The 72,089-nt window shown below is 45.2% G+C and overlaps 2 protein-coding genes and 1 non-coding gene across 3 annotated transcripts; all 3 read right to left on the bottom strand.

Moving 5' to 3' along the window:
• Positions 1–9,621: 9,621 nt before the first annotated feature.
• LOC122544284 (eukaryotic initiation factor 4A-I-like) lies at positions 9,622–18,056 on the bottom strand. The gene is made up of 11 exons (XM_043683361.2): positions 17,899–18,056; positions 16,123–16,174; positions 15,194–15,326; positions 14,499–14,638; positions 14,132–14,300; positions 13,424–13,533; positions 12,794–12,937; positions 12,374–12,511; positions 11,368–11,457; positions 10,777–10,856; positions 9,622–10,649 (listed from the first exon to the last, which is right to left on the bottom strand). Exons 1-11 carry the CDS (start codon positions 17,922–17,924, stop codon positions 10,505–10,507), a joined length of 1,227 nt encoding a protein of 408 aa, XP_043539296.1. The 5' UTR covers positions 17,925–18,056; the 3' UTR covers positions 9,622–10,504.
• LOC122544443 (small nucleolar RNA SNORA81) lies at positions 12,994–13,169 on the bottom strand. Its single transcript, XR_006310347.1, has one exon. It is a non-coding gene; the product is annotated as a small nucleolar RNA SNORA81 (small nucleolar RNA).
• A 10,583-nt stretch (positions 18,057–28,639) lies between the features above and the next one.
• LOC122544283 (uncharacterized) lies at positions 28,640–66,160 on the bottom strand. Its single transcript, XM_043683360.2, has 10 exons — positions 64,584–66,160; positions 55,789–56,139; positions 55,173–55,284; positions 51,272–51,419; positions 49,150–49,197; positions 47,815–47,892; positions 47,061–47,198; positions 39,998–40,081; positions 35,775–35,825; positions 28,640–31,199 (listed from the first exon to the last, which is right to left on the bottom strand). The coding sequence occupies exons 1-10, from the start codon at positions 65,872–65,874 to the stop codon at positions 31,089–31,091; spliced, it is 2,412 nt and encodes an 803-aa protein (XP_043539295.2). The 5' UTR covers positions 65,875–66,160; the 3' UTR covers positions 28,640–31,088.
• Between the last annotated feature and the right edge of the window lie 5,929 nt (positions 66,161–72,089).

The following is a 72,089-nucleotide window of genomic DNA, read 5'->3' as shown; positions in this document are numbered from 1 at the left end:
AGGTCAGGCAGCATCAAAGGAACAGGAGAATCGACGTTTCTTCAGGAAGGGCTTATGCCCGAAACGTCGATCCTCCTGTTCCTTTGATGCTGCCTGACCTGCTGCGCTTTTCCAGCAACATATTTTTAAGCTCTGATCTCCAGCATCTGCAGCCCTCACTTTCTCCTTATAGAGGTTTATAAAATCATGAGGGACATGGATAGGGTGAATAGACAAGGTCTTTTCTCTGGGTTGGGGGAGTCCAGAACTACAGGGCATAAGTTTAAGGTGAGAGGGGAAAAATTTAAAAGGGACCTAAGGGGCAATGTTTTCACACAGAGGGTGGTGTGTGTATGGAATGAGCTGCCAGAGGAAGTGGTGGAGGCTGGTACAATTACAACATTTAAAAGGCATCTGGATGGGTATATGAGTAGAAGGGATTAGGAGGAAGTTGGGCCAAATGCTGGCAAATGGTTTTAGATTAATTTAGGATATCTGGTTGACATGGACGAGTTGGACCTAAGGGTCTGTTTCCTTGCTGAACATTTCTATGACTATTATCATTTTATATATCTATGGAATCTTTTACAATCTGTTTTTATGTTTCTCACTGTTGTTGTTATGGGGGACTTTAACTTTCCTGATATTGATTGGGAAAGCTATAGCTCAAGTTCGTTAGATGGGTCAGTGTTTGTTCAATGTGTGCAGGAGGGTTTCCTGACACAATATGTAGATAGGCCAACAAGAGGTGAGGCCATACTGGATTTGGTTCTGGGTAATGAACCAGGCCAGGTGTTAGAATTAGAGGTAGATGAGCACTTTGGGGATAGTGACCATAATTCGGTGACTTTTACTCTAGTGATGGAGAGGGATAAGTGTGTACTACAGGGCAAGAGTTATAGCTGGGGGCAGGGAAATTATGATGCGGTGAGGCATGACTTAGGATATGTGGCTTGGAAAAGTAGACTCCAAGGCAAGAGTGTAAATGATATGTGGAGCTTGTTCAAGGAGCAACTATTGAGTGTCCTTGATAATTATGTACCTGTCAGGCAGGGAGGAAAGGGTCGTGCGAGGGAGCCGTGGTTTAATAAGGAATTGGAATCCCTTGTTAAATGGAAGAGGGCGGCCTATCTCAAGATGAGACGTGAAGGTTCAATTGTGGCGATTGAGAGGTATAGGGTAGCCAGGAAGGACCTGAAGAGAGAGCTAAGAGCAGCAAGGAGGGGACATGAAAGGTCCTTAGTCGGTAGGATTAGGGAAAACCCTAAGGCTTTCTATAGGTATGTTAGGAATAAAAGAATGACTAGGGTAGGAATTGGTCCAGTCAAGGATAGTAGTGGGAAGTTGCGTGTGGAGGCGGAAGAGATTGGGGAGACACTGAATGAATACTTTTCTTCAGTATTTACTCAGGAACAGGGCATTGTCATCGATGTGAATACTGAGTCACAAATAAGTAGAATGGATGGCTTTGAGGTATGTAGAGAAGAGGTGTTGGAAATCCTGGAAAAGGTGAAAATAGATAAGTCCCCTGGGCCTGATGGCATTTATCCTAGGATTCTCTGGGAAGCAAGGGAGGAGATTGCAGAGCCATTGGCCTTGATTTTTATGTCCTCTTTGTCTACAGGAGTAGTGCCAGAAGACTGGAGGATAGCAAATGTGGTTCCCTTGTTCAAAAAGGGGAGTAGGGATAACCCTAGTAACTATAGGCCGGTGAGTCTCACTTCTGTTGTGGGCAAAGTCTTAGAGAGAATTGTAAGGGATAGGATTTATGCACATCTGGATAGGAATAATGTGATCAAGGATAGTCAGCATGGTTTTGTGAAGGGCAGGTCGTGCCTCACAAACCTTATTGAATTCTTTGAAAAGGTGACGAAGGAGGTTGATGAGGGGAAAGCGGTAGATGTGGTATATATGGATTTTAGTAAGGCATTTGATAAGGTTCCCCATGGTAGGCTACTGCAGAAAATACGGAGATATGGCATTGAGGGTGAGTTGGAGGTTTGGATTAGGAATTGGCTGGATGGAAGAAGACAGAGGGTAGTAGTTGATGGCAAAGTTTCTTCATGGAGTGCCATCACTAGCGGTGTTCCGCAAGGATCTGTTTTGGGACCATTGCTGTTTGTCATTTTTATAAATGACCTGGAAGAGGGGTTAGAAGGTTGGGTGAGCAAGTTTGCGGATGATACGAAAGTCGGAGGAGTTGTTGACAGTGAGGAAGGATGTGGCAGGTTACAGCAGGATATAGAGAAGCTGCAGAGCTGGGCAGAAAGGTGGCAAATGGAATTCAATATAGCTAAGTGTGAGGTGATTCACTTTGGGAAGAATAACAAAAAGATGGGGTACTGGGCTAATGGTCGGATACTTGGTAGTGTGGATGAGCAGAGGGATCTTGGTGTCCATGTACACAGATCTCTGAAAGTTGCCACCCAGGTAAATAGTGCGGTGAGGAAGGCATATGGCGTACTGGCTTTTATTGGTAGAGGAATTGAGTTCCGGAGTCCTGAGGTCATGATGCAGTTGTATAAGACTCTGGTGCGGCCGCATCTGGAATATTGTGTGCAGTTTTGGTCGCCATACTATAGGAAGGATGTGGAGGCACTGGAACGGGTGCAGAGGAGGTTTACCAGGATGTTGCCTGGTATGGAAGGAAGATCGTATGAGGAAAGACTGAGACACTTGGGGCTGTTTTCATTAGAGAAAAGAAGGTTTAGGGGTGACTTGATTGAGGTGTACAAGATGATTAGGGGGTTAGATAGGGTTGACAGTGTGAACCTTTTCCCGCGTATGGAGTCGGGTATTACAAGGGGGCATAGCTTTAAATTAAGGGGGGGGTAGATATAGGACTGAAGTTAGGGGTAGGTTCTTCACTCAGCGAGTTGTAAGTTCATGGAATGCCCTGCCAGTAGCAGTGGTGGACTCTCCCTCTTTATGGGCATTTAAGCGGGCATTGGATAGGTATATGGAGGATAGTGGGTTAGTATAGGTTAGGTGGGCTTGGATCGGCGCAACATCGAGGGCCAAAGGGCCTGTACTGCGCTGTATTGTTCTATGTTCTATGTTCACTGGTTATCTGTTTCCCTGTCCACGATGAAGCCAAAGGTCTGAGTCCACTTGAATAGGAAAGATTTGGATTGATATGGGCCAAGCGCAGTCAAGTGGGATATAGTTATCACGGACTGGTTGGACTAAAGCTGTTTCCGTGCTGTGTGACTCTATGAATGCTGGACAATGCTCCAGAGACTGAATGGCGACCTGCCTTTAATGTAATTGGGGCAGTAGGCATATAATCGACCCCAATTTCCATTTCCTGTTCTACTCTTCAAATTTAGCATGGAAATGTTGAATCAATCTCACTCAGGAATGTACTTAATACCAGAGCATCAATAACAGCCCTCCAGTTAACAGCTCCTTATCTGTTCAAAACAGCCAGTTTCTAAGTAGTGAATTCATCTGTCACCTGACATTCACTTGTAAGTGTCCAAGAATGGACCTCACAGATATTAAGGTAGGTCTTTGTCTGCACCGTCTCTGTAGCTATAACACTATATTCTGCATTCTGTTCTATTATTCTTGTGTAAGGTATGGTTTGTCTGGTAAGCACACAAAACAATACTTTTCACTGTATCTTGGTACATGTGGCAATAATAAATCAAATTCAGTGCCCCAGTCTTTGGTTCCATGTCTACCCAATCTTCACATGGTAGATAGTCAGGCAGCAATCTATTCCATCCTGCTGCAGTGAGCTTCAGAGCTGCGAACAGTGCCTTGTCATTACCCAAGATTTCAGTGGCATAGTTACCTTGGTTATTTATTCAGGAAACAGGAGACATTTCCTGTTTATTTGCCGGCCCTCAGTTAACAAATGCTTTTTACAAAGCGATTTAATCAGCCCAGAGATGTTGAAGAGAATCATAAAGCTAAATTGCATTAACAGTAGTAGGTTTGTGAGGAGCACCCATATCACTTACAATCCAATTTCGTTCTCAACTGGCCACAGGGTAGGTTTGGAGCTGGGGTGGGAAATGAGACCAGATTATCATAGAATGGAAGTAGGCCATTAGGCCCATTCTGACCCTATGAAGAGCATCCCAACACCACCCCACTCCCTATGACCCTGCATTTCCCATGACTAATCCACTTAGCCTGCACATCCTCAGACACTACGAGCAGTTTAGCACAGCCAATCCATCTTTGGTCTGTGGGAGGAAACCGGAGCATCTGCAGGACACCTACACAGATATGGGGAGAACATCCAAACACTACACTGGCAGTCACCCAAGGCTGGAATTGAACCTGGGTCTGTCGTGCTGTGAGGCAGCAGTGCTAACCACAGAGCCACAAGGACTTATGAAAAACATGAGAATAATCCAATTAATTGGTACAGCCTGTCTGACAATCTGGCACATCCTCAGTACTGACAGTGAAGGGGGTAGCATCATTCCGAGTTATAACCTCTTGCAGCCCTTCAACTTTCCTCACAGCCTATCCTCGTCTACATTTTGATGTTAAATTGCTCAAATGATGAAAGTAGTCAGGTTCTGCTGCCTGGACAACTACTGGCAAATGTCCTTCTTCAAAATGTCCCGCTACGTGTTGCTCTGCTCCAACATTGGCACCCTGTCCCATAAACGTTAGTGTGGAAAGTCTCTCCTGGTCAAAGCAAGCATCAGCATGCCAACTGTGCCGTTTACAGTGCAAGGGAGTGAACAGGCTGAGAACTGGTCACCCATCAGGTCATAGAAATCTTTCCATCGTTGTTATGACATGGGTAAACCCTCCTGCTTAATTTAAACCAGCAACACAGATAAGATTCATCTGTGACAATTCGAGAGGCCAAGAACTATTTAAAGTAAAAATTGACAACTTTATGTCTTAAAGTATTACAAAGAACAACAACTATTTACAACTCCTTCCTCTAACCTACCTTTTACTTTCCCTTCTGTAATACTAGTCCGATAAACCTCCAGGTAAGATTTACCAAAATTCAAATTTCAAAGCCAGGCAGCTATCAAATCTTCCCTTCGTATCTTCCTCTGTAGAGTTTCTTCTCCTTCAGGATTTCTGTTCCATAGGTCATCGATAGTTAAGGTACCTTTAAGAGAGCTGTGTTTTGGGCAGTCTGTACATGCTGGTTGCTTGGCAGTTCTCCTCTCGACTGTTCAGTTTTTCCCAGTCTTATACCACAAAGCATTGGATTGTTTCATTGGCTTTTAATATTGTCAATATACTCAATTGTTTGGAGTCTGTATTTTTTGGGATATAATTTAAACTGATTGCCAAATTTGATTTGTTTTTGTATCCAGGCAACCAGCTACTCTAGCTGCTGGACCAAATGTTACAATGTAACTTTGCCAGCACTCTTGTGTGTCTCTCTAAGTCCTTCACTCTCTTAAAGGTACAGTACACTTCTATACCTTCATAACAATCGTCAGATGATCATTACTTCCTTCACACTGGCAACTTTTTTTACATTCACTCATGGGATGAGGGCCAATATTTACTGTCTGTACCTAGTTGCCCCTGCTGGATGGTGGTGAGCTGCCTTCTTGAACTGCTGCAGTCAGTATGCTGTAGATTGACCCACACTGCCCTTAGGGAGGGAATTCCAGGATTTTGACCCGGCGACACTGAAGGAACGGCGATATATTTCAAAGTAAGGATGATGCGTGGCAAGGTGGGGAACTTGCAGTGGTGGTGTTCCCATGTATTTGCTGCCTTTGTTCTTGCAAATGTGGTCATGGGTTTGGAAGGTGCTGAGGAGCCTTGGTGAATTCTCAAGTGCATCTTATAGATGGTATACACTGCTGAGCACCGGTGCTGGAGGGAGTGAATGTTTGTGGATGTGGTTCCAATCAAATGGACTTGTCCTGGATGGTGTCAAGCTTGTTGAGTATTGTTGGAGCTGCTCATCCAGACTATAGGGCAGTATTCCCTCACAGTCCTGACTTGTGCCTTACAGATGGTGGAAAAGTTTTGGGGAGTCAGGAGGTGAGTTACTTGCCACAGTATTCCTAGTCTCTGACCTGCTCTTGTAGTCACTGTTTTTGTGTGACATGTCCAGTCAAGTTTCTGGATAATTTTCCACACCCAAGGATGTTGCTAACTCCAGATTCGGTTATGGTAACACGATTGAAACTTGAAGAATGATAGTTAGGTTGTGTCTTATTGGGAGAGGGCCATTGACTGCCATTTGTGTGGTGTAAACGTTATTTGTCACCTCAGTTCAAGCCTGGATATTGTCCAAATCTTGCTGCATTTGAACATGGACTCCTTCAGTATCGGAGGCATTACGAAATGTGCAATCTTTGGCAAACATCCTCACTTCTGACTTTAGGGTGTAGAGGAAATCATTGATGAAATAGCTGAAGCTGATGGGCCCAGTTCATTATATTGAGGAACTTAAAGATGTCTTATGGCACAGTGGTAATACCCCTAGCCTTGGACTGGGAGGCCCAAGTTCAAGTCCCACCTGCTCCAGAGATGTGTAATAATGTCTCTGAACTGAGCATGTGCTGCTTGACAGCACTGTTGATGACAACTTCTGTCATGACAGATGATTGAGAGTAAACTGATGCGGCAGTAAGTATTGTTTCCCCTTTGCATTTGTCCCGTTTTTGTGTACAGGACATACCTGGGCAATTTTCCACATTGTCAGGTGGAGGCCAATGTCCTAACAGGAACAGCTTGGCTACAGCAGCAGCAGGTTCTGGAGCACACATCTTCAGTATTATTGCTGGAATTTTGTCAGACCCTGTAGCCTTTGCAAAATCTAGCACCTCCAACTCCTCCTTGATACCGCATGGAGTGAAACAAATTGGCTGAAGGCTGGTATTTGCAATGCTGGGGATCACTGGAGTCTATCCATTTGACACTTCTGGCTGAAGATTGCTGCATGTTTATCTTTTGCACTGGTGTGTCAGGCTGATCCAGTATTGAGGATGGGGATATTTGTACAGCCTCCTCCTCCAATAAGTTGTTTAATTGTCCACACTACCATTCATGACTAAATGTGGCAGGTACACAGTTCCTTGAAAGTGGAGACACAGGTAAATAGGACAGTGAAGAAAATGTTTGGTATGCTTGCCTTTATTTGTCAGTGCAATGAGTATAGGAATTGGGAGGTCATGTTGCGGCTGTACAGGATATCGATAAGGCAATTTTGGAATATTGCATGAGATTCTGGTTTCCCTACTACAGAAGTATGCTGTGGAACTTGGAAAAAGATGTACAAGGATTTTGCCAGGGTTGGAGCTATAGGGAAAGGCAGAATGGCTGAGGCTATTTTCCCTGAAGCATTGGAGGCTGAGGGGTGACCATGTATAATTTACCATAAAGATCATGAGGATCATGAACAAGGTCTCTTCCTCAGATTGGGGGAGTCCAAAACTAGAGGACATAGGTTTACGGTGAGAGGGGCAAGATTTAATAAAGGTCCTAAGGGGCAGTAGGTGATGCATGTATGGAATGAGCTACCAGAGGAAGTGGTGGAGGCTGGTACATTTGAATGGATATATGAATAGGAAGGATTTGGAGGGATATGGGTCAAATTAATTCAGAATACGTGGTCAGCGCATACAAGTTGGACTTCAGGGTTTGTTTCCATGCTGTGCATCGCTATGACTATGACTGCAGAGATTAGATTTGATCCGTTGGTTTTGGGATTGCTTAGCTCTTGCTGTGTATGCTGTTCAGCATACAAGTAGTCCTGTTGTTTGGTGGCTTCACCAGATTGACTCCTCATTTTCAGCTGCGACTCCTGCATTCTCCATTGAACTACCAAATACCCATGGCTTGGTAGTAATGGATGAGTGGGGTGGCCAAGGCAGGCCATGAGGTCACAGATTGTTGTTGTGGTTCTGTTTGCCGAGCTGGGAATTTGTGTTGTACAGATTGTGCTGGAATACTGCTGATAATCCACAGCACCTCGTGGATTCTTAAGTCAAGTTGCTAGATCTGTTTGAAATCCGTCCCATTTAGCATGGTGATAATGCCACACAACACACTGGAGATTATTCTCAATGCAAAGGTGCAATTTCATCTCCAAAAGATGGTCATACTTCTACTGATGTGGACAAATGTATCTGCCAGACCCAACCAGTTGATCGGTAGTGTTGCTGCTGAGCTACTTGTGAAATTACCCACATGACATCATTCTACACCCTCACAACTTCCTCCAATTGTTGCATATGGCAAAGTAATGATTCATCAGCCAAGGGAGGATGGGATATGGCATTCAGGTTTCCTTGGCTGTGTTTAATCTGAAGCCATTAAACTTCATGCAGTCTGGTCAATATTGCAGACTCCCAAAGGGCAATTACCTCAACTGTATAACATGGTGGGTTTGCCCTGTTATTGGGGCAGGGTATTCAGGCAAGGCAAGGATTGTGGGTGGGATAGTCACTCAGACATTATCACTTCATGCATTTAACATCAGGCTATTACTTGACAACTCTCCCAATTTTGGTACACCCCCACGATGTTACTCAGAGTACTTTGCCAGATCAACAGGGTTCAGACCATAAGACAGGAGCAGAAGGCAGGCCATTTGGCTCATTCAATGTTGTTTCTGCTATTCTTTCCCCAGTGGTCTACCTAGTTCCATTCCTTTGATATTTCAGTGATTAATGCAATGGAGTGACTAGCCAGGCTATGTCAGACAGCAGCAGAAAGTCAACCATACTGCAGCAAGTCGAATCACATTTAAGCCAGACCAGACAAACTCCTGTTTTGCTTCCCTGAAGGACTTAGTGTACAGAACAACCTCCATTGTCCAAACGAAATGGGTGTGGAGTACTTTGTTCAGATAGCAGAACAGGGTTTCTCATGACAGCAGCAATAGCAGTTCTGTTCCTGCTCCCTCCAGGCTAAGAGGCTTGCTTAGTGTTTGTTTCAAACAAAAAAAACACAGGAACTTGAGATATTGTTCTGATGATCCAAGATTTGGATAATTGATGATCAGATAACTGAGGCTATTCTGTATTGACAGATGTGAAACCATTCTCAATTCTACCAACTTTCATGGAGGGATTCAAACCCAGGTTACCAGAACATTAGACTACTTATACAGAAGCTCATGGTATGATAATACAACAAAGCCATCTTACCCCATCTGACTGACCTCAAACCTCTTCAACAGCTGAAACATCCTACCTCAAAACTGCCTGCCTTTTTGGCCCACACCTGTGCCCCCCCCCCAAAAGTCACTTTCACATCTGAAATGCATATGGAGTCTAATGTTACAAAAATCACAGCATGTCCACTTTTTAAAACAGTTGCTTCAAAAAAAAAGTGCCTTGAATGTGTTGATCTGTAGCATGCAGCCAAACAAGCAAATGGCACCACCTAAAGGTCAGGGAGGCATCTGAAAATTAGCTACAGAAAAGGGAAAGGTTTTTGAGTTTACATGTTTCCATCCCAAGGTTGTAATGAAGCCCAAACTGATTGGGTCAAGGGAAACCAAAAGCTCTCTTGGAAACTGTTACTGAGGGACAATGTATATCTTTGGTATAAGCTGGTGGATTGACCTCTGGACTATTTTAAACAAATCCAAAAACTTTAACTGACATCTTTAGTCTTGCTCTGCACTTAGTACAACAGCAGCAGAGCTGGAGCAATTAGTGAAAGAATATGAAGACATCAGTGCTGATTCTTATACCAAGTTTAATGTTCAATAATACATGACTTTATAAAGTGCAATAACCAAATCCAGGTGCACAAGAGAATAGACATAGGAGAGCCACTCACTGTACTGTGGCCATGAGGAATGAAGTGGGAAGCCCTATACAGGCACTATGCACACTCATCTGACAAACACTGAGGAGCAACAAGATTACACAGCCCACACCATCAACATGCAGAGTAACAGCTCTCTGCACAGACATCATGAAGTGAAGGGTCATCACTATCCCCATAGGTTTTCCTACTCTGGAAAAACAAGGGTACAAGTTCCATATACATGTCAAGTCAAGTCAAGTTAAGACCATTGAAGATTCCCAGGACAATGCATGTAAACAAATACAAATTTATTGAACAGCATTTAATAAATACTATACAGACAATGCAAGATTTGTACATGATCTCTGTCCGTGATTAGCACACATTTCAAGAATGATATCCCACACTCCACTCCGAATCCCAAAACATTATCCTGAAGTAAGCTGGCTTTACGTAGTTGGCAGACTTCAAACATCTGTGATACTTCCGGGTCCGCAAATACATGGTTACATGATGAAAAATATCTAATGCTACTACATCTAAGAGAAGACTGGGCCTGAAAAAGTACTTACCCAGAATCTTTAATGACCCCATAAGTATTTCCTCTCCCCCCTCCATTTCCAGTCTGAACCTTACAAGGAGGAAGGACAAGGAATTCTTCCAAAAGCAAGCTGATCACCAACAGTGTTGTACGCAATATGATCAGTTCTGAGCATCCAGACGACACTCAACACCGAGTTTAAAAAGAAAACCTTGACTGCAAGTAAGCCAGTCAGCATTCACAGCCTCAATCTCAGCCTCCGAAAACCTATCAGATCAGATCAGCAACATTCATTGGCATCTCATCCACAGTAGTGTTGTAGAATGACTCAATGTCACGAAGTGTTCGCCTGTCCTCTTCAGTGATCAGGTTGATGGCAACCCCTTTCCGTCCAAAGCGGCCCCCACGGCCAATTCTGCGAGGGTAGAGAGTGAGCACAAGGATGCAAAGTGAGAGCGAGCGAGGGGCAGGGTGATATGATTACCTGCATAGAGGCAGAGGCACCAGCCAGTGGTGAAAAAAAAACACTGCTCACCACTTACCTGTGAATATAATTCTCACGGTTGGAAGGCAGATCATAGTTGATAACCAAGGACACCTGCTGCACATCAATTCCACGAGCCTAAAATAAACCAGTAGCTCTATTAGTGATGACAACACAGACATGGGACAGTGGTTTCCAAACATTTCTTTTGATTTAACCAACCAATGCCAAATATTTCATTCTCCAGATACTGCCAGACCAGCTCGGTTCCTCCAGGCTGGGTTTCCATTTCAGCAGTTAAACAGATTGCATTCACCCAAAGCGAGTGGCCTAACTCATGTCAACCATAGCCACCCAACGACAGGCAAGGTCACTCACTGCACAGGAAGGGGACCCACTTCACTGAATGCTCTAGACAAGGCTTTATAAAATGCACCATTGACTGCATATTTAGTGAACTTGGGCCAAGTCCAGAATCTGCTGTGCAGGCGAGGCCAATGTTTCACCAAATCTACAAAATCCAAAGAATGTGGCACACAAGACTCCCCTGCGCTCTACTTCAAACAGTTTCAGCAGATCACCACAATACCAAGCCATATACTCCTTCTCTGGTACAAGGCTGTTACCACTCTGATCTACTTGAACTCACCAGCAAGTCAGTAGTAATCAGCACACGGCTAGACCCAGACCGGAACTCTCTCATGATGAGATCCCTCTCCTTCTGTTCCATGTCACCATGCTGCAAGAGACACAGACCATCAGTTGAACACAACAGAAACAGCCACAACCTGATAATTCATGGAACAGGGGAGGTGAGGAGAGAAGTACGGTGAAAGGGAGGACTGCAAATGCTGGAGATTAGAGTGTGGGGTGCTGAAAAAGCAAAGGGCAAGCAGCATCCAAGGAGCAGGAGAATTGATGTTTCGGGCAAAAGTCCTTGAGGCTGGGAGCCTAAGGGGTGGAGATAAATGAGGGGGTGGGGCTGGGAGTAGCTGAGTGCAATAGATGGATGGACGGTGGGGGTAATGGTGATAGGTCAGAGGGGAGGGTGGACCGAGTAGGTGGGAAGGAAGATGGACAGGTAAGAGTGGAAAGGAGGAAACTTGCAAAATCCAGTGATGCCATGTGGTTGGAGGGTCCAGAGGTGTAAGATGAGACATTCCTCCCCCAGGACTCAAATGGTTAGGGAGTTGCGAAGGAGGCCCAGGAATTACATATCCTTTGAGTGGGAGGGGGAAGTTAAAACGTTCAGCCATGGGTGGTGGGGGTTGGTTGGTGCAAGTGTCCTGGAGATGTCCTCTGCGAGTAGGCATCCTGTCTCCCCAATGTAGAGGAGACTGCATCGGGAGCAATGGGTACACTAAATGCCTGTGGGGAAGTGCAGGTGAAACATTTAGATTGGAGGGGCTCCTTTCTGCCTTGAACAGAGGTTGGGGGGAGGGCAGGGGAATGTAGGTAGAGATTTTGCAATTCCTGCAGTGGCAGGGGAAGATGGGATTTTGGCAGGAGGAGGGGGGGGCTGCGTAGGAGAGAAAATACCTAATTGAAAACAACCACCCCCAGATTTGGTCACCAGATTGCTACAAACAGGGGCAGCCTATTTTAACAATGGAATACAACTTTCATGAAGTGAAGTGCAATTAATTGATTCTTACCAGAGCAGAAACAGTGAAATCTCGTGCAAGCATTTTCTCAGTCAGCCAATCCACTTTTCTCCTGGTGTTGATGAATATAACAGCCTGTGTGATGGTGAGAGTCTCATACAGATCACACAAAGTGTCAAGCTTCCATTCCTGGAGACAAAAATAGGAAGTTAAGATCATGACAAAACTCAAATGCTCCACATTCACACCCCCAGCACCAAGAAGCACTCATACACAATTCTGCTAACCCTGTCAACTGCATTTTAGTTGCATAAAAACACTGACATTGTAATCCACAGTGGAGTGCAGCTGGTCTCTCTACCAGAGAGCTGAAATCCAGTAGGGCACAAAGCCATGCTGAAACAAACAGCTTTCTGGAGGCTGAATTGGACTGGAACTCTCGACTGAAGCAGAGGTCCCAATGTGTCTCACCTCTCGCTCCACATTAATGTAGAACTGCCTGATTCCCTCCAGCGTCAACTCCTCTTTCTTCACAAGAATGCGAATTGGGTCACGCATGAATTTCTTGGTCACTTCCAGCACATCAGAAGGCATTGTGGCAGAAAGCAAAACCACCTAGAAGAGATAGAAGACTGTATTCAAACACTGATCACTCAGTTAGCTCTTTTGGCGAGTGTGCCACCACATCAACAGGTAAAAGCACTGGACATTAAGAAAGAGGTCCACTCCTCCCAAGTCAATGTGGGTGGGGCATTAATCTATGTCCCAACAAATCCAACTGTCATTGTTAAGAACATCAGAATTAACCAATGTTCCCAGCTACAGCAGGATGCTTGCAAAGGACAATTTATATATTAGTAACATAGAAGCAGCTGGAACTAGGAATTAATCTTTCAAGCTTAGTGGCAAACTGATGCAGAAAACCCAAGTTATTCAGATCCAATGTGCCTGATATTTCACCAATTATCCTGAACAGCATCTGCAGGATGGGTCCTCCAAGTTGCCAGGAATACCCATTTCAATCACCAACTCGTTTTAGAGAGGACTGCAAACATGACTTAAACTATACCAGTGTCCTGCTCCAGCAAACAGCTGCTGTACCTGAATGGATGTGTTGAGTTTCTGGAATATTTCATAGATTTGGTCCTTGAACCCTCTACTCAACATTTCGTCTGCTTCATCCAAAACAAACATCTTGATGTATCTTGTAGCTGGAAGTTAAAATAAAACTTAAACCAAGTCAATTCATCACTGATCAGATCTCTCCCCCACCACACCCTGCCCCCAACCCCCAACACAAGCCAAACAATATCCCTGAACCCACCCCTCCAATTAAAAGGTGCCATCATTTCATTTATAAAAACTAGTAACTTCATGAGATAAAAGGAGCAATGCTCTGAAAGTGTGATTTCAAATAAGCCAGTTGGACTATAGCCTGATGCCATGAGTTCAAAGACACAGAACGATCCTGCTCAAGACCAACATTTAAGGTGGAGTCAAAAACAGTGACTGCTTTTGATGAGCTGCTTCTTACACTGATGTACATGCAGGTAGCAAGCACTTTTGAGATATGCAAAGTAAACTCTATAAAGCTTGATTTCCCAACCAACCAGGTCGTACCCACCACCTGCATTCACCTGTCACTACCTGAACATTCTGCTACTCTCTAGTCCTAAGGGTTATAACAAAAATGTCAACTCCTGATACTGCCTGGCTTGCTGTGCTCTTCCAGCCTCTTGTGTGCCTTCTATAAAGCTTGAGGCACTTCTACAATCTCCCAAATTAAACTCTTTCCACCCATGTACTTACAAAGATGCTGCCGGTTCATCATATCAAATACACGGCCTGGAGTCCCAACCACAATGTGTGGAGCCTCCAGCTGAAACTTCTGCATGTCCGATCGGATACTGGTGCCACCGATACAGGAGAAGCAGGTCCCACCCATGTAATCACCCAAAGCCACTATGACCTTCTGAATCTAAGAAAATAAAGAGAGAAAAAAGAAAATAAAGCTTACCTAGGAGTTTTCTGTACATTGCAAGAACTCTACAAAGGAGAGTCTTACAAATCCAAAGATCCGCTCTGAGAGCAATGTGATTGTGTGTGCATTTTTCAATGTCTGTACTAGCCAGGGGCCACCATCAATTTAAAGTTACACACAGAAACAAACAATTACCTGTAGGGCAAGCTCCCTCGTTGGGGCTAACACCAAGGCTTGTGTCTCCTTCAGGCCCACATCTAACTGCTGCAAGATAGAGATGGCAAACGTGGCAGTTTTTCCTGTACCCGACTGTGCCTGGGCAATGACATCATACTCTAGAAGAGGGGAAGGTAGGTCACAAGTTACTTTCTCCCGTTCAATGCAACTGCTCAGGAATTTGGGGCAGAAAGCTCCCATTACTAAGCCTAACTCCCACAATCTGCTCATCTCCCTCCTTGGTTCCACTGCAGTGGACTTTTTCCCCTTTACAATAATGATCAGATGCTTGCATGCAATTATCTTGTGACCATAGTATGAACCAGTGTAGATTCACTGTTTGAACACACTGGGATGAATAATGGATTCATTAGTATACCCCAAATCAGATTAAGTCACAGTACCACAGCAAATGGTACCTCCTTGCCCAGTGACTGGGGATAAACTGGAAACCAACACAAAGCAGTGTAATACAAATGGAAATGTATCATGCTGCATGCTAAAACAATTCCTCACGTTATGAAACCCATCCCTGAGAGATCTCTGCATATCCAGGAATGAACTTCCAAACCCATGGTAGTGCCAACCATTCTTGAGAAGCACTCAATGCTGTGATCACCTTGTTACTAAACATGCCCCTGTGATTGGCCAGGAAACAGCAGTGCAATCCCTACCCCTGATGCAGGGAAGAATGGCCCGCTGCTGGATGGCAGATGGCTTCTCAAAACCATAGGCGTAGATTCCACGGAGCAGGTTTTCCCGAAGGTTCATGTCATCAAAGTTATCGACAATCTCAGTCCAGTTGCTCTGCAAATGCAAGCATTCAAAATGTCAATGGGAGCAAAGCAATGCTTTGGCTCAACTGCATCAGCCTTCAAGCTCAAGATTCACTGATCATAAGAGAAACTCGAGAAAACACCTTCAGAAGGTTCCTCTCCAGTGTGTTAAGACATACCAACAGCCACAGAAAGAAAACAATAAAAACCAACATCTGTAGATATTTCCATATGGAAATCAGCTTTTGATTTCACAATGGTCCTCCATGAAGCAATCACTCAGTCACACCAAAGACACGGGGCGCAAGAACAGGACAAAGAGCCACTGCAGAGATTTCACCAAGAGTGATCGTCTGCTACATTACATCTCAATGAACAGAGCCAAACAGGCAAATGCTGATTTCAAAATGGAGAAATTACTACTAGGGCCCCTTGCACTAGATAGGTGTTCACCATTTGGGACCACAGCAAAAACTTTCTCCAGAGGTTAAATAGCTTTTGAATTCCCTTCCCCAGGAAATGTAGATTGACAGTGTAATAGATTTCAGTACACGGTCTCATGCAACATCTTGTGACCATAGTATGAACCAGTGTAGATTCATTATTAGAACACACTGGGATGAATATGGATTCATTAGTATACCCCAACTGAGACCAAATTACAGTACCACAGCAAAAAGGTACCTCCTTGCCAAATGAATGGGGACACACCAAGTGTTAAGCAACCCAGGGCACATGGAAATACAGTCTAGCATATGCATTACTGCAACTGTACAAGTTCAAAACTACTCACCAACACATTCAGCCCATAGCCTCATTTCACTCACCTCAATAACACCCTCAGGTTCCATTCTATCAGGTCCACCATGATCATTAGATCTGAAAAGTAAAATCAGTAAGTGTCACATTTCAAATTAAGACAATATTTTAAGAAATTCAACACTGGTACACAATTGCTCAGTATTAAAAAGGTGGGAATGCAAATAAGAGTGAGGATTCCAAGACCCAAGATGCAACACAGACATGATTGGGAGCAGGAAAAGAAAAGGAAATTACCACAAAGGTGAGATTGATAGGGTCACTGCAGTGTTCAAATGGTGTAATAACACATTAGCAATCAGAAGCTGAACTTCCACTTATAAAACAAACTGACGAGTATTACACAAGATTTATGAGAAAGGGGAAGACTTTCACCCCTATGGAGCAAACATTGGTCAGACAATGGCTCAAATGGCTGATTCCTGATGTCCCCAAATAGGATGGGGAAGTTAGTCTCAAGAGACTGACCAGGCAATCAAACTCCACTGACACCTCTTCAGGGTTTGGTCACAGCCATGTCTACTTCATGAAACCCCATTAAGGACCATTGTAACCCTAATTCCTTAAATCCCCCCACAGGATATAACTGTATCCTTGTACAACTCCTTAAACCTCCCAACGGCATTATCACACCCTTGTCGAACTCAAAGCCACACCCAGCGGGGATCATGCTCTTGTACAATTCCCCAAGACCGCTAACATATTGAACCACCGTATAATTTCTTGAACCCGCTCCCCGACTGGTTATCATCTTCCCACCCCCTCCCCCCGTGTACCGTTTCTTAAGCCCCCTCTCCACCCGCGAACTTATAACTTGCTCAACCCTCTACACCCAGTATCATCACACCCCAGTGTCTCAAACCCTTTGCGCCGGTTATCATCAGGCCTCTCTATATAATTTGTTATAGATCTTCTTTCTCTCCCGCCGCCCCCCCAACCTCACTCCTAAGAGATGCGGAAGTGAGCACGCATGCGTAGCGCGGGGATCCATGCGGACACCATGGCGCGGGCCGGAGGTGGGAGGGTGCAGCGCAGCGCCTGCGCACTGGCGAGACGCATGGCCCAGCCCACTTCTCTCCACCCCCCCCCCCCAGAAAGTGCCCGGTGGAGAGGATGCACGAGGGGGGAACAACTGCGCAGGCGCAGTGCGACACGAGCCGGCATTTCCTTTTAAAGAACACCCCCCCCCCCCAACCACTTTGAATTGTCCCCACTTCCCAACCACAATCTCCCGCCATGTGCGGGTGCTGGTAAATACCACCATAGGGGGAAAGAATGGGGGGGGGGGGGGGGGGGGGGCGGCTTGGATTTTTTTAAAAAAAATGACCCCCCCCCCTCCATTTTGTACGGGACACCACCCCACCCCCCCCCACCACCAGCGGCCAATTCGGACGGTCCGATTACAAAATTAAAACGACCGTTGGTTCCAACCGACCAACCGGTCGCGGGCGAGTACACGGAGACACAAGGTAAGGCCAAGTCAAAAAGCCATTGTCCCCTCGCTCAATTTTCTCTTTCAAGAATAAAATATATATATAAAAAAAATAAAAAGTTTTGACGGGAGCGGGGTTTAAAGGGAAAACCGAGACGACAGCAATATGAAAATCTCCCTTTTTTCCCCTCCCCACCCCCCTCTCTTCCATTCCCAGCGTCCGGCCATTTTGTGGCACGGTTTTTTTTTCCCCTAACTCATGTCATTCAACACGAATTCGATTTATGAATGGAGACCGATTTCGTTCGCCAGCCCTTTCTTTTAAGGCATACTCCCGCCCCGTTTGTGATACCTGTATTCCGCGCCGTCTTCTGACATTATAAATTTTCCGTTTTTTTTTCGTTGGGAAAGGTCAGATAGCGACAAGACTTTTAATTTTTTATCCCCCCACACACACACACACCCGCTCTTTAAACACGCCTTCAGTCGCCGCGCCCGCCACAGCAGAGAGAGCGGGGGCGACGCTGCTTCTCCCTCTTATAGGCGGCCGGCGGGCGCAGCCGAACCTGCTGGCCGTCCCGGCCCCGCCCACCCGGACCCGCCGATTGGTGGCGGCTCCCGTCGCTCAGCATGCGGCCGAGCCCCTGATTGGTCCCGCGAACGTCCGGTCCCGCCCATTCCTGGCGGCGTCGCCCCGCCCTGATCAACACGTTCGGTTGACACGTCGCGAATTGATCACTTCCGGAAAGAGAGAGAGAGAGACAGAGACAAAAAAAAAATGCCATTTTAAAAGAATTGTTTCAGGCCCGCTGGTAGGGTGGGCGCGAAGTTCACCGCTTTACAACCATCTTTTGTTTCGGCATCTGAGAAATGCCTCTCTCCCAGATTTAGCATGTGATGGATTAAATGGGTATCCCCACTCTTTGAGGTGACCACGTGTCTGGGACATCTCGTCACAAAGTCCCATTCATTAGCAAACAAAGGAATGTGAGCTGACATTCTGGCCCCAGTGAGGTGCAGAATGCCTGCATGTTTGGCAGCCTTTGTAGAAAGAAAATTTTGGTACCCTCCTGGCAAGGTTAGACTTGCCTACCCGGGACTTGGGTGGAGGAATCAAGAGTAGTACTTGTAAATTAACCTACCAAAACTCCATTTTGAAGTCTGCAAGATGACTCAGGCTTGCATGTCTCTCTTGGGTTAAGAAGGGACTCAATTAAGTTTCACCATACTGATTCTCGACTTAGGGATGAGGTGATTGGCCTAGGGACAGTTTATATCTCGGACAGTGAAAAGGCTTTCAAAGAAAGTGGGACATTCTTTAGGTGCTCGACTTGCAGTTTTAACAAAAGCTTAGTTCTGTCCACAGGTGCTGTCAGTATCAGTGCAATTGACTGCCCCAGATTTTTGTTAAAAATCACACAATACCATGTTATAGTCCAACAGGTTTATTTGGAAGTACAAGCTTTCGGAGCGCTGCTCCTTAGGTAGCTAGTGGGACAGGGTCATAGGACACAAAATTTATAGTAAAAGATCAAAGTGTTATACAATTGATGCAATGTATTGAACAAGGAGAAAGTAAGGGCTGCAGATCAGAGTTGAGAGTACGGTACTGGAAAAGCACAGCAGGTCAGGCAGCATCCAAGGAGCAGGAGAATCGACATTTTGGGCATAAGCTCTTCAGGTGTATTGAACAAACCTAGATTCCTGTTACATCTTTAATCACTTAGAATGAGGATGCAGGTTTAGATTGATTAATATGTAAATCCCAGAACTTCTTTCAAGTCACAGTACTGAGATAACTTAAGGTTTTATTAAAAATAAGTGAGATTTTGTGAATATCCTATGATTTGACCTTTAGGCCAATTGGAGACATGTTTTGTCCTGGTCAGCACCCCTACACCCTGTTCAAGACCGTAGCTAGCACTGACACGCGGTTCAAGTTTACACCAGCATTTCTGATAGCACACAGTGTCCCTTATTCTCAGCCAGAGTTTGTCACTCAGGTCATCTGTGGTGTGTCTACAACTGTGAAAATTAGACATGATTTGGAGATGCCGGTGTTGGACTGGGGTGTACAAAGTTAAAAATCACACAACACCAGGTTATAGTCCAACAGGTTTAATTGGAAGCACACTAGCTTTTGGAGCGTCGCTCTGACAATCACCTGATGAAGGAGCGTCGCTCCGAAAGCTAGTGTGCTTCCAATTAAACCTGTTGGACTATAACCTGGTGCTGGGTTATTTTTAACGGTGAAAATTAGAATTAGCTAAAATTTGGCAAATGGAGTTTAACATGAAAAGCTAGAGGTTATCGGTTTTGGTCAGAAGAACAGAAAGGCAACTTATTATCTAAATGGAGAGAAGTGTCAGAGTGCTTCATGCTCTGGGTTTCCTTGAGCATGAAATCACAGAAAACTAATCAGCAGGTACAGCATTAAAAAGGTAGGTGAATGGAATTTTGGCATCTACTGCTAAAGGATAAATAAGTAAGTAATTGTTGCTGCAACTGTAAAAGGCATTACTGAGACTGGACCTGGAGTACTTTGTTTAAATTTGGGCCAGCCCTTAAGGAGGGGTGTAATGTATTGGAGACAATTCAGAGGAGGTTCACTGGATTGATTCCCAGATATGAGGGGTTTGTGTTATGAAGAGATTTTGAGTAGTTGAGGTCTAATTTGCTGAGGGTTCAGAAGAATGAGAGGTGATCAACTAGAAGTGTATAAGATTCTAAAAGGGATTGACAGAGTATACATGGAAAGGATGTTTCCTCATAGGGCAGTCTAAGATGAGAGGTCATTGTTTTAAATCTGCTACCACTTACCTTAAAACTGAGATGAAGAGAACTTACTTTTCTCAGAGTTGTTAATGTTAAAGTGCAATGGATGCCACAACACTGAGTAAATTTGAGGAGAGAGGCAGAGTTTTTAATTAGTAACAGGTTGAAGGGTTATAGAAAATGGAGTTGAGGCAGAGATGAGATCAGCCATGATCGTATTGAATGGTGGAGCTGGCTCGAGGGGCTGAATGGTCCTAGTTCTTATGTTCTTAGAAGCAAGAGTCATTCAGCTTCTCAAGTCAGCTCTGTGATTTGATAAGAACATGGTTAATGTGAATGTGGCCTCAACCCACTTTACTACTGGTCTCTTGTTAACCATTGACTCCCTTGACAATCAAGTATCTTGCTAAAATAGAAACAAAGTGTCGAGCAGCATTTGTTGATAGAGAAACAGTTGAGGTTTCAAGTCTGATACTGAAGGAAAGCAGAAATGTGGATTTTATGTTGTAGAGAAAGATGGGGAGCATCAAGTGAAACAAAATGGTAGTTCATGGAGAAAAAAATGGTTGTAGAGAAGCAAATTAGATCTAGATTAGGAGTTGATTTTTTTTTTATTAAACAAATTACAAAACAGTTTACAAAAAACATTGACAGCTGTACACAAAAGACAGCAGTTTTACAAGGGAGAGGAGCAGCAAAGCTAGGCCCCGAACCCTACCGTTCAACCATTTTACAGGGAGAGGAAGATTAGGAGTTAATAGCAGAATATTCATCAGCTGTTCTGAGTGCAAAATCATGCAAAAAAAAACATGGCTGAATTAATCAAAATGGTGGGCAGAGCTCATGGTCTGACATTCTTGAACTCAACATTGAATCCAAAATGTAAGTGCCTAAATGATAAATGAGGTACTGTTCCTCCAGCTTGAACCAGACTTCACTGGCACACTGCTGTAGACCTAGGAGAGATAAGAGTAAGACGGGATATTGAAATAGCAAGCAGCCAGAAAGTTGCAGTTATGCTTGCAGGTTGAGTGGAGACTTTCTGCAAAGTGGTCACCCAGTCTGCCTTTGGGTCTTGCTAATGTTGAGGAGACCACATTATGAACAGTGAATGGAGTAGAGTAGATTGAAGGAAGTACGCTAGAGGTAGGAAAACGCCAGGTGGATAAAAATATCCTTTTTTTTGGCTATAGATTCTATTCAATTATCTGTCCACTCCTTGTTATCCGATGTCATTCAACCTGGCTAAGATTGCCTTGTATGATAGTTGTTTAATTATTGAACATTGAAATAACTGCAAAGGGAAGGAATGTGATTTGATCTTTAATCAAGAGGTGCTATAAAGGTACTTTGAGCTGAGGAGAGTTGATCTTTTAGCTGAAGCAGTGCACGAATCAGTGGATAGCCAGTGATCACACGTGTGGTTTTCAATCTTTTAAGATCCAAATGGATGGTGGAATATGGAAAACAATGACAAGATAGCTTTCAGCAAGCCCTTGTCCCAGGAGTCTGAGAGAACATTTAGCCTCACAAAATAATGGTTGAAATGAGCCAAGTATTAAACATCTGAAATGTCAAGACCATGCTGGCACATTACAAAGTGTGCTGCATAAACCCTCTCACCATCTAAAAGGTACTTGCTTCTTCTCGCACTGATGAGGGAAATGGAGATGATAATGGCTTGAAGCATGGTTTGTGAACCATTCTTTGTCACCAGAGTTTGATGTACATTAGTCAGGGAGGAGAAAAACATGTTGTTAAACACTTTAATCTGTATCTTGAAACCATACAGTTAGGGAGATGCTAGTAATGTACTCATATCTTCATAGCGTGATGCTGCTGCCTGTTCCATTCCTGTCTACATAGCAAGTGCTTGCATTTGCACTGTTTAGGAGCAGGAAGAGGCCATTCAGCCCCTTAACACTGCTTCTTCATTCTAGCTCGTAGCTGATTTACCTCAACATCATTTTCCTGCACTCTTTTCTATTCCTTGACAGCTTTAATAACTGAAAATCAATTGATCACTGTCTTGGATATACTTGAGGACTGAACCTCCACAGTTCTCTCGGGTAGAGAATTCCAAATACTCATCACCCTCTGGTCAATTTCTCACCTTATTCCCAAACAGCCTGTCCTTTATTTTGAGACTGTTACTGGGTTCTACTTGTTCTGCATCTACTGCTAAGCCTAACTAACTAATGATTACTGGATGATCCGACATCAAGGCAAGGGGAACAAACATTCCAAGTGATAAAAAAATTGCAACTGAACCAAGCCTCTGGGGCAGATTGGCTCTGTTGATTCCCAAGGTATAATAAGAACAATCAACTGATGCGCTTGAATGATTGATCAATCCGGATGGTCACTGATTACTGGTTTCTTGTATGGTACGCCGTTCACCCTCAACCTTTGCCAAATTGTTTTTCCTAAAGCTATTTGAACTCAGTGAAGTGTCTCTGTCCTTCTGTAAACAAAAAGCAGTGACCCCTCACTGTAGCATCCATCAGTAGGTTCAGAGAAACCAAGCCTTTGAATCAAAGTCCATTCCATATTAACATTTTTTTAAAAATAGTTTACAGCATGTGAACATCATTGAGTAGGTCAGCATTTTAATCCCCAATGAAAATGGCAGCAAGCTGCTGCCTTGTATCACCACAGTCCCTGTGGTATAATGACACTCACACTGTTTTTAGGAAGGAAGTTTCAGGATTTTGACCTAATGACAGTGAAGGAACAGCCAAAATCTTTAAAAGTCACGAAGAGGGACTTGCAAGTTGTGGTGTTCCCATGTACCTGCTGTCAGAAAAGCCTTAGTGACTTACTGAGGCATATCTTGTACAAGGTACACACTGCAGTCACTGGACATTGGTGATGGAAGGAGTGGATTTTGAAGGTGGTGAATGGGATGCCAACCAACCTGATTTGGAGTTTCCTGAGCATTGTTGGTGCTTCACCCAACCAGACAAATGTAGAGTATTTAGGGCGGCACGGTAGCTCAGTGGTTAGCACTGCTGCCTCTCAGCATCAGGGATCCAGATTCGATTCCACCCTCTGGCTAGTGTATTAGGAATTTGCACATTTCCCCCACATGTGGGTGGGTTTCCTCTCACAGGTCTGAGGGGGAAGATGTGCAGGTCATGCTAAATTGTCCCAAAACGTACAAAGATGAGCAGACTAGGTGGGTTAGCCATGGGAAATGCAGGATTACAGGGATGGGGTAGGTGGATGCTTTTTGGAAGGTTGGTGCAATGCGTCGTATGACTTGCTACCACATTGTAGGGATTCTATGACTCTAGTATTCCATTATACACTTGACTTGTGTTTGTATATGGTGCACAGGCAACGGGGGAAAACAAGAGGTGAGTTACTTGCTACAGGATTCCTAGCCTGTGACTTGACCTCTTGGCCACAGTATTTACTGTATATTACTGGCTCAGTTCAATTTCTATTCAATAGTAAACTCCACCATGTTGATAATGGAGAATTCAATGATGATTTGCAACATAACATTTATAATGTTAGTTATCGATTGTCAGACCAAACCTGAATTTGTCCAAGTCTTGCGGCATTTCCACATGGACTTGTTTAGTATTTGAGGAATTGCAAATGGTACAGAATCAGCAGCAGAAAAGACCCACTTCTGACTATAATGATGGAGGGAAGGTCATTGATGGAGCAGCAAAAAAATAGTTGGCCTAGAGTCTAACTGTTAAAAGCAGTATCAGGAGAACTATAGGAACGACCACCTTTAAAGGTAGGGAGGAACAAAGTTAAGCCTTTTAGACTCTTTAAATTGAAAATGCTTGCAGCAGAATGTTCAGGCTTTGACACAGTAATCTGTGAGTCATTAAACATAGGTTAATTCTGATGATTCATGATGGTATGCCTTGCCAGAACAGAATTTAATTTTAAAAGGAGCTAAGCTAATGGAACCAGGTAACTCAGCAGGAAGAGACAAAAATACATTTATGGGTGATTTCAGAACAATTTTCTTCCCCTCACTGCAAAACGAAAGTGTAAAATGCCCATCTAATCCAGTTTAGAGACCATACTTCCAGTAGGCCAGAAAATTGTAAGAAAAACAACACATTGCACTACCCAAGGTGCACATTTTAACACAATTTTAAATGCAGCCAAGTTATAACATCGGAAGCATGGCAGCCAATTTTCAGACAGCAAGGTCTGTTAAACAATATAATTCAAACGGGTCTTGACAGGGTAAAGACAGGAAGGATGTTCCCAGTGACTGGGGAATCTAGAACCAGGGGTCACAGTTGAAGGATACAGGGAAGGGCATTTAGGACTGAGATTAGGAGACATTTCTTCACTCAGATTGGTCAATCTGTGGAATTCTCTACCACAGAAAGCGTTAGAGGCCAAAACATTGAATAAGAGTAAAGACCAATGCAGCACAGGAACAGGCTGTTTGGCCCTCCAAGCCTGCGCTGACAGTTTTTGAATGGAAGGGCAAAATGTGTCTTCACTTACAGGATCCGGTTCCCTCTATTCCCTTCCTATTCATGTCCTTGTCCAGGTGCTTCTTGAATGCTGCTATTCTGTCTGCTTCCAGCACCTCTGGCAGTGCATACCAGACACTCCCCATCCTGTGTGGGAAAAACCTGCCTCGCACTAAGCATACCCCCACCCCACACCTTGAACCTGTGCCCCCTAGTAACTGACCCCTCCACCCTGGGAAAAAGCCTCGTACTTCCCACTCTATCCATACAATTCACAATCTTTTAAACTTCTAATCAGGTCACCCTCGACCTCCTGCATTTCAGTGAAAACAAACCCATTCTATCCAACCTTTCTTCATCGCTAAAATCCCTGATACCAGGCAATGTCCTGGTAAACATTTTCTGGATCCTCTCCAAAACATCCATTTCCTTTTGGTAGTGTGGTGACCAGAACTGTATGCAATCTGAACATTTAAGATGGAATTAGATCTCATTCTTAGGCTAAAGACTTCCTTTTAGTACAGGGGAAAAAGTGGGAATAGGATACTGATTTACCCTATCAGCCATGATCATATTGAAGGGCCTACTCCTGCTCCTAGCCTGTACGTTTCTACCACCACTCTTTCAGGCAGGGAGTTCTCAGTATCCACCACCTTTGGGTTGAAACATTTTTCCTTAAGTCTTCTCTAAACCTCCTGCTCCATACTTTAAATCCATGCTGCTTGGAAATTGAACCCTCTACTAAGGGGAAAATTTTATCTATGCCCCTAATATTTGTGCATCTCAGACTCTTCTTTCCTCGTTCCCCCCCCCCCCAAACAAGGAAAATAACTGTAGCCAATGCAACCTCTCTTTTAGTAGTTATGAGGAATATCACTGCCAAAGAGCCTACCCAAATACAAGAATAGAAATGGTCTTTGAAGATTGCCAATGACATGCATTCCTATGAGAGTCTGTCTCAGAGAGGGGGACTAGAGGACAAAATGGTTCAGCATATACAGCTTGGGAGCACCACTAGACTTTTTGGGATGTAGGAGAAACTGTGTTTGTCCATCAGCAAAGATACCCCTCTCATCATACTCTGACACTGGTACTAGATCTCAACAGAAACCACATTTCACATTTGCTATATGCTCAAGACTCAAATCTTTATTGTGTCAATACAAGGGATAGGAAATCCAATTCAATCCAACAGTGATATACATGAAGAACATTGGCAGCAGGAGATTTAAACAACAATAAACCTTCATGTCTGCATTATATCAGATATACTCAAATGTAAGAGAACCCGTGTAGAAGATGAACCCATCCCATCCCACCATCTCCCACAATTAGTACATATCCCTATCAGTACTCAAACACCATGAAATGTAACTGAGAATCTCTCACACTGACACTGATGTGCAGATGGGGAGCTGCAGCCTAAGAAAGGGCTGCAGATTTCTTGGGAATAGAGGATGGTTTTGATTGGGTGTGAAGTGATGCTGTTGAGTCCAAGACAGATAGAGGATGTCAGGAGCAGAACCCCCAAATTCCCCACAATTATTAGAATATCAAATGACTCCTCTCCATCTCATTTTCGATACCCTATGAGCTAGCTTCTAGTTTTGTATCTGAATATGTCAAGTAACTAATACCAAGCTGGGATATAACTGAACACTGGCTGTTAGGCCCACGTGGACATTTTTGGCTTTAGAAACATTCCCAAGGCAAAATTTCCACTACCACTGGATCCATCCATCTTGGTCTAATTAAAGCCAGCTGCAATCAGATTATCAGGATGAGCAAAGACGAGACTTCTTTTTGTGGGGAGAGAAGGGTTGATTGGATAAGCAACGTAGGACAAGAAAATTCTCCTCCTTGCCTCTAGCTCCTGTTTTACTGAGTCCCTAAAGCAATGGCTCCAAAGTGCCAGTTGGCTGCATCAGTTTCTTCACTCTAGCAAACCTCTCTTCCCCAACCCCATATGAGAAAATGAGCAAGGTCATAGGGTTATAGTGTTGAGAGATTAAGCTTGGAATGTCATCCTGAAAATACTTGTGAAAAAGAATCTCAAACACATGGAACACAAAATCACTATTTGAAATCCAAAGTCTTTTTTGTTCGGAGATTCAATTCCTTCAGTTAAAGGGCATTTTTTAGTGAACAGGATTTAAAGCACCGAAGGCACCTTGAACACCATGTCAGAAACAGTTTCCATGGTCGCCTTTCTCCAGATGAACACCTTTCAACTTGTAGCCTTCCTCTTTCTCCTCAGTGGAGTCATTCAATTCCAGGATCAGCATACAATTAATAATGGCACAATAATCCAGGCCATGATTACATCCTGACTGTAAAGCCAAAGAGACCAAGACACCTTTGAGAGCTTGACAAAGTGTGACCCCAATCCAAAAGTAAAGTTCTGCAGATGTGGAAGGCTGAAATCAAACAGAGGTGGCTGGAAATACTCAGGTGGTCAGACATCTGTGGAGACAGAGACCAAGTTAATCCAAAGGTTACTGACTTGAAATGTTCACTCTGTTTTCCTCTCTCCATTAATGCTGCTGAACATTTACAAACATTTTCTGTTTTATTAAAGCATAATGAGTTGAGTGTGTGTGTGTGGCTGGCTCCAATGGATCTTCTAGGCACTTTGGAAACTCACTCCAGAGTTTCTCTGAAGTTGAGAAAGCAGCTGCTCCTACTTGCACTTTCAAACATTTAACATTCACTGACCAAGTACAGCATATATGCACAGTATTCTCAAACCACCAGGCAAGTGTCTAATCAACAGGAGCACAATATCACCGGTCGTTACAAATCTAACAGAACAGTATGTAACTGTGATTGCACAACAGTCACAAAACCTCAGATGTGAAAATATGTTTTTGTAACCTCCATCTTCAAAGGCCACATCAGCTGCAAAGTCATGTAAGTGGCTTCATGCAAATAACTGAAGGCTTAGCTCTCTGCTCAGACCTATCGACACCCCTTACAATGTTTTTGATGTTTATTTGGACAGAGATTTGACAAATTAACACAATAGTATATATGGTTCTCACCCTTCCAGATTCAAAGGGCAAAGACAAAACAGTAGCTTCCTTGACTGTATATTTCAAAAACATCACTCCCAACACCATTTTGTATGGATGTGAACATTACAGAGCTGAATTCACTAAAGCACGCAATGCTACAGATGTAAATCAGGTACAAGTTACACTACTTGTGAAAAAACTATCTGACAAATCAGGTTTAATGTGAGCCAAATCTCTGCTTACAAGAGTAAGTGCTGGAAATCTCTGTCACCTTAAATAGTTTCCATGTTTGCTTGTTCCACAACAAAGTTATCACATAACAACTAGTAGCAGATTCAACTGACACACAAACTGAAAAAAAACAACTCACTTGTGAGTAGCAATTCCACTGATTCTGACAAAGTAAGTTCCACAATAAGGTATTTAGGTTTCAGACCGAATCTCCAGGACACAGCTTCAAATGTTATGTTTGCAAATGTGACCAGATTTTGAGAGGGCTGGAGAAAGAGCAGGTGGAAGCATGCAAACCATCAATAATCACTCCCCCTCCCCCCCACCCCCCAATAATCGAGCAAGAGATTTGACTCTTTCATTTTATGGATTTTCCTATGAAGGTTCTATATTTTAACAATATGAGAATCACCACACTTTTTAGTGAAATGACAGAGTATTATACAACTGCAGAGGGATGGGGAGGAAGACTGACAGAAATCAGTTTCATACATTACATTTCACCAGGTCTAAAACCAATTGCTCACTACTTCAGATGGAGGCAATTAACCTGAAATAATTCAACTGTGACGGACTAGATTTCAGCACCACCACCAGCTCCCCCCCCCCCCCCCCCCCCCCACAATGTCAACACTAGTGTTTACTCCCAGAATATAAAACCTTAACTCCAAGAAAATTCCTGCTCCCTTAACAAAACATATGAAAGACCAGACTAAAAGTTTGCAACCATCCAACTGTTGCTTTCTTCTACTCAGCTACAAGATTGCCACATTTACATCTGAACTATGTTCCATGTCGTTGGAGGAGTTCAGGAAATACTTGTGTTATGAAGATTCAGGTCACAGAATGATTGAGTTTCAAAATGCAGGAGGCGTATCTCCCAAAGTCCCTAAAATTAGGCAATAGAATCTGACTAATATCTCTAATCAAAAACTGAGCTTATTAATAAATAGTCACTGGAAGAGTACACGGGGTGTAAAATCAGTATCAGTTTTGGCACAGAATTAGCCCAAAATAAAATCTTAGGCCTTTGAATTATCTCACTGAGCCTTCATCTTTCCATCTCTAGATATAATAGGGTTTCAAGATTAACTCCGTGCCTTTTAAAACCCCTCATTCCCTTCATGAAGCAGCCAGATTGAACAGCAAATGCACAAAACACCACAGCATGTTAAATACACGTACTGAACACTTTCCAAGAATAGCTGACACTGCCTTTCTACCAGTTTAAATTTCAATGATTGAGCTTTCCAGTACTGAGAGATGGAATACTTTCCCACTGGCAGCTATTATCAAGAACTCACAAGTTAGATACAGCATGGACTTATACCAAACAAAGCTCCCTCAACCCTGTCCCAAGAGAAGTCCCTTCAATTTTATCATGGTACAGCAATCCCTACTGACATTTCCATTTCTGGATTGAGTGAGGTTGTTCATTCAAAAGTAAGCACCCATGCTCACGTCTCTCTGCTTTGCTTTACAGAAGTGCTATGCAGGCAGCAGACAGAAGAATCCTTCATTTTCTTGGTCTGTGTGTTTGAACTTGAACCCGGGGGATGAAAAGGTAAAGTGAGCAGTGTTGCTCTGTACCTCTGCCTTTGGGGGTGACAATAGGAGGTGCTAGCAATGCCCAAACTGTTCAAGGAACTGGCGTTCAGATTGGCAAAGAAGACACCACAAAACATATTTCATTAATTAAATCTGGGATGGAGCTATCGGTCAGACATTACCATAGACTGCAAACATGGACAAGTGCAATCACAGCCAAAATGCTACCATCATTTTGAATTCACACCAGGAACTTTAAATAAAAGATGAAAAGCTATCCAATATTTTATTTTTTAAACCCATACTAAGTAGCGTGAGATGGGGAACAGGCAAAAGGTAATCATTTAATGCTTATCATGCTGAATTCATTTGATAACGAAGATTTCAAGTAAAACTGATATTCCATCAACTCCCTAACCCCAACACAACTAAACACCCTATATTCTTCATACAGAAACACAATACTAACATGTTAAAACTGAACTGTATGGACACTTAGAAGGATGCTTGGCGAGAGTTATGATGTAACCAATCAGATTTTTATTATGGGTGTTGGGGCATCACACTGTTGCACATTGCTACCACACGCAGTTAGTGAGGTACATGAGGTTTATCGTGTCAGGCTACTGCATTTTCCTTCTTCATTCAAAAGCAAACCCAAAAGCCTTACAAATCCACATTTTGGTCACAATATTAAGTCCCAGCTTTTTTTTAAAACATACAAACTGAAAAAAGACACCAAACAGAACAAAACACCAAACAACGTCTTTAAGAGGATTTGGTGGATTTGGACAGTGACTAACCATCACTTTCAAGTTAATTTGACTGAATTTCAATAGATGCAACCTTTTGTTTTACTCAAAAGCTTCACAGGTATCGAAGACGGCTTACTCCCCTCCTAACCCTACCCCACAGCAGTAGGCCACAACCTCTCCATGACTATGTGGGGGCAATAATGTCAGTGTAGCCATAGAAAACAGACAGCACCATGCTCGGTCTCCTAACAATCCCAAAAATGGGAGACATCTCTGCACCAAGCCACTTTGTGTAAGCTGCTGACTGAGAGCTCATAGAAAATAATCCCAAGTGACAAGCCTTGGAACTAAAACCTGACAGTCCACATGGAGAGTCACCGATCCTGCATAATCACTTCCTCCCCTAGTTCACAGGCCAGCTAATAGACTGCTTTAAAGATGCTAAATACCCAAATGCCTTCACATAAATCCATTGCAGCCGTTTAGTGCTGTGATCCTGGTTTAATAATACAACATAGGTAACCAGAATTTCAAATTTGAACAACACTTAAATAATTGAAAAAATATGGCATAGAAAAAAAAAGTTTGCTTGTTTAAAAAAGGGGAAAAAAAATTTCATGTTTCAACACATTTGAAGACCAGAATTGTTGAATCAAGCCTTCTTAACTTGTGCCGTCTTCGTATTGTTCACAAAAGGGTGCGTTTGTCTGGTCAGTCACCCAATGTTAGGCTTGTGTCGACCAACTTCTGGGAGCAAGCTCTTCACACAATCAGCTTGCAGTTGCAAAGTTCCTTATAGATCTGGCGCCGGAGCTTGGGCATGTCCTGCTGGGTGAAGCTGAACGGTTGTCCCAGAGCCAGACACTTACAGAACTGAAACAACACATACATAACTTTAGCAAAGCTGCACATTTAGGTTTTTAAATACTTTGATTATGTTCTCTTTGGCACCAACTAGTCCCAACCTCATTGAAAGCTCCTCCCATTTACCCTCATTTAAATTGACCATTGTAATCCTTTGTTCCCTTCTATTCACCTCAACCAGTTCCAATAGTAATGAGGTGACTACCTTAGTGACAACCTATAGTGAATGCTCTTCCACATAAGAATAAGCATTCTGCTCATTTCCGCTCCAAAAAAACCTTGGCTCTCCTGATGGTCTGAGTTTAACATCAGTTCATTGTATAAAGAGTTTCATGAGCTAGCCTGGTGGATCCAGCCTCAAACCAAAATGGAATGAAAGAGGCAAGAAATGAACTTAGTCAGTTTTCTACATGGCCAATGTAGAAAACTGACTAAGTTCACTTCTTGCTTCTTTCATTTGCCAGCACTTGCCCCATATCCCTCTAAACTCTTCCTATTCATGTACCTATCCATATGCCTTTTAAATGCTGTAACTGTGCTGAAAATGTGTTGCTGGAAAAGCGCAGCAGGTCAGGCAGCATCCAAGGAGCAGGAGAATCGACGTTTCGGGCATAAGCCCTTCTTCAGGAATGAGGAAAGTGTGTCCAGCAGGCTAAGATAAAAGTTAGGGAGGAGGGACTTGGGGGAGGGGCGTTGGAAATGCGATAGGTGGAAGAAGATCAAGGTGAGGGTGATAGGCCGGAGTGGGGGTGGGGGCGGAGAGGTCAGGAAGAAGATTGCAGGTTAGGAATGCGGTGCTGAGTTCGAGGGATTTGACTGAGACAAGATGGGGGGAGGGGAAATGAGGAAACTGGATAAATCTGAGTTCATCCCTTGTGGTTGGAGGGTTCCTAGGCCGAAGAGGAGGCGCTCTTCCTCCAACCGTCATATTGCTATGTCCTTGGTGGAGTGGGAGGGGGAGTTGAAGTGTTGAGCCACAGGGTGGTTGGGTTGGTTGGTCCGGGTGTCCCAGAGGTGTTCTCTGAAACGTTCTGCAAGTAGGCAGCCTGTCTCCCCAATATAGAGGAGGCCACATCGGGTGCAGCGGATGCAGTAAATGATATGTGTGGAGGTGCAGGTGAATTTGTGGCGGATATGGAAGGATCCCTTGGGGCCTTGGAGGGAAATAAGGGGGGAGGTGTGGGCGCAAGTTTTGAACTTCCTGTGGTTGCAGGGGAAGGTGCCGGGAGTGGAGGTTGGGTTGGTGGGGGGTATGGACCTGACGAGGGAGTCACTGAGGGAATGGTCTTTTCGGGGAGGGGAGGGGAGGGAAATATATCCGTGGTGGTGGAGTCCGTTTGGAGGTGGCGGAAATGACGGCAGATGATACGCTGTATATGGAGGTTGGTGGGGTGGTAGGTGAGGACTAGTGGGGTTCTGTCCTGGTGGCGGTTGGAGGGGCAGGGCTCAAGGGCGGAGGAGCGGGAAGTGGAGGAGATGCGGTGGAGGGCATCGTTGACCACGTCGGGGGGGAAATTGTGGTCTTTGAAGAAGGAGGCCATCTGGGTTGTACGGTATTGGAACTGGTCTTCCTGGGAGCAGATGCGGCGGAGACAAAGGAATTGGGAATATGGGATGGCGCTTTTATAGGGGGCAGGGTGGGAGAAGGTGTAGTCTAGGTAACTGTGGGAGTCGGTCGGTTTATAGTAAAAGTCCGTGTTGATTCGGTTGCCTGAGATAGAAATGGAAAGGTCTAGGAAAGGGAGGGAGGAGTCTGAGACAGTCCAGGTAAATTTGAGGTCGGGGTGGAAGGTGTTGGTAAAGTGGATGAACTGTTCAACCTCCTCGTGGGAGCACGAGGCAGCGCCGATACAGTCATCGATGCAGCGGAGGAAAAGGTGGGGGGTGGTGCCAGTGTAGCTGCGGAAGATGGACTGTTTCACATATCCTACGAAGAGGCAGGCATAGCTGGGGCCCATGCGGGTGCCCATGGCTACTCCTTTGGTTTGGAGGAAGTGAGACGATTGGAAAGAGAAGTTGTTCAGGGTGAGGACCAGTTCAGTCAGTCGAAGGAGGGTGTCAGTGGAAGGGTATTGGTTGGTACGGCAGGAAAGGAAGAAGCAGAGGGCTTTGAGTCCTTCGTGATGGGGTATGGAGGTGTACAGGGACTGGATGCTGTAACTGTACCAGCCTCCACCCCTTCCTCTAGCACACACCACCCTTTGTGTGAAAACGTTGCTCCTTAGGTCCCTTTTAAATCTTCCCCTCTCACCTTAAACCTATGCTCTCTAGTTCTAGACTCCCCAAACCCAGGGAAAAGACCTTTATCTATTTACCCTATTCTTGCCCCTCATGATTTTAAAAACCGCTATAAGGTCACTTCTCAGCCTCCAACACTCCAGGGAAAACAGCCCCAGCCTATTCAGCCTCGCCCAAAAGGTCAAACCCTCCAACCAGGCAACATCTTTGTAAATCTTTACTGAACCCTTTCAAGTTTAATAGCATCCTTCCTATAGCAGAGAGACCAGAATTGCACAAAATATTTCAAAAGTGGCCCAACCAATGTCCTGGATAGGTGCAACATGACCTCCCAACTCCTGTACTCAATGTTCTCACCAATAAAGGAAAGCATACCAAACGCCTTCTTCACTAACCTATCTACCTGCCACTCCACTTTCAAGGAGCTATGAACCTGCACTCCAAGGTCTCTTTGTTCAGCAACACTCCCCAGGACCTTACCATTAAGTCCTGCCCTGATTTCCCTTTCCAAAATCTAGCACCTCACATTTATCTAAATTAAACTCCTCAGCCAATTGGCCCATCTGATCAAGATCCCATTGTACTCTCAGGTAACCTTCTTTGCTGTCCACTACACCTCCAATTTTGGTGTCATCTGCAAACTTACCAAATATGCCTCCTCTGTTCACATCCAATCACTTATATAAATGACGAGATGCAGTGGACCCAGCACCAATCCTTGTGGCACTCCACTGGTCACAGGCCTCCAGTTTGAAAAGCAACCCTCCACCACCACCCTCTGTCTTCTACCTTTGATCCAGTTCTGTATCCTAATGGCTAGTTCTCCCTGTATTCCATGTGATCTAACCTTGCTAATCAGTCTACCATGAGAAACCTTGTCAAATGCCTTCCTGAAGATCACGTCCACCGCTCTGTTCTCATCAGTCCTCTTCATTACTTTTTCAAAAAACTCAATCAAGTTAGTGAGGCATAATTTCCCATGCACAAAGCCATGTTGATTATCCCAAATCAGTCCTTGCCTATCCAAATACATATAAATCTTTCCCTCCAACAACTTGCCCACCATATGCTCTGAACATTTTGCATCAGGCATCTTCTACTTACAGTGAAAGACTATTAACTAGTTGGATGCTGCAGTCATTTGTCCAAGAGGTTCCTTGCCCATCTTTATAATGGCACACATGACCATTTCTATAAGCCAGGCTCATAACTGCCCAGGCCCAAATGGGAAACAGAGCTGTTGTATGTGGAGTTTGCTTTTGTGAAAAGAATAGTGACGAGTCAGTCAATAAAGGTAGCTATCGTTTACAACAGTGACCATAATATTAGAATGAACTTGGATTAGACAAAGACATGAGGAGAACTTGTGGGGTATTTGGAATTTACTGCCCAGTTTGGTGGTGAAGGCCTAAACCCTCAGCTTGTTTAAAGGGTACCTGGATTGGCATCTGAAGGACTGTTATGGTACAATAGGCGGAGAGGCCATTTTTCTGCCCCAAACCATTTCAATGGTTCTTTGTTTGAAAGCAGGGTGCCAAAAATGTTGTGCTACCATATTTTAATATGACGTGTAAATTTGCAAAAAACTGTAGATTACTTGAAGATTGGTGTGGTTGTCCTCCAAGGCAGGGCTAATACATTAATGAAAAGTGGATTGACCTCAAAATACCAATATGCAAAAAGAAGCTAAGCATGCCCTTTGAGTAAAATCAATATATGGTCAAACCTAACCAACTCACTGCTCAGACAACAAATCATACTTAAATAAAAGCATTTTTATTGGCTTAGAGCAAGCTGCCCTGAAAAGAATGAGGGCTAGATATCAATGGCTTTGGAGATAAAGCTTCTACTGGAGCAGCTAAAGGGAGATTGAGAAGAACAGCAATTAGGCAATCTGATAACAAAGTCATTTTCAACCAGTCCTAGCAAAACTGATGGGCTGCTGCCCCTGACAGATTTCACCTAGGACATTGACAACCCATGTTTTAATGCATTTGAACAGCATTATTGTAGCGGATTAACAAGGGACCTGTGTGACACCTTTATTACTAAAAGCAGTCAGGCCAGACAACAGCAACAGAAGACAAGATCTATGGACCAATGAGTCTTTTCTTAAGTGTTATTATATTGTATTACAAGGACAGGTTACATACACTAGACATGTATTCCCTTGAAAATTGAAAGCTCGGGATGAATTAATTGAAGCATTTAAAGTTTTGTTGTATGGGCGTGTAGAACCAAGATAGCCAGATGGAGTCAAAATATAGAAAAGCCAGTATCTAACGTTGTGGCCAAACAGATTTGAAGGGATTTGTTTTTTAATCAACAAACTGTTGTTTCACACACCTGAAGTACAAAAGCTCCACAATCACTGTCATTGTTTTGCCTTGCGACATTCTGAAAAGGAAAGTGAAGCAAATTACTTTATAGCTGCAATCCCAAAGTCAAAAGTAACTTTATAACACATGCAGAGAACATTACTCGTGAGTGCACATCACAAATATTAAAATCCCTCCTAATGATAAATAGGTTCCTGATTAGTAAGGGAATCAAAGGTTAGAGCGAAAAGGCAAGTGTTGAGAAACATATAGCCATGATTGAATGGCAGAGCAGACTCAGTGTGTAGAAACAGGAAGCTAATGGATCAATTAATAACAGACCAACAACAGAATTGTTACTTTTAAAAATAACTTGGATTAAATGAACATAGATGGTACAACACTGGATTTCACAATGGGCCTAACCTCATCCTGATAAAGCACTCTCATTAATGCTCCATTGTGTTTGAGGATTTAAGTCTGATGCTGCAGCCATATAGTCACCTCCAGATTTCACTGTCACCATGTGCAGATACCCAAATGGAACTTGCCACAAGATGAGATATATAGTACACATTCATTTCCCACAATTGCTGAATTACCCTGCTAACCACTCCCTTCCCTTTACAAAAGAAAACAAAATCCACAAGAGACAGCAGGAATAGCTGGAGCTACAAATGTACCACAAACCCCAGAATGGGAAGGTTGGATGTACGCTCATTAAATATGGAAGTGGATGGTGGAACAAACTGGCATGGGAAGCCCCAGATGCATTTGAGTAATCACTGATTAGGGATATCATCTGAACGGAATACTTGAATGTAGCTTATAAGATACTGAATGTCATCATCTTGGCAACCAAATCAAAATCTCAGTATCCCGGACATCAGAATCTTCTGTTAAAGGCTGACCACTTGTGACAATGACTCTTTATGTTTGAGAGGATGTGGAGGAAGGGAATGAAGGGAGCAGTCACTGTTCTTTCAGTAGCAGTCGTTACAATATATTGTAAAGGACGGAGTAAGTAAAACCCGATTTGAAAAGGCAATCATTATTGGGTGGTTAGAGTTCCAGCCAAGTAATAAACAGTGCCCGACCAACCATCCACACCAAAGTGGAAGAAATTATTTGCTTTAAGAAGTTGATATTTTCATTTTGGGCAAAGAACGTTTCATGCAAATTTCTTTTTGTAATCCTTGCCCACATCATTGTGCAGCAGTGTTTTATTAATGATCATACAGCACATCGTGTCGGTGCTGATTCTGTGAAAGAACTATTTAATTTATCCCATTCCCCATTGCCCTGTCAATTCTCTCCCTTCAATTATTTATCCAATGTCCGTTTGAAAATTACAACTGCTTCCACTGCCTTCTCAGGAGTGCATTCCAGATCACAACAAATTTGTCGTTTGAGAAAGTGTTTCTTTATAACTGTCTCTAGTTCTTTTGCCAATCATCTTAAATCATTATTTTTTAAAATCGGATAGAGTGCAACATTAATGAAACTTCCCGATTTTTTACAGCCTGGATTCAACAATGTTAAAGATGGTTGGAAATATATCACCTGTTTCTTCCAAGTCACTGGCTGAAAACGCTGCAACTCTTTATACAAGGGCAAGGCAGCTGTACCAACACCACAGAGGTTTAAGAACATCACTCACCACTTCATCCTCAAGGTCAATTACACACGGACAATACATGCTGGCCTTCTCGTTGACAAGTCACATCTCACAAATAATTAATAATCCACAAAACTGATGTTTTATCTACAATTCAAAAGCTGAATAATTTTTTTGAAGTCTTTAATGTTTGAAATGTAATTATACCCTCTCAGTCACACAGACCGAAAGCAGATCACCTTGCTACAGCACTCAGTCAAAAAGTACCTAAGGACAAGACATCTGATAAATACCAGTCGGTCTCGTGAGCAACTCCTCAGAGAATTGGTGCGTGTGGGTGTGGATGTGGGGGGGTCGCCTCTTTCAGCACTGGATCAGCTTTTAATTTGACACAAACTGGGCTTATCCAATACCCCATCTCCAAGCCCAGAGACATGAATGATACAAATGTCCTTGTCCTGCTGAGTTTTACAGTATCTGCAGAATGGTCAGTTAAAGGAACAAACAAAGATGCAGGGAAAAGACAGAAAAGATTTGGAGAGGTAATGGCGGGATATTTGAGGGAGCCCTTACAGCATTCAGGTTCCTGTGTCTTCACCTGGGTTTCTCAGGTTAAAAGCTAAGACTCTATTCTATATTGAACACTGCTGTAATCATCCTGGAAGTGTGCTGTCCCTGTCCTGGGAGGGTTTGATAAGTACAGTGTAGAAATAGCTTTACTCTGTATCTAACCCCGTGCTGCCCCTGTCCCTGGGAGTGTTTGATGGAGGACAGTGTAAAGGGAGCTTTACTCTATATCTAACCCTGTCCTGTCCCTGTACTGGGAGTGTTTGATGAGGTGACAGTGTAGAGGGAGCTTTACTCTGTAACTAACCCCATGCTGTCCCTATCCTGGGAGGGTTTGATGGAGGGGGGGAACATGTAGAAATGATTTTACTCTGTATCTGACCCTGTGCTGATCCTGTCCCCGGAGTCATAAAGATGCTAGATATGAGTTTGTTTGCTGAGCTGGAAGGTTTGGTTTCAGACGTTTCGTCAACATACTAGGTAGCATCATCAGTGAAGAGTATGTGGTGCTGGAAAAGCACAGCAGTCAGGCAGCATCCAAGAAGCAGGAGAATCAATACTTTGGGCAAAAGCCCTTCGTAAGGAATGAGGTGCGTCTTTCCTGATGAAGGGCTTTTGCCAGAAGTGTTGATTCTCCTGCTCCTCGCATGTTGCCTGACCTGCTGTACTTTTCCAGCACCACACACTCGACTCTGATCTCCAGCACCTGCAGTCCTCACTTTCTCCTAATGTCATCAGTGTGCGCTGACCAAGATCCCACAGAGATGTACGGCATGGAACCAGACTAAATTACTCTAGTCCCATTTGCCTACACTTTGCCCATATCCCTCTAAACCCTTCCTGTTCATATACCCATCCAGATGCCTTTTAAATGGTGTAATTGTACCAGCCTCCACCACTTCCTCTGGCAGCTCATTCCATCCATGCACCATCCTGTATGCCTCTTAGGTTCCGTTTTCATCTTTTACTTCTCACCCTAAACCTATGCCCTCTAGTTCTGGACTCCCCAACCCCAGGGAAAAAACCTTGTCTGTTTATCCTATCCATGCCCCTCATGATTTTATAAACCTCTATAAGGTCACCCCTCAGCCTCCGACGCTCCAGGGAAAACAGCCCCAGCCTGTTCAGCCTTTCCCAATAGCTCAAATCCTCAAACCCAGCCACATCTTTGTAAATTTTTTCTGAACCCTGTCAATAGGAAGGAGATCAGAATGGCAATGGTAATATTCCAAAAGTGGCCTAACGAATGACCTCCCAACTCTCATACTCAATGCTCTAACCAAGAAATGAAAGCATACTAAACACCTTCTGCACTATCCTATCTATCTCCAACTCTACTTTCAAGGAACTGTGAACCTGCACTCCAAGGTCTCCTTGTTCAGCAACACTCCCCAGGACCTTACCATTAAATGTCTAAGTCCTGTCCTGATTTGCCTTTCCAAAATACAGCACCTTGCATTTATCTAAATTAAACTCCATTTGCTAATCCTCAGCCTATTGGCCCATCTGAACAAGATTCTGTTGTATTCTGAGATAACCTTCTTCTCCGTCCACTACACCTCCAATTTTGGTGCCATCTGCAAACTAACTAACTATATCTTTTAAGTTCACATCCAAATCATTTATATCAATGCTGAAAAGTAGTGGACCCAGCACCGATCCTTGCGACACCTCACTGGTCACAGGCCTCCAGTCTGAAAAGCAACCTTCCTTTTGATGAGGACAGTGTGGAGAGACCTTTACTCTAACTAACCCCATTGCTGTCCCTGTCCTGGGAGTGTTTGATTGGGGACAGTGTAGATGAATCTTTACCATGTATGCAACCCCGTGCTGTCCATCTCCTGGGAGTTTTTGCACTGGACAGTATAGAGTGAGCTTTACTGTGTAGCTAACCCAATACTTGTTTTTGAAATGAAAAATATCAGCATGTCTCATCTCTTGACTTTTTTTGTAAGTTCCTTGTTCTTTCTCCTGGGCACTCCACAAACAGTCTTTCATGACTCTTCCCTCACATATCATGAAGGTTAACTACTCAATTCCCGAAACGGAATTTGCAGGCGACCCACCATTTTGAAATATCCTTTCCAGTCATCATAGAAGTCCTGGCGGTTCTTTTTGATGGCCTCTGCCTGGAGGTACTTCCCAATATGCTAAAAGGGAAACGGAAATTCAGATTGCTTTAAAACATCAACCTCAGATCTTCCATTGTAAACCTCAACCAGTTCACATCACTACTTATCCCACATATAGTTAGACTATGCTTGCTAAAAACTGGGTAGCACTCCCAGTTTATCACCAGAGTACTCGTGGGGACAGGTGTGTTGCTGTACAATGCTGGGGTACAATACTAGTGGGGACTGGTCTGTCAATGTATAACACTGGGGTACAGTTCTGGTGGGGACAGGTCTGTCAATGTATAACCCTGGGATACGGTACTGGTGGGGACAGGTCTGTCACTGTATAACCCTGGGATACGGTACTGGTGGGGACAGGTCTGTCACTGTATAACACTGGGATACGGTACTGGTGGGGACAGGTCTGTCACTGTATAACACTGGGGGACAGTACTGGTGGGGACAGGTCTGTCAATGTATAACCCTGGGATACGGTACTGGTGGGGACAGGTCTGTCACTGTATAACCCTGGGATACGGTACTGGTGGGGACAGGTCTGTCACTGTATAACACTGGGATACGGTACTGGTGGGGACAGGTCTGTCACTGTATAACACTGGGGGACAGTACTGGTGGGGACAGGTCTGTCACGGTATAACACTGGGGTACAGTTCTGGTGGGGACAGGTCTGTCACAGTATAACACTGGGGTACAGTTCTGGTGGGGACAGGTCTGTCACTGTATAACACTGGGGTACAGTTCTGGTGGGGACAGGTCTGTCACTGTATAACACTGGGGTACAGTACCGGTGGGGACAGGTCTGTCACTGTATAACACTGGGGTACAGTACTGGTGGGGACAGGTCTGTCAATGTATAACACTGGGGTACAGTACTGGTGGGGACAGGTCTGTCACTGTATAACACTGGGGTACAGTTCTGGTGGGGACAGGTCTGTCACTGTATAACACTGGGGTACAGTTCTGGTGGGGACAGGTCTGTCACTGTATAACACTGGGGTACAATACTAGTGGGGACTGGTCTGTCAATGTATAACACTGGGGTACAGTTCTGGTGGGGACAGGTCTGTCACTGGATAACACTGGGGTACAGTACTGGTGGGGACAGGTCTGTCACCGTATAACACTGGGGTACAGTTCTGGTGGGGACAGGTCTGTCACTGTATAACCCTGGGGGACAGTACTGGTGGGGACAGGTCTGTCACTGTATAACACTGGGGGACAGTACTGGTGGGGACAGGTCTGTCACGGTATAACCCTGGGATACGGTACTGGTGGGGACAGGTCTGTCACTGTATAACACTGGGATACGGTACTGGTGGGGACAGGTCTGTCACTGTATAACACTGGGGGACAGTACTGGTGGGGACAGGTCTGTCACGGTATAACACTGGGGTACAGTTCTGGTGGGGACAGGTCTGTCACTGTATAACCCTGGGATACGGTACTGGTGGGGACAGGTCTGTCACTGTATAACTCTGGGGTACAGTACTGGTGGGGACAGGTCTGTCACTGTATAACACTGGGGGACAGTACTGGTGGGGACAGGTCTGTCACGGTATAACACTGGGGTACAGTTCTGGTGGGGACAGGTCTGTCACTGTATAACCCTGGGATACGGTACTGGTGGGGACAGGTCTGTCACTGTATAACACTGGGGGACAGTACTGGTGGGGACAGGTCTGTCACTGTATAACGCTGGGTCCAGGACTAGTCGGGACAGGTCTGTCACTGGATAACACTGGGGTACAGTACTGGTGGGGACAGGTCTGTCACTGTATAACCCTGGGGTACAGTACTGGTGGGGACAGGTCTGTTCCTGTATAACACTGGGGTACAGTACTGGTGGGGACAGGTCTGTCACTGTATAACACTGGGGTACAGTACTGGTGAGGACAGGTCTGTTCCTGTATAACACTGGGGTACAGTACTGGTGGGGACAGGTCTGTCACTGTATAACACTGGGGTATGGTACTGGTGGGGACAGGCCTGTCACTATAACAGTGGGGTGCAGTACTGGTGGGGACAGGTCTGTCACTGTATAACACTGGGGTGCAGTACTGGTGGGGACAGGTCTGTCACTGTATAACACTGGGGTGCAGTACTGGTGGGGACAGGTCTGTCACTGGATAACACTGGGGTACAGTACTGGTGGGGACAGATCTGTCACTGTATAATACTGGGGTACGGTACTGGTGGGGACAGGTCTGTTCCTGTATAACACTGGGGTACGGTACTGGTGGGGACAGGTCTGTCACTGTATAACACTGGGGTACAGTACTGGTGGGGACAGGTCTGTCACTGTATAACACTGGGGTGCAGTACTGGTGGGGACAGGTCTGTCACTGGATAACACTGGGGTACAGTACTGGTGGGGACAGATCTGTCACTGTATAATACTGGGGTACGGTACTGGTGGGGACAGGTCTGTCACTATAACAGTGGGGTGCAGTACTGGTGGGGACAGGTCTGTCACTGTATAACACTGGGGTGCAGTACTGGTGGGGACAGGTCTGTCACTGGATAACACTGGGGTACAGTACTGGTGGGGACAGGTCTGTCACCGTATAACACTGGGGTACAGTACTGGTGGGGACAGGTCTGTCACTGTATAACACTGGGGTACAGTACTGGTGGGGACAGGTCTGTTCCTGTATAACACTGGGGTACGGTACTGGTGGGGACAGGTCTGTCACTGTATAACACTGGGGTACAGTACTGGTGGGGACAGGTCTGTTCCTGTATAACACTGGGGTACGGTACTGGTGGGGACAGGTCTGTCACTGTATAACACTGGGGTACAGTACTGGTGGGGACAGGCCTGTCCCTGTATAACACTGGGGTATGGTACTGGTGGGGACAGGCCTGTCACTATAACAGTGGGGTGCAGTACTGGTGGGGACAGGTCTGTCACTGTATAACACTGGGGTGCAGTACTGGTGGGGACAGGTCTGTCACTGGATAACACTGGGGTACAGTACTGGTGGGGACAGGTCTGTTCCTGTATAACACTGGGGTACGGTACTGGTGGGGACAGGTCTGTCACTGTATAACACTGGGGTACGGTACTGGTGGGGACAGGTCTGTCACTGTATAACCCTGGGGTACAGTACTGGTGAGGACAGGTCTGTCACTGTATAACACTGGGGTACGGTACTGGTGGGGACAGGTCTGTCACTGTATAACACTGGGGTACGGTACTGGTGGGGACAGGTCTGTCACTGTATAACACTGGGGTACAGTACTGGTGGGGACAGGCCTGTCCCTGTATAACACTGTGGTATGGTACTGGTGGGGACAGGCCTGTCACTATAACAGTGGGGTGCAGTACTGGTGGGGACAGGTCTGTCACTGTATAACACTGGGGTGCAGTACTGGTGGGGACAGGTCTGTCACTGGATAACACTGGGGTACAGTACTGGTGGGGACAGGTCTGTTCCTGTATAACACTGGGGTACGGTACTGGTGGGGACAGGTCTGTCACTGTATAACACTGGGGTACGGTACTGGTGGGGACAGGCCAGTCCCTGTATAACACTGGGGTGCAGTACTGGTGGGGACAGGCCAGTCCCTGTATAACACTGGGGTACAGTACTGGTGGGGACAGGCCAGTCCCTGTATAACACTGGGGTACAGTACTGGTGGGGACAGGTCTGTTCCTGTATAACACTGGGATACAGTCATGGTGGGGACAGGTCTGTCACTGTATAACACAGGGGTACAGGACTGTTGGGGACAGGTCTGTCACTGTATAACACTGGGGTACAGTACTGGTGGGGACAGACCAGTCCCTGTATGACACTGAGGTACAGTCATGGTGGGGACAGGTCTGTCACTGTATAACACTGTGGTACAGTACTGGTGGGGACACGTCTGTTCCTGTATAACACTGGGGTACAGTACTGGTAGGGACAGGCCTGTTCCTGTATAACACTGAGGTACAGTAGTGGTGGGGACAGGCCAGTCCCTGTATAACTCTGGGGTACAGTACTGGTGGGGACAGGTCTGTCACTGTATAACACTGGGGTATGGTACTGGTGGGGACAGGCCTGTCACTGTATAACACTGGGGTGCAGTACTGGTGGGGACAGGCCAGTCCCTGTATATCACTGGGGTACAGTACTGGTGGGGACAGGTCTGTCACTGTATAACTCTGGGGTACAGTACTGGTGGGGACAGGTCTGTCACTGTGTAACACTGGGGTACAGTACTGGTGGGGACAAGTCTGTCAGTGTATAACACTAGGGTACAGTACTGGTGGGGACAGGCCTGTCACTGTATAACACTGGGGTACAGTACTGGTGGGGACAGATCTGTCACTGTATAACACTGGGGTACAGTACTGGTGGGGTCTGGTCTGTTCCTCTATAACACTGGGGTACGGTACTGGTGGGGACAGGACTGTCACTGTGTAACACTGGGGTACAGTACTGGTGAGGACAGGTCTGTCACTGTATAACACTGGGGTACGGTACTGGTGTGGACAGGTCTGTCACTGTATAACACTGGGGTACAGTACTGGTGTGGACAGGTCTGTCCCTGTATAAAACTGGGGGTACAGTATCGGTGGGGACAGGTCTGTTCCTGTATAACACTGGGGTACAGTACTGGTGGGGACAGGTCTGTCACTGTATAACACTTGGGGGCAGTACTGGTGGGGACAGGTCTGTCACTGTATAACACTGGGGTGCAGTACTGGTGGGGACAGGTCTGTCACTGTATAACACTTGGGGGCAGTACTGGTGGGGACATCCCAGTCCCTGTATAACACTGCTGTCACTGTATAATACTGGGGTACAGTACTGATGGGGACAGGTCTGTCACTGTATAACTCTGGGGTACAGTACTGGTGGGGACAGGTCTGTCACTGTATAACTCTGGGGTACAGTACTGGTGGGGACAGTTCTGTCACTGTATAATACTGGGGTACAGTACTGATGGGGACAGGTCTGTCACTGTATAACACTGGGGTACAGTACTGATGGGGACAGGTCTGTCACTGTATAACTCTGGGGTACAGTACTGGTGGGGACAGGTCTGTCAGTGTATAACACAGGGGTACAGGACTGTTGGGGACAGGTCTGTCACTTTATAACACTGGGTACAGTACTGGTGGGGACCGGTCTGTTCCTGTATAACACTGGGGTACAGTACTGGTGGGGTCTGGTCAGTTCCTGTATAACACTGGGGTACAGTACTGGTGGCGTCTGGTCTGTTCCTATATAACACTGGGGTACAGTACTGGTGGGGTCTGGTCAGTTCCTGTATAACACTGGGGTACAGTACTGGTGGCGTCTGGTCTGTTCCTGTATAACACTGGGGTACAGTACTGATGGGGACAGGTCTGTCACTGTATAACACTGGGGTACAGTACTGATGGGGACAGGTCTGTCACTGTATAACTCTGGGGTACAGTACTGGTGGGGACAGGTCTGTCAGTGTATAACACAGGGGTACAGGACTGTTGGGGACAGGTCTGTCACTTTATAACACTGGGTACAGTACTGGTGGGGACCGGTCTGTTCCTGTATAACACTGGGGTACAGTACTGGTGGGGTCTGGTCAGTTCCTGTATAACACTGGGGTACAGTACTGGTGGCGTCTGGTCTGTTCCTGTATAACACTGGGGTACAGTACTGGTGGGGTCTGGTCAGTTCCTGTATAACACTGGGGTACAGTACTGGTGGCGTCTGGTCTGTTCCTGTATAACACTGGGGTACAGTACTGGTGGGGACAGGTCTGTCACTGTATAACACTGGGGTACAGTACTGGTGGGGACAGGTCTGTCACTGTATAACACTTGGGGGCAGTACTGGTGGGGACATCCCAGTCCCTGTATAACACTGGGGTACAGTACTGGTGGGGTCTGGTCAGTTCCTGTATAACACTGGGGTACAGTACTGGTGGGGACAGGTCTGTCCCTGTATAACCCTGGGGTACAGTACTGGTGGGGACAGGTCTGTCCCTGTATAACCCTGGGGTACAGTACTGGTGGGGACAGGTCTGTCACGGTATAACACTGGGGTACAGTACTGGTGGGGACAGGTCTGTCACTGTATAACACTTGGGGGCAGTACTGGTGGGGACATCCCAGTCCCTGTATAACACTGGGGTACAGTACTGGTGGGGTCTGGTCAGTTCCTGTATAACACTGGGGTACAGTACTGGTGGCGTCTGGTCTGTTCCTGTATAACACTGGGGTACAGTACTGGTGGGGACAGGTCTGTCCCTGTATAACCCTGGGGTACAGTACTGGTGGGGACAGGTCTGTCACTGTATAACACTGGGGTGCAGTACTGGTGGGGACAGGTCTGTTCCTGTATAACACTGGGGTACAGTACTGGTGGGGACAGGCCTGTCACTGTATAACACTGGGGTACAGTACTGGTGGGGACAGGTCTGTCACTGTATAACACTGGGGTACAGTACTGGTGGGGACAGGTCTGTCACTGTATAACACTGGGGTACAGTACTGGTGGGGACAGGTCTGTCACTGTATAACACTGGGGTACAGTACTGATGGGGACAGGTCTGTCACTGTATAACTCTGGGGTACAGTACTGGTGGGGTCTGGTCTGTTCCTGTATAACACTGGGTACAACACTGGTGGGGACAGGTCTGTCACTGTATAACACTGGGGTACAGTACTGGTGGGGACAGGTCTGTCACTGTATAACACTGGGGTACAGTACTGATGGGGACAGGTCTGTCACTGTATAACTCTGGGGTACAGTACTGGTGGGGACAGGTCTGTTCCTGTATAACACTGGGTACAACACTGGTGGGGACAGGTCTGTCCCTGTAAAACGGGGATATAGTTCTTGTGTGTTTGCATGCATTCGTGTGTAGGGGTTTGTCTTTTGATCCTTTTTAGCTTCCCATGTAGATATCGGGGAAAATAAAGCCATCAATTGTACTTTGCCACACACGAGGCAGTAAGAGTGAGTTCGGAGGTTCGCAGAGCTGGATGGTAGGAACCAGTTCCTTGTCCCTGTACCTTGGGGCACCTCCTGTTTAGGGTTCGCTGGGAGTCGAAGTATGTTATTGTCTTCTCACGTACATCAACGGAGATCAGTGACCAGTGGACCTCCAGGTGAATGGGGATCAAGAGCAGATCTTTGTTAAAAATGTCAACCTACAAGAAGAAAATATAATAAATAGTGTAACAAAGTGGATTTAGAAATGGATTACTGATTTCCAAACTCTCCCCTTCAGAGTGGGAAAAACAGCCACAAAGCTTTTATTTTCTTTCTTTCTTCCCCAGAATTTGGATGTCATTAACAAAACCAGCATTCACTGCCCATCTTTAATTGTTTGCTAGTATGGCAGATGTTCTTCCCTAAAAGACATTTCGTGAACCAGACAAGTTTTTACAGCAATCAGTGATGGATCCCTGCTCACCACTGGTCTGAATTTAAATTCCACCAACTGCAATGGTGGAATGTAAAGTCATGCCCCCAGTGCATTTGTCCAGGCCTCTGGATTATTATCCAGTGGCTATCTCATCATCTCCCCCTTAGCACTAATGAAATGAAAGAAGATTTCATATTTGCATAACGGGAACTCTTTTGGAGGTTTAAGCAAAATCAAAATATTCCATCTAAATATTGCAATGGCTTATAAACTTGCTTCATTCCACAGCTAGCCTTGTATGCAGTGGGCTTGGCAGTTCAGGGACAGGTCACATGGAGCTTTGCTCAGTTTTCAATCCATGCCGTACCTAAAGCTCATGTTTAGGTGGGAAATCTTACATTTTTAGTCCACCTCTTCACGCCATCATATCCCTTGGTTCTCAGCTTGTCATAGAAAAAGCTGTTGAAGAAGTGAACCTGAGTACAGAAAACAGATGCAAAATTCTTAAACACAGCTTCACTTGGGACTGGTCTCCCTGCAATATCACACCCACTGTCCCAACTCAATCACTCACCACAGTCTCCAACAGCTCACCCCAACCCAGCCTCTCTCATGTAGAGCATGCAAGCCAAATAAATCTTGTCTTTCACTTCTCATTCCAACAAATCTTTATTCTTCCCTAATAGACCTTTCCAGCAAGATATTTAGCTTCAGAATAAGGGAGCAAGGGAGATTTACCAGAAGATCATAGACTTGAAATGTTAACCAGGAACTTTCCACTGATGCTATCTGACCTGAGCTTTCCCAGCCCAGTTCCAGGAAGGAGGGACTGGAAAATATGGGGCTGTTCTCCTTCAAACAGCAAAGCTCAAAAGGAAGACTAGGAGGGGCTTTGATAGATAAGACAAGGACAAACTGTTTTCATGGCTGGACAGTCATTAAGCAGAGACACAGATTGAAGCTGGTGATTGGCAAAAAAATGGAATTAGAAGATCATAACATTGCAATTCCAAGAGGCAAAGATGGCCAACAAAGTTTTAATTTTGGCTCTCATTCCAAACCCTTTCACCTCATACAGACTGAACACCTGATATAGAGTTAACAGCTCTTCCCTACTGTAAGGGAGTCTAAAACTTGAGAGGGTAGGTTTAAGATGAGAGGGGACAGATACAAAAAGGTCCAGAGAGGCATTTTTTTCACACAGAAGGTGGTGAATGTCTGGAACAGGCTGCCAGAAGTAGTGGTGAAAACGAATACAATTTTGTCATTTAAGAAACATTTGGGCAGGTACATGGATGCGATAGGTATGAAGGGATATGGGCCAAACGCAGGCAAATAGGACTTGTTTAAATTGTGACAATTGGATAGCCAGGGTAAATTGGGCCAACAGGCCTGTTTCCATGCTGCAAATCTCCACAACCTTTCAACTGGTTGTAAAAGTAGATCTTTTTATTATGAATTATCTGGGAATGGGCACAGCAATGGGAAACAGGAATCTGCAGTCCTATGGTTGTGCTCTGCAAGCCGGATCCACTAACCTGAATTTTCCCTCAACTGCCTCTTCCATTCTCTCTCCCTTCAGGATTTTCAAAGTAAAGAGCAGGAACTTTAGTATGTTGCCAACATTTTCTATCTTTATTCAAAATATTACTGTAGTCAGTGTTTAAAGTTTACACACACTACCTCTCCCACCCCAGTCCTGATAGCTTGGATTACTGAGTGAACTGTCTCACCTTATCAGGCACTGTGTCCATAACAAGGTCTCCATACATGTTCATAACCTGCAGAACAAGGAAGAGTACTTAATCTCACATCTCTAACACCAAGAACTACCCCAGAAATTACTTTATAACATTTCCTGATCAACACCCTAGGGGTTACCACTGCCCAGAAACTGAATGGACTAGCCTAATTAATACAGTTGCTGCAGGAGTAGGTCAAAGTGGAGGAATCCTGCAGCAAGTAATTCATCTCCAGACTCCTCAAAGCCTGTCCATCATCAACAAGACAAAGTCAGGAGTGTGAGGGAATACTTGCCATTTGTCTGGATGAGTGCAGTTCTGATAACACTGAAGAAGCTTGACACCATTCCGGACAAAGCAGCCCACCAACATTCACCCCTTCGTCACTGATGGGACAGTAGCAGCAATATGCATTATCTACTAGATGTACGTCAGCAACTTACCAAGCACCCTGAAAAGGACCCACCAAGCCTGTGACCGACTACCTGAAAGGAGTATATCGCTGCTATAGGAGTACCTATACGGGAACACCACCCCCATAAGTTCCCCACCAAGCCACTCACCATCCTGACATAGAAACAGATTATGGTCTTTCAGTGTCACTGGGCCAAAATCCTGGAATTTGCTCCCTAACAACAGTAAGGGTGTCCCCAGATCACACAAACTGCAACAGTTCAAACTGGCAGCTCACCACCATCACCTCCAAGTCACCTAGGGTTAGGCAACAAATGCTGGCGTAGCCAGCAACATCCACTTCCCATGAATGAATTTTTAAAAATCCATTCACTCTCTTCCTCCTCCCTCTGAAAGAAAATCCCAGTGTAATCTTCACGGTTCCTATATCCAAAGCTAATTGTTTTTTCCCATTGTTTGCTTAGATGGGGACAAAGCACCTCAAATCAGGTTCTGCCACAGATCAAGAGAGGCACCTGTTCCTGTATGAGGTAAGACTATAGAATGAGCTTTTGTGATTTTAGTGTGACCCTACCACCACAATCCCCACCCTCTAAACAACATTGGCAAGCAAAACATTAATTCCTGTTTGACCTAGATACTTTATCCATCCCTCCCCCTCTTTTATTCATCAAAGGCCTTTCCCATATTTTAGAATTGCTTCCAATAGCCAGAGTTAAATGATCACCTTGCCAATATCATAAGGCAGCTCACCAGTAGTTTACCTGCTGCTGCTGGCTTTAATTCACACTTCTTCAGGAGTTAAGGACTATTGTTGTAGTGCCCAATCCTCAAAGCCTAATTTGTATTCCCAACCCGCTTTCTTCCATGCCCGCAACTCTGCTGACCTTGGCTTCTAACTCCGCCATCAAAATGGTCACATCACTCAGAAGCCTGGCTGTTAGCCGTCTCCTAGCCAAACCTCCTTGCTTTAACCTTCTGCTTTCAAATTATCCCAAAACACGGTGGGAAACCTCCCTGATTCTTCAATGACTCATCTCCAAAGTTCTTGCCTTTCAAATCTCTCCAGGGCATTGCCTCATATTACTTTGCTGATGCTCCCGGCCTTCAATTCTACAGCTTCCCTCCTGCCTTCCCTGACATTTGTGAAATAAATGTTTTCTTCTTACAATAACCCTGTAGTTGCATGACCGTCATTACATGTGACTATCTAGGCCAGGTTTTAGAATGACTGAATCCATACAGAGTGGAAGCAGACCCTTTGGTCCATCGAGTCCACACCGACCCTCCGAAGTGCAGCCCACCCCTACCCTATCCCAGTAACCCTGCATTTCCCATGCCTAACCCACCTAGCCTGCACAACCCTGGACACAATGGAACAATTTAGTGTTGCCCATCCACGCTAACCTGCACATCTCTGGGCTGGAGGGGGAGACCAGAGCACCCGGAGGAAACCCAAGCAGATGTGGGGAGAACATGCAAACTCCACACAGACAGTTTCCCGAGGCTGGAATCAAACCCAGGTCCCTGGTGCAGTGAAGCTGCAGCGCTAGCCACTGAGCCACCCATTGCATTATTTAAATTTAAACTGGCATAAGGCTTTAAAAGTTTTCAATATCACAATACCACCTTGTACTGGTATTAATACATGCACAGTCAGAGCCCACCGAATCTAAATAATCAGCTGAAGAAATATAACCTGGTCGTTCAGCCAGTTCTGGCCATACAAGGTGGACAGGTCATCCATGGTGAGCACGTGCCTCTTGTATGTGACTCGAAAGTTTCGAACAGCATTATTTCCCATCATTCGGTGGTATGACTGCATCACGTGCTGAATCAGGTTCTTTCTGTGCGCAAAACCAGGAGAAATCACAGTCAAAACTCAAAAACTTAGACTCTTGGCAATCTCTAACACACACACACACACACACACACACACACACACACACACACACACACACACACACACACACACACCTCCCCACCCACCTCCCAACCCCAGCAGCCCAACTTTCATGCACATCAAGTCACCATAGAGTCCAGGCCTGTCATCTACATTTACAAAGGTCCTGCCAATCTATTCACGAGCACATCCCCAGTCTTAAGACAACAGACCAGTGCCTGACAAGGGATGGACAAGACTGGCAGCTTAATGCTCCAGGATACAAATGCTACAGGAAGGACAGTGAGGGAGGCAAGAGAGGAGGGGGAGTGCAGTTTTTGCTAAGTAATAGCATTACAACTGTACTGAGGGAGGATATTCCTGGAAATACATCTAGGGAAGTTACTTCACTGGAACTGAGAAATAAGAAAGGGATGATCACCTTATTGGGATTGTATTATAGACCCCCTAATAGTCAGAGGGAAATTGAGAAACAAATTTGTGCGCAAATCTCAGTTATCTGTAAGAATATTAGGGTGGTTATAGGAGGGTATTTTAGCTTTCCAAAGATAGACTGGGACTGCCATAGTGTTAAGGCTTTAGATGGAGAGGAATTTGTTCAGTGCGTACAAGACAACTTTCTGATTCAGTATGTGGATGTACCTACTAGAGAAGATGCACAACTTGACCCACTCTTGGGAAACAAGGCAGGGCAGGGGACTGAGGTGTCAGTGGGGGAGCACTTTGGGGCCAGCGACCATAATTCTATTAGCTTTAAAATAGTGGTGGAAAAGGATGTAAAGGATCTAAAAGTTGAAGTTCTAAATTGGAGGAAGGCCAATTTTGACGGTATTAGGCAAGAACTTTCAAAAGCTGACTGGGGGCAGATGTTTGCAGGTAAAGGGACGGCTGGAAAATGGGAAGCCTTCAGAAATGAGAAAACGAGAATCCAGAGAAAGTATATTCCTGTCAAGGTGAAAGGGAAGGCTGGTAGGTTTTGGGAATGGTGGATGATTAAAGAAATTGAAGGTTTGGTTAAGAAAAAGAAGGAAGCATATGTCAGGTATAGGCAGGATAGATCGAGTGAATCCTTAGAAGAGTATAAAGGCAGTAGGAGTATACTTAAGAGGGAAATCAGGAGGGCAAAACGGGGACATGAGATAGCTTTGGCAAATAGAATTAAGGAGAATCCAAAGGGTTTTTACAAATATATTAAGGACAAAAAGGTAACTAGGGAGAGAATAGGGCCCCTTAAAGATCAGCAAGGCGGCCTTTGTGTGGAAACACACGAAATGGGGGAGATACTAAATGAGTATTTTGCATCAGTGTTTACTGTGGAAAAGAACATGAAAGATATAGACTGTAGGGAAATAGATGGTGACATCTTGCAAGTTGTTCATATTACAGAAGAGGAAGTGCTGGATGTCTTGAAACGCATAAAAATGGACAAATCCTCAGGACCTAATCAGTTGTATCCTATAATTCTGTGGGAAACTAGGGAAGTGATTTCTGGGAACCTTGCTAAGATATTTGTACCATCGATAGTCACAGGTGAGGTGCCAGAAGACTGGAGGTTGGCAAAGGTGGTGTCACTATTTAAGAAGGGTGGTAAGGACAAACTAGGGAACTATCGACCAGTGAGCCTGACGTCGGTGGTGGGCAAGTTGTTGGAGGGAATCCTGAGGGACAGGATGTACATGTATTTGGAAGTGAGAGTAATAATTAGGGATAGTCAACATGGCTTTGTGCGTGGGAAATCATGTCTCACAAACTTGATTGAGCTTTTTGAAAAAGTAACAAAGAGGACTGATGAGGGCAGAGCGCTAGACATGATCTATATTGACTTTAGTAAGGTGTTGGACAAGGTTCCCCATGGGAGACTGGTTAGCAAGGTTCGATCTCATGGAATACAGGGAGAACTAGCCATTTGGATACAGAACTGGCTTGAAGGTAGAAGACAGAGAGTGATGGTGGAGGGATTTTCAGACTGGAGGCCTGTGACCAGTGGAGTATCACAAGGACCAGTGCTGGGTCCACTATTTATATTTATTTATATAAATGATTTGGATGTGAGCATAAGAGGTACAGTTAGTAAGTTTGCTGATGACACCAAAATTGGAGGTGCAGTGGACAACGAAGAAGGTTCCCTCAGATTACAACAGGATCTGGACCAGATGGGCCAATGGGCTGAGAAGTGGCAGATGGAGTTTAATTTAGATAAATTTGAGGTGCTGCATTTTGGGAAAGCAAATCTTAGCAGGACTTATACACTTAATGGTAAGGTCCTGGGGAGTGTTGCTGAACAAAGAGACCTTGGAGTGCAGGTTCGTAGCACCTTGAAAGTGGAGTCATAGGTAGGTAGGATAGTGAAGAAGGCGTTTGGTATGCTTTCCTTTATTGGTCAGAGTATTGAGTACAGGAGTTGGAAGATAATGTTGCGGCTGTACAGGACATTGGTTAGGTCACTTTTGCAATATTACGTGCAGTTCTGGTGTTCTTCCTATCGGAAGGATGTTGTCAAACTTGAAAGGGTTCAGAAAAGATTTACAAGGATGTTGCCAGGGTTGGAGGGTTTGAGCTACAGGGAGAGGTTGATTAGGCTGAGGGATGACTTTATAGAGGTTTATAAAATCATGAGGGGCATGGATAGGCTAAATAGACAAGGTCTTTTCCCTGAGGTGGGGAGTCCAGAACTAGAGGGCATAGGTTTAGGGTGAGCAGGGAAAGATATAAAAGAGACCTAAGCGGCAACATTTTCACACAGAGGGTGGTACGTGTATGGAATGAGCTGCCAGAGGAAGTGGTGGAGGCTGGTACAATTACAACATTTAAAAGGCATCAGGATGGGTATATGAATAGGAAGGGTTTGGAGGGATATGGGCCGGGTGCTGGCAGGTGGGGCTAGGTTGGGTTGTGATATCTGGTTGGCATGGATGAGCTGGACCGAAGGGTCTGTTTCCATGCTGTACATCTTCATGACTCTAACTCATGGAAAACTGTATTCCCTGCCTGAGAGCATCTAACTTAACCGACAGGGAATCAAACTCATCATTTCCCCTGATCCATCTGTGTCCAGTGTGTTACCCTGCAAGAAATTGTGATTAAGTGAAATTACCATTTTTGGTCCCACTTTTTAACCCGTGAGGAACATTCCATCCATTGACTTCATCTATACTTCCCACTGTCTCGGGAAATCAAAGACTCTTCCCATCCCAGTTATACTCTCTTGCACCCCTCTTCTGTCGGCAGAAGATACAAAGGTTTGAATATATTATAAATAGATTCAAGAACAGCTCCTTCCCAGCTGTTATCACTTTTGAATGGACCTGTCAAATGTTAATGCTGATCTCTGTCTCAGCACCTTGTGTGCAGCTGTAACACTGTACTGCAGTTTGTATGGTGTGATCTGCCTGTAAAGTACACATAACACTTTTCACTGTATCTTGGCACATGTGACAACAATAAATCAATCAGCAATGAGCCAGTGCTCTGAAAAGGGATGCTTAAAGAGGAGAGAGGGGGACAAAACAGCAGAGGAACAGGGAGCCATGTGGTGAACGAATGCAAAGGTAAAGGGTGGAGTGCCCAAAGAAAATGTGATGGGGGATAACAAAGCCAACTCAATAAACCACCATTCTGTCATTTAACCCAAAGTTCCCTTCAAGTCACCTGATATTAGTCTACCTCCAAGGTGGTAAAATTAATGTCTCAAGTATACCTGTGTGGGGTTGAGAAATCTTCTTCAAAAACAGCCTGGAGCTTCTCAATCACATCATCAGTGTTCAGGGGTATCAAGCTGCCATAGGTTTGGATATACTCATCTAGAAGCCCTGGAAAGGAAGGTCACCATCAGTGCACCTCGAAGCTCCACTCACAAAACATTGAGGCCTGTGGCTTCACCTCCCTCTCTCCTGGGGCTTCCAAGGACAACTGAACACAGTGAGTATGCACAAGCAATGAAGCACCAAGTAAAGATCAAGCCCAGTCTTACCATCAGCTGGATAAACCCTGGAGAAAGGAACTCTGACTTGAGGCCCACATTAACCCACATCAGCGCCGACCGTGACCAAAGAGTAAAACCCTCTTGGTCAGCAAGGCTGGTTTCTAAAACACACACCCTGTGGGGTGGGGATTGAAGACAGAAGTCATGACCCTGTGCCCCTCTCCAAGTCTTTCCCACCAACCCAATCCTCTGAGCAGGGGAATCCCAAAAAGAACAAATATTCCCAAATCCTGAATTCCCCAAGGAGCGGCCACCAATGTTAACAGATTGTGGGGTGGCCAAGCTACAGCGAGAGTCACATTCTCTGACCAACCGAGAATGGGTTCCTTACCGTGAATGCAAGCTATGTGTTCATTGCTCATTGCCGACACATGGTTCACACTGGCTCGGTCACTGGTCTTGCACTGCTGCCCTATGGCAGCTCCATCAGTCTCTGATTCTCCGGTACCACCTGCTTGGCTATCAGACTCACACTTGTGCTTGCTGAGACTCGCTGAGCTGCCCTCCCTGCTGTCGTCCTCGCTGCCAAACAGCTGCTCCACCATCTGTGAGCCAATGCTGCACACATGACTGATGACGATGCCATCATCCTCTCTGACCACCCGCTGGCATTCAGCGCCACCGTCTGAGGGGAGCATTTCATCCGGGTCACTCAGGGGGTGACCGTTTACTCCCAGCATATCTGCAACATTATTCCAAAGGTCAGAACAAGTAAGATCAGCTGTGGTGAAACAAACCATGGCCAAACTAGAGAATGCAATAGGTTAAACACATTGATGATGTGATTTTAATTCCAAAACAGGAGCTTAAATACAGCCAGCCACAAAGAGCAAAAATTCCCACAGTTTGTAAAGATCCTTTGTGAAATAGACCGTCTCAGGTAGGAGACGCAGATACAGAACCACTAAGTCCAGAGGCTGAAGGGTGACTTTATAGAGGTTTATAAAATTATGAGGGACATGGAGAGGGGTGGGGAGTCCAAAACTAGACGGCATAGGTTTAAGGTGAAAGGGAAAAGATTTAGAGGGGACCTAAGGGGCAAACTTTTCACACAGAGGGTGGTACGTGTATGGAATGAGCTGCCAGATTAAGTGATGGAGGCTGGTACAATGACAACATTTAAAAGGGATCTGGATGGGTCTATGAATAGGAAGGATTTAGCGGGATATGGGCCAAGTGCTGATAAATGAGATGAGATTATTTTAAGATATCTGGCCAGAATAGATGAGTTGGACTGAAGGGTCTGTTTCCCTGCTGTACAGCTCTACGACTCTAAAAAGATGGAAACTCATCATTTGGTCACATTAACAGTTCTGTAAGGTGTTTTTCTCAATTTAGAAGTCACATGACACCAGGTGACAGTCCAACGGGTTTATCTGAAATCATAAGCTTTTGAAGTGTAGTCCCTTTGTCAGGTGAAGGGACTCCACCTCGAAGGCACTACACTCCAAAGGGTTGGGACTTCAAATTAACCTGTTGGATTATAACCTGGTGACGTGTGACTTCTGACCTTGTCCACCCCAGGCCAACACCGGCACCTCCACATCATGTTTTTCAATTTAAGTTCAGATTAAAAGTCAGGGTTAGACATTGAAATTCAAATTTTCCGTTACACAGGCAGGACAGTGCTGAGCGTTGGCAGGTTACTGACAATCAGCTGAAAGTAGCTGCCTTCAACAAAGCATCGTTACTGTAGCTGGGAGCTGAGCTAGAGAGTCAGCAGACAGGTTTACAACCACACAAGAAGAAAGGGTTGCCCACATGAGACACTGACCCAAACAGGAAATGGACAGCGGGAGGCCAGAAGGGGACAGTGTCTGCTCAGGCCTAGGGTTTGGAACGGAGAGGAGCTCACAGTGGCAAGGGCAGGCACCAGCAGCTCCATGCAGGTGCAGCATCACAGAAAGCCCTGCAAAACAGGTTCTGCTCAGAGTATAAACAGTACCCATTGCTCAGTTAAGAAGCAGGACCACAAAGGTAATAATCTCTGGATTAATACTTGAGGCACAAGCAAACTGGTATGGGCTAAATTAGACGAAGGCAGGTGAATCTGTGGATCAGGGATTGGTTTGGGAGGCTGATGTGACACTGTCACCAGTATCAGAAAAACCTGAACTGTACTATTGGAATGGATTTCATCTATACATGGGACCACTGTTCTGGCAAGTTTAAGGTCAGAAGTCACATGACACCACAGCCTCTGACTTTGTCCAGCCCAGTCCAACACTGGCACCTCCACATCCTGGCAAGTCTAAGACGCTATTGAGGACTTTAAGCAAATTGTGAGGGAGAGGCATGACATGGGAAGGTGGAGTAAGTCATGGTGGTGGGAAGAATAGAAGAATATTGTCTGAATGGAGAGAAACTGCAGAATTCTACGGTACACAATCATCTGAATGTCTTGGTGTACAAATCATAAAGAATTGGTATGGAGGTGCAGTAAGTGATTGGCAAAGCAAATGGAATGCTGCCTTTATTGAGAGGGGAATAGGAAATAAAAGTAGGCAATGAGACCACATCTGGAGTATTATATCCAATTTTCTTACACCTAAAAAAGGACATAATTGCATTCGCAGCAGTTCAGAGGTTTACTCAAATGACCCCTGGGTCAAAGGGTGATCTTACAAGCAAAGGTTGATCAGGTTGAGCCTCTACCCATTTTGTTTAAGTTTCGAAGAATGAGAAGTGACCTGCTGAAAGACAGTTAAAATGCTGGTGGTGCTGAGGGCATTGGCAGGGGCATGCTTAGTGAAAACAGGGAACCAAGAAGCTCCACTTCCAAGGTTCAGGGTCTCCCTTTTAAAGCTGAGATGAGGAGATTCTTGCTTTCCCTTGGATGATTGTTCTTCTGTGGAAATCTCTACCCCAGAGAGCAGGGGATGTTGGGGATTGAGTATAATCAGCTGGTCAGAGGGTTATTCAGGTCCGATAGAAAAATGGAATTGAGATCACTATCAGATCAACCATGATCTAATGAAAGGTGGATCAGGCTGAATGGCTCCTAATTCCTGTGTTCTTGTGTCATTTACCACTTCCACAGTGTATTTGTATGTAGAGAAAAGACATTTGTAATAAAGGGGCAGTCATTTCAAGAACACAGTGAGCCAAAGGGTAGTGAAATCTCTGCTCTGAATGGAACGGTACTGATCTATACTGAACAGGTAAGCTTTATCCTGAATTAGTCCACACTCTGCACAGTGGACATCTTTGTTAAGTACAATGCCCAACCCTCTCTTATATACCCCAGCCTCTGACTGCAAACCATCACTTCCTCCATGCATGCAATCAGCACCCACATTACAGCAGGACAATTCAGAGGAACATTGCTATAAAAACACCCCTCTGTACTCCTTCATTCTTCTATACCCCTTCCCCTGTGAACTCTGTCAAGATTGTTTATTTTATTCACTCATGGGATGTGGGCACTGTTGGTTGGGTCATCATTTCTTGCCCGTCCCTAGTTGCTCCTTGAGAAGGTGGGGGTGAGCTGCCTTCTTGAACCGCTACAGTCCATGTGCTGTAGGAACACTCTCAGTGTCCTCAGCCAGGGAGTTTGGCCCAGCAACATTGAAAGAGCAGTGATATATTTCCAAGTTGGAATGGGGAGTAACTCTGAATGGAACTTGCAGGGGGTGGTGCTCCTCCCCAGTTGTCCTTTCTCTCTGGGTGGCAGAGGTCATGTGTATGCTGTTGGAGATGTCTTGGTGAGTTGCTGCACCTTGGAGATAGATGACCCTGCTGTGACTGGTGATGGTGGAATGCATTTGATTGGCACTCCATCTAGTGGGCTGCTTTGTCTTGTTTTCAAGCTTGAGTGTTGTTGGAGCTGCACTTATCCAGGCAAGTGGGGAGTATTCCATCGCACTCTTGTCTTGATCCTTGTCAACGGGTCAAGAGGTGAGTAACTCGTTTAAGAATTCCCAGTCTCTGAGCTGCTTTTGTAACCACAGTATTTATACAGTAGTCATCACAGTCTACTGACAGTGGTGGGAAATTCAGCGATGGTACATCACTGAAAGTCATGGGGCAATGCTTGAATTCTCTCTCGCATTGAAAAAGTCATTGGCGTACCATAAAGGTTCCTTTCCGGTTATTAGTTCAAAACTGGATGCCATCTAAATCTTGTTGCATTTGGACAAGGACTGCTACACTTCAGAGGAATCATGAATGATGTCCAACATTCTGATGTGACCAACAAACATCCTTCTCTTTAACATGATGATAAAACTCCTACAGTGATGCCCTGCACGGAGATGAATGACCTCCCAACATTCATTATTACCATCTTACTAGTAAGTGTGCTGCCAGAAGAGAGCTTCCCACTCCCCATCCCAATTCACATCACCACCAGAGACACCTTAATACCACACACAGTCAAATGTGGCCTCGGTGTCAGAACAATCATTCCCCCCCCCCCCCCCCCCGCCCCAAACTCTGAAACTCACTTCTCTTGCTGATATGCGGTTCAAGCCTAAGCAGGATCAGTCCTGATGAAGGGTAATACCTGAAACATCAACTCTCTTGCTCCTCAGATTCTGCCTGACCAGAGCCACATTTTATCAACTCTGACTCTCCAGCATCTGCCTTTGGTAGTGAAAGCATACCAAACACCTTCTTCACTACCTAAAGGGCTTATGCCCGAAACGTCGATTCTCCTGTTCCTTTGATGCTGCCTGACCTGCTGCGCTTTTCCAGCAACACATTTTTAAGCTCTGATCTCCAGCATCTGCAGTCCTCACTTTCTCCTACCTTCTTCACTACCCTATCTATCTGCAACTATATTTTAAAGGAGCTATAAACCTGCACTCCAAGGTCTCTTTGTTCAGCAACACTCTCTAGGACCTTACCATAAAGTGTATAAGTCCTGCTCTGATTTACCTTTCCAAAATGCAGCACCTCGCACATATCTAACTTAAATTCCATCTGATCAAGATCCCATGGTACTCTGAGGTAACCTTCTTCACTGTCACCTCCAATTTTGGTGTCATCTGCAAACTAACAAACTATATCTCCTATGTTCACATCCAAATCATTTATATAAACGAAGAAAACCCAGCACCGATCCTTGTGGCACTCCACTGGTCACAGGCCTCCAGTCTGAAAAACAACCCTCCACCACCACCCTCTGTCTTCTACCTTCAAGCCAGTTCTGCATCCAAATGGTTAGTTCTCCCTGTATTCCGTGAGATCTATCTAATCTTGCTAACCATCTACCATAAGGAACCTTGTCAATCATCTTACTGAAGCTAATATAAATCACGTCCACTGCACTGCCCTCATCAATCCTCATTGCTACTTCTTCAAAAAACTCAATTAAGTTTGTGAGACATGGCACAAAGCCATGTTGACTATCTCTAATTAGTCCTTGCCTTTCTAAATGCATGTAAATCCTGTCCCTCAGGATTCCTTCCAACAACTTGCCCACCTCCCTTACCTAACGTCAGGCTCACCAGTCTATAGTTCCCTGGCTTTTCCTTACCGCCCTTCTTAAATAGTGGCACCACATTAGCCAACCTCCAGTCTTCAGGCACCTCACCTGTGACTATCGATGATACAAATTTCTCAGTAAGATTCCCAGCAATCACTTCCCTAACTTCCCACAGTGTTCTAGGGTACACCTGATCAGGTTCTGGGGATTTATTCACTTTCATGCATTTCAAGATATCCAGCACTTCCTCCTCTGCAATCTGGACATTTTGCAAGATGTCACCATCTATTTTCCCATTTTCTATATCTTCTATGTCCACAGTAAACACTTGATTGTTGGTGGACAATTAACTCGCTGGAGATGAAGTTTCCACAAATTGGGATTGTATTATAGACCCTCTCCCAATAGTCAGCTTAAATGTAGGGAAATAGATGGTGACATCTTGGAAAATGTCCATATTACAGAGGAGGAAGTTTCTGTAATATGGATGTATTGAAATGCATAAATGGGGATAAATCTGGACTCTCGTTATCTCATTTTTGAGGGTTTCCCATTTTCCAGACGTCCCTTTACCTGTGAACATCCGTCCACAATGAACTTTTGAAAGTTCTTGCCTAATACCATCAAAATTGGCCTTCCTCCAGTTTAGAACTTCAACTTTTAGATCCGGTCTATCCTTTTCCATCACTATTTTAAAACCAATAGGATTATGGTCGCTGGCCCCAAAGTGCTCCCCCATGACACCTCAGTCACTTGCCCTGTCTTATTTCCCAAGAGTAGGTCAAGTTTTGCACCTTCTCTAGTAGGTACACACTGAATCAGAACATTTCCTTGGACACACGGAACAAATTCCTCTCCATCTAAACCCTTAACACCATGGTGTTCCAGTCTATGTTTGAGAAGTTAAAATCCCCTACCATAACTACCCTATTATTCCTACAGATAACCGAGATCTCCTTACAAATTTGTTTCTCAATTTTACGCTGACTATTGGGGGAAGGTTTATAATACAATCCCAATTTGTGGAAACTTCATCTCCAGCGAGTTAATTGTCCACCAACAATCAAGACTACAATTGAAGTGTCACTGTTTTCACGTATGTCCATTGCATCCTGGGCCTCTGGATTCCTGTCCAGTGATATTATCACTTTGACACGGCCTCGCTGACTGATTTCAAACATTCCCATTTGTCATACCCTCACTGCCTCCGGCTCGTTGTTACTTACGTGCACACAGCCTTGAATGAGCTCTGTCCATCTCCATCACTATTTTCAGGTCACCACTCAGTCAACCATTCCAATCCTGCCTCTGTCACAAACAACAGCTTCCTCACCACCACCAAACCTCTATCGCCCACCATCCCACCAATGACCCCCCCGATCCATAAACTCCCTTTCCCCATTGTCCCCTCCCCTCTAGACCTCCTTCCTCCATCGCTCTCCTCATCCACAACCCCTCCTCTAACACCCTCCCTCATCACTTTTCTCTCATTCACATGACATGCTCTGCAGTTCCCCCCCTCCCTTACCCCACCCCACATCATCCTCCTCTCATTCAGCCTCAGTTCCCAACTGTCTGCTTTTCTGTTATTACAGCTCCCTCCATGTGTGAGACCTGTTTCATCAGGGGGTCTTCACCCTGTCATTTCTCTGCCCAGGAGCAGCTTGAATGGCCCCAGGTTCTTGGTTGAAAATGTGTTGCTGGAAAAGCGCAGCAGTTCAGGCAGCATCCTTCTTCAGGAAGGGCTCATGCCCGAAACATAGATTCTCCTGCTCCTTGGATGCTGCCTGACCTGCTGCGCTTTTCCAGCAACACATTTTCAGCTCTGATCTCCAGCATCTGCAGACCTCACTTTCTCCCAGGTTCTTGGTGCCAGGAATGGAGATCTCAGCTTGACCAGCACCCACCTTTGTGCCAACCGGGGAGAGAAAAGCAGCACCATCTTCGTCACAACCAGGTGGAGAACATAATCAAACATTCAACTGCAAAGCTATAGTTTCCCACTGACTCCAATTCCAAAATATCCAGCACACACAAATACACCCTGACTGCTGCTTACAAAGGACAGTGACTTCGCTGACTAGTGCAGATTGTGAGCGCTTTAAATGTTTTGAGATTGTGAATGGTAAAAATAATCGGAGCTTTGATCAGATGGCACTGAGGACTATGAATACCAGGAACGTAATAAATGTGATGGTCGGGCTCTAGTGAAGGTAGCAGGACAGGTTCAGAAAGTGGTTAATAAGGCATTTTGTGAATGTAGGAATGGGGCACAAGTTACTGAGGATCTTTATGAAACACTTGTGCAGCAGTTTGGAGTACGCATCTTTTTCTGGGTGGTGTGTACTTTTGTGTACCTTGGGTGACAGGGTACACAGAAGATTCACATGAAGCATTGCAGGGACAAGGACACTCAGTTACGAGGTTACAATCTGGCACTCTTCAGCTGAGAGAGTGCAGGGGTGATTTGATTGAGCTGTTCAAAATCATGATGGGTACGGGCAGATTCAACAGGGAGGGGCTGGACAGATTCAATCGGGAGAAACTGACCCCGATCAGAAGGACACAGATTTTAGGTGAAAGACAAAGGGCCCAGCAGCAACATGAGGGTAGCAGGATTTGTGATCCATCCCAAACTATTCTAGGGAAGGATGCAGTACAGAGCCTAACAGTGTGACGGACAGAGATTCCATTGGTAAAAGGAATTGGAATAATTATTTGAAAAGAAAAAGTTTGCAGGCAGGGAAAGAAAGCAGCTGATGAACTGAATGATCTCCATCTGCACTGTATCTTTTCCACGGAATGAAGTACTTGAGGATATTTATTGTTTTATTAATTGGTTTACAGTGTGGAAGCAGACCATTTGGCCAATCAATTCCACACCAACCCTCCAAAAATCACCCCAGCCAGACCCACTCCCCTACCCTATCCCTGTAACCGTGCATTTCCCATGGTCAATCCACCTGGACACTATGGGCAATTTCCCATGGCCAATCCACCCTAACCTGGACATTTTTGGACAGTGGGAAGAAACCGAAGCACCTGGAGGAAACCCACGCAGACACGGGGAGAATGTACAAACTCCACACAGACAGTCGCCTGAGGTGGGGATTGAATTCAGGTCCCTAGCGCTGTGAGGCAGCCGTGCTAACCACTGAGCCACCATGCCACCCCTATGGCATAAATACATTTAAGGGAATGAAAACAGAAATTGCTGGACAAACTCAGCAGGTCTGGCAGCGCCTGTGGAGAATCAGAGAGAAGCAGAGTTAACATTTCAAATCCAGTGACCCTTTCTTTGTTAACTATCATTAATTCTGCTTTCTCTCACCACAGATGCTGCCAAACCTACATCAGTCTCTCCAGCAATTTGTTTCAGATTTCCAGCACCCACAGCTCTCAGTTTGATTTCACATTGAAAGGAAATTGGATAAGCATGTGAGGGAGAAAGGAATCTAAAGATTTGTTAATTGATGAGATAAGCAGGAGTGGGAACAAACTTAGCCAGACTAGCACAGAGCAGTTGAGCTGAATGGCCCATTTCTGTGCTGCAAGTTCTACATAAACCCTCCAATTTCAGACACAAATTCATGGGCAGCAAGTCAAGCTTAGTGTTTGTACCTCCTGTTCAGTACAGCGCACACGTCCCCACCGCACGATTCGAGAGGTTTAAACAACTTTGCCAAACCCGCAGTTACCTCCAACGCCACCAAACGGTGTCTGGCCAACAGAGAGGTCAGCCTCCTCTGGCTTTGTCCGGCTGGATAGATGTCCTCGCGCTTGCTCCTGAGCACCGAGGTTAATCGAGCCATGACTCAAAGTGTCTCCAGCAGCCTCATCTCGACAAATGTGAAGGGCTTCCTTGGACCGGGCCACGTACCGGGAATACAAGGGATGATCTCGGTCCAGGAACAGCTTTCCCAGCAACCTCGTGCCTTGGTGAGCGTTTTCTCCATGGTCAATGCCAGCCAGTGGCAGGCCAGCTCTGGAAACCGTGTGGCTGTTGCTCTGTGCCAACGTGCCTAAACCCTCCTTTGGCTTCTCTGAAAGGTCAGCCGAAGCACTGCCCCTGAACGAGGCGGGTGGTACTGACAATGTCATCGAGCTGCTGGCGTTCTCCGAGGCGCTCCCTTGGTTTGGGAGCCGGAAGTCCTTGGGCCAGGATTGACAATTGCCAGAGGACAGACCCTGCAGCCTCATGGTGGGGCTTCTGCTACCAGACTTCAACCACATGTTGTTGCTACTGCCTTCCAGTGAACGGGGGGCCCGGTGACTCTCTGAGCACATCATTTCCGGCACAAAGTCAGGAGCCACCCTGGGTCTGAACATCTCACCTGCCTCCAGGCACTTTGCATGTGATTCCCACTCCTGAGCATTCTCTGATGGCTCGTTCACTGACTGCTGAGCAGTGGATAGGCTGTGCTTGGCTCCATGAAGACGAGATGCACGTCTCTTCCTGAACAGGTTCCAGACCCTCCAGTGGAATGTCAGCGGGGAAATCCGGCGATACAGGAGCATCTGGAAGGCCTGCATCAACTTCCACCTTTTCCGAAACCGCCGCCGCTTCAGGCCTCTGCAGGATTTAGTGGCTGGTGTAGCCCTGCACCTGCTCAGCAGGGTCCCTTGTTGGTCTGCAGCTCCAGCCGCAGCAAACAGACCACAAGCTGCGCCATTGTTGGAGAAGGTACACTTCCTGTCTGACTGATTGGAACTAACCCTAGAGTCCATGGTCTTCTGAAAGGGAACACTGCACCCTGCCACTTCCCAGTCGGATGCCAACCCCCAGTCGCTCACGGCCTTTTCCGACAGCACTTCAAAGACCGCTTTCCTCTTTCTCGACAGGTTGTTGCAGGTGCTGAGATTGGCTGAGGAGGGGCTGCCATCCTTCTGCACCCTCCCCTCCGCTGAATTTGAAGCACTGTATCCCTTGTGTTCCCGGAACCAGCCCTCAATCGATGGAGACTTCTCACTCCTACCTTGGAACTCCATCTCCCTGCGGAGGGATGGTCACTCTTGTTTGGAGGACAATGGGATGGGATGTGTGAGGTCAATCTGCTGCTGGTGCTTCCGTCCTTGGGCGTTATCTCGCATACTTCATAGCCACCTGGAGGTGAGAAATTGTGGATTTTAGTATAGATTTTATACTCTCCCACTTCATGTCACAATTCTAAAAGATCCCTCTGGTACCTCACTCCAACGTAAGCAGCATTGACTGCATGCTGCAGCCGAAACAAGACCAATACAGGATACATTCATGTTCCTAACCTGCCTGCAGAACCCACTAAACATAGGAATTTCACCCACACCATTCTGATAACTTGGATTAAAATCAGCTGCATTCAAGTAGAGAAAGCTACACTTTATCCTGACCTGAGAAAAGGACAAAGTAAAGCTCAGATCAGTTTTCACCCTCTAACTGCTTCATGAGTTCAGCTGCGGCTGTCAGGCGACTCTGCATGTTATTCAGAGTCAGAGAGATGTACAGCACAGAAACAGACCCTTCGGTCCAACCCGTCCATGCTGACCAGATATCCTAACCTAATCTAGTCCCACGTGCCAGCATCCAGCCCATATCCCTTCAAACCCTTCCTATTCATATACCCATCCAGATGCCTTTTAAATGCTGGAATTGTACCAGCCTCCACCACTTCCTCTGGCAGCCCATTCCATACACGTACCACCCTCTGTGCGAAAAAGTTGCCCCTTAGGTCTCTTTTATATATTTCTCTTCTCACCCTAAACCTATGCCCTCTAGTTCTGGACTCCCCCACCCTAGGGAAGAGACTGTTTACCCTATCCATGCCCCTCATGATTTTATAAACCTCAGTAAAGTCACCGCTCAGCCTGTACCATCCCACCCCACAGCCTGCCATCTCCATAACCACCACCTTCAGCATTAGAGAACCCACAATCTCTGTGCCCCATCCTACCTAATCTATGTGGCTCAGTGTCAATTATCTATCTGACAATCTATGACTCTATGACAACACCCGTCCAGTGAAGGTGTATAAACACACAAGATGTAGCTGTGTTGCTCTCCATCTCCTCTTTCACATTATTCATGCCAAAGTCAGCAAGAAACCAATCTGGAAGTTAAAAACAAGGACTACAGATGCTGAAACTCAGAGCCTAGATTAGAGTGGTGCTGGAAAGGCACAGCAGGTCAGGCAGCATCCGAGGAACAGGAAAATCGTTTCAGGCAAAAGCCCATCATCAGGAATAGAGGCAGAGAGCCTGCAGAGTGGAGAGGTAAATGAGAGAGGGGTGGGGGTGGGGAGAAAGTAGCATAGAGTACAATAGGTGCGTGGGGGTGGGGATGGAGGTGATAGGTCGGAGCGGATAGGTGGGAAGGGAGATAGGCAGGTAGGACAGGTCATGGGGACGATGCTGAGCTGGAAGGTTGGAACTGGGGTAAGGTGGGGGGGGGGCGGAAATGAGGAAACTGGTAAAGCCCACATTGATGCCCTGGGGTTGAAGTGTTCCGAGGCGGAAGATGAGGCGTTCTTCCTCCAGGCATTGGGTTGTGAGGGAGTGGTGATGGAGGAGGCCCAGAACCTGCATGTCCTCGGCAGAGTGGGAGGGGGAGTTGAAATGTTGGGCCACAGGGCGGTGGGGTTGATTGGTATGGGTGTCCTGGAGATGTTGCCTGAAGCGCTCTGCTAGGAGGTGTCCAGTCTCCCCAATGTAGAGGCGATTGCATCGGGAGCAACGGATACAGTAAAAGACGTGTGGAAGTGCAGGTGAAACTTTGATGGATGTGGAAGGCTCCTTTAAGGCCTTGGATGGAGGTGTGGGCGCAGGTTTTGCAATTCCTGCAGAGGCAGGGGAAGGTGCCAGGATGGGAGGGTGGTCACGGAGTTTTTGATGTTTGAGATGGCATTGAAATACTGTTTGTTGAGAGTATGAATTCTGTTTTTGATGTTTGAGAAACTCTGTGACTACCTGGTCAGGTCCACGCTCCCCCCCAACAACCCACCCCCACCCTCATTTATCTCTCCACTCTGCAGGCATCCTGCCTCTATTCCAGATGAAGGGCTTTTGCCCGAAACGTCGATTTTCCTGCTCCTCGGATGCTGCCTGACCTGCTGTATGTTTCCAGCACCACTCTAATCAAGAAACCAATCTGCCAAACTGACTCAAACCAGCCAATAAAATGTTTACAAGACACTGTCATTAATTACCTCTCCCTCACAAGTGCTCCATAACACCGGATTCAAGTACTTCGATAAGGACATTCCTGTATTAGATGTTATATCCAATTAGTCATAAAGTAAGATTCCACAAGTTGGGATTGTCCTCCTCAAAGAGAAAACCAAGGGAGAATTTGATCAAGGTGTTCGAAGTCAGAAATGATCTGGACAGAGTCAGTGGTTGGAACCAGTTGCTTGTGGTGGAGATATCAAGAACCACACAGCACAAATCCAACGCAGTGAAAGCAGTAGCGAGTTGAGGAAAATGTTTCCTCCTCATAAGAATTTAGGATCTGGAAGGCACTGTCCAAGAGCATGGTGGAAACAGATTCAATTAAAAGTCATCAAAAGGGAACTAAATCATTATTTGAAAAGGAAACATTTGTAGGGGCAAAGGCAGGGCACTGGGTGAACTGCTTCTTCAAAGGGGCAGCCTTTGAATGTCCCTTTGAAGGGGCAAAATAAACATCATCCATTTGAAATATCAATTCTGGGCAATCTACCAATAGACACGTGTCTTTAAGCAAAATGTGTGGCATACCCAGTATGACAAAAACTAATCTGATTCTCTTTTTTAAGACTTTGCAATTCCAGTATTGTGCTGCAAATTTTGATCACTGCATATTAAGTAACATGTAGATAAATCTGACTTCAGTGGGGTTAGTCTCTCTATTGGTCTACCCATTTGCTACTCTTTTTGTTTGAAAGAAGTATTAAACAGTGCTGAGAATTCATGCTAACTCCAATGAGGATTACTCTGCAATTGAGATTTCTTGCTAAAGTTACAAGCTGTTACAAGCTGTAAAGAACTCATAAGAAATGATCCCAGAGCAGTTGTTGCTAATATCCTGGTCCAACACTGATCCCTTGACAAACATCAGCAGAAACAGATTACCTGGTCAGCACATTGCTGTTCCTGAGAACCACTGCTGTGTCTGAGAAAGGGTCACCAGACCCGAAAAGTTAATTCTGATTTCTCTTCACAGGTACTGCCAGACCTGCTGAGCTTTCCCAGCAACCTCTGTTTTGGTTGCTGTTTCTGACAGCTTGCTATGTACAGTGTCACTGCTGTGTCTCCTACCTTACAAGGGCAAAAAATACTAAAGCACATCATTGGCTGTAAAGCATTTTGAGATTGCTTTTTAAGAATCCCTACAATGCGGAAGCAGGCCATTCGACCCATCAGGTCCACACTGGCCCTCTGAAGAGCAAGCCACCCAGACTGACCCTCCAGCCCCATCCTATCCGTGTTTTTTCCATGGCTAACTCACCTGCATAATTCTGGGCACTATATGGTAATTTCCCATGGCAAATACACCCTAACTTGCACATCTTTGTACTGAGAGAGGAAGCCTGAACACCCAGAGTAAACCCAGGCTGACATGGGTAGAATGTGCAAACTCCACACCGCTAGAATTGAAGCTAGATCCCCAGCACTGTGAGGCTGCAGTGCTAACCACTGTGTCACACAATATGCTGGCCCAATATTAAAATTTTACCCATTTCATTAATATCAACTCACTCCATGAAGTCAATGAGGAAATTAGGCATCTTATTCTGTGCAGGGTTCAGTACAATATACCACGGTGTAATGCTACAAGCTCTTTACTGCACAAATAATCGAGAACCAGAGGTCACATTTTTAAAATAAGGAGGTGTCTTAGGAATGCTCTTTCTCAAAAGTTCAATTCTGCTCTCCCCGCTATAGGAAGGATATGGGGAAACTTGAAAGGGTTCAGAAAAGATTTACAAGGATGTTGCCAGGGTTGGAGGGTTTGAGCTACAGGGAGAGGCTGAATAGGCTGGAGCTGTTTTCCCTGGAACGTCGGAGGCCGAGGGGTGAAATTACAAAGGCTTATAAAATCATAAGGGATAGGGTAATCAGTCAAGGTCTTTTTCCCAGGGTAAGGGAGTCCAAAACTAGAGAGCATAGGTTTAAGGTGAGAGGGGAAAGATTTAAAAGGACCTCGGGGGTAACTTTTTCACGCAGAGGGTGGTACGTGTATGGAATGAGCTGCCAGGGGAAGTGGTGGAGGCTGGTACAATTGCAACATTTAAAAGACATCTGGATGGGTATATGAATAGGAAAGGTTTGGGAGATATGGGCCAAATGGGACTAGATTAATTTAGGATACCTGGTCGGTATGGACAAGTTGGAATGAAAGGTTTGTTTCCCTGCTACACATCTCTATGACTCTAAAGGCTGTGAAAGCAGTCTCAGTCTCTTTATAAAGCATAAGTGGAAAGTTTCTTGAAAAGCAAGGGAGTGTACATTTCAGGGGTGTGTGAAGTTACCAGATTAGCCTTGATCGCACCAAAACACACAGCAGGTTTGAGGGACCAAATGGCCTACCTGCTCCTAATTTGTATAAAACTACAGGAACAACTCTGTTCCGCTACATAAATCAATCAGTCATCAATTTTCCACAATTTTATAAAGGCTTACATTTCTACAATGTCTTTCATCTCCTCAGTGCTGTCCCAACAAATTTTATAGCCAATAAAACAGCAACAGAAAGTGCTGGAGATATTCAGCAGGTCGAGCAGGATCAGGAGAGAGAAACAAAGCTAATGTTACAAATTCCAAGAGCATTGGATGCGAAGCATTAACTCTATCTCTCTCTCCACTGCTTAATGTTCCAGGGTATAGATGCCATAGGAAAGATAGAAAGGAGGGCAAGAGGTTACATTTTGGTTAGAGATTACATTACGGCTGTACTCAGAGAGGATATTCCTGGGAGCACGTCCAGTGAAATTATGTGGGCAGAGTGAGAAATAAGAAAGGGACGATCACCTTATTGGGATTGTATTACAGGTCCCCCAATAGTCAGAGGGAAATTGAGAAGCAAATTTCTAAGGAAGTCTCAGCTATCTGTAAAAATAATAGGGTGGTTATGTTCGGGGATTTTAACTTTCCAAACATAGACTGGGGCTGCCATAGTGTTAAGGGTTTGGATGAGTGTACAAGAAAATTTTCTGATTCAGTATGTGGATGTACCTACTCGAGAAGGAGAAAACTTGACCTACTTTTGGGAAATAAGGCACGGCAGGTGACTGAGGTGTCAGTGGGGGAGCACTTTAGGGCCAGTGACCATAATTCTATTAGTTTTAAAATAATAAGGATACACTTCATCTAAAAGTTAAAATTCTAATTTGGAGTAAGGCCAATTTTGACAGCATTAGGAAAGATCTTTCAAAAGTTGATTGGGGGAGGTTGTTCACAAGTAAAGGGACAGGTGGAAAGTAGGATGCCTTCAGAAATGAGGTAACGAGAGTTCAGAGACAGTACGTTCCTGTTAGGGTGAAGGGCAAGGCTGGAAGGTGGAAGGAATGCTGGATATCTAGAGAAATTGAGGCTCTGTTCAGGAAACAGAAGAAGACATATGTCAAGTATAGACAGTTGGATTGAGTGAATCCCTCAAGGAGTACATGGCAGGAGGAAAATACTTGAGGGGAGTCAGGAGGGCAAAAAGGGGACATGAGATTTCTTTGACAAATGATTTTCTTAAGGAAAATGCAAAGAGATTCTACAAATACATTAAGGGGAAAAGAGTAATTAGGGACAGAACAGAGTCCCTCCAAGATCAATAAGGTCTCTGCAGATGATGGAATGAGATACTAAATGAGTATTTCTCCCAAGTATTTACTGTGGAGAAGGAATACATAAAGGTGACTAACTCCGTGGGACCTGATCAGGTGTTTCCCAGAACTTTGTGGGAAGTTAGGGAAGTGATTGTTGTGCCCCGCTATGATATGATATTTGTATCATCGATAGTCACAGGTAAGGTGCCGGAAGACTGGAGGTTGGTTAATGTGGTGCCATTATTTAAGAACGGTGGTAAGGAAAAGCCAGGGAACTACAGACTGGTGAGGCTGACATTAGTGGTGGGCATGTTGTTGTAGGTGACTCTGAGAGACAGGATTTACACACATTTAGAAAGCAAGGAACGATTAGGGATAGTCAACATGGCTTTGTGTATTGGGAGGAGAAAGTGAGGACTGCAGGTGCTGGAG

Source organism: Chiloscyllium plagiosum, unplaced genomic scaffold (assembly GCF_037043375.1).
Source record: "Chiloscyllium plagiosum isolate Xiang-an unplaced genomic scaffold, Cpla_swu_hap1 HiC_scaffold_44, whole genome shotgun sequence".
NCBI lineage: Eukaryota > Metazoa > Chordata > Chondrichthyes > Orectolobiformes > Hemiscylliidae > Chiloscyllium > Chiloscyllium plagiosum.
The sequence above is the reverse complement of the archived record's forward strand: the minus strand, read 5'-3'. Positions and strand labels throughout refer to the sequence as shown.

Bases quoted from the DNA above. Each gene is read 5' to 3' on its own strand.
- LOC122544283 (XM_043683360.2), bottom strand. From the start codon at position 65,874: ATGGAGTTCCAAGGTAGGAGTGAGAAGTCTCCATCGATTGAGGGCTGG. The intron at 56,140-64,583 runs GTAACTGCGGGT...ATAATGTTGCAG, and splicing joins ACCGTTTGGTGGCGTTGGAG to ATATGCTGGGAGTAAACGGT. The intron at 35,826-39,997 runs GTGGGTCGCCTG...TTTCCTTTTCAG, and splicing joins GGAAAGGATATTTCAAAATG to AATGTCGCAAGGCAAAACAA.
- LOC122544284 (XM_043683361.2), bottom strand. From the start codon at position 17,924: ATGTCAGAAGACGGCGCGGAATACAG. The intron at 14,639-15,193 runs GTAGGGATTGCA...CCCCTCTTCTAG, and splicing joins CATTCTTCCCTGCATCAGGG to AGTATGATGTCATTGCCCAG. The intron at 10,857-11,367 runs GTGAGTTCAAGT...GGTTTATTTTAG, and splicing joins TGATTACTACTGACTTGCTG to GCTCGTGGAATTGATGTGCA.